Source organism: Plectropomus leopardus, chromosome 8 (assembly GCF_008729295.1).
Source record: "Plectropomus leopardus isolate mb chromosome 8, YSFRI_Pleo_2.0, whole genome shotgun sequence".
In the NCBI taxonomy this organism is placed as follows: Eukaryota; Metazoa; Chordata; class Actinopteri; order Perciformes; family Serranidae; genus Plectropomus; species Plectropomus leopardus.
In genome coordinates, this window is record NC_056470.1 from 18,889,434 (window position 1) to 18,961,522 (window position 72,089).

The 72,089-nt window shown below is 41.0% G+C and overlaps 1 protein-coding gene across 1 annotated transcript; it reads right to left on the reverse strand.

The window, feature by feature from the left end:
* Positions 1–1,531: 1,531 nt before the first annotated feature.
* On the reverse strand, positions 1,532–57,210 carry LOC121947294 (chemokine-like protein TAFA-2). Its single transcript, XM_042492276.1, has 4 exons — positions 57,111–57,210; positions 13,994–14,143; positions 8,972–9,096; positions 1,532–2,124 (listed from the first exon to the last, which is right to left on the reverse strand). Exons 1-4 carry the CDS (start codon positions 57,208–57,210, stop codon positions 2,113–2,115), a joined length of 387 nt encoding a protein of 128 aa, XP_042348210.1. The 3' UTR covers positions 1,532–2,112.
* Between the last annotated feature and the right edge of the window lie 14,879 nt (positions 57,211–72,089).

Sequence of the window (72,089 nt, forward strand, 5' to 3'; positions counted from 1 at the left end):
AATAGTGCTGGATTTTTGATGCCGACGTAATATAAATATTTGATTCTTAGGGATGAGCAGGAGTACTCGAGTACTTGTTTGGCTGTCAGTATTTGTTCAACATATAGAGTACACGCCACCACGCCGCCGCCATTTGAATGTGACTTTTACTTTTTTTTTCTTTTTACTATTTAAAATTGGTAAAAATCTTATTTTATCGTGGAGCTGCATGCATTGTCACTCAACACCTCCTCGCCCTTCTGTTGCTCTTTCCCTGTTTATCATGAGACTACTGCTGCAGGAGATGAGCTGCAACGGGACCAGTTTAACCCGATTTTCTGGGTCAAATAAATACCATGTTGGGCAGGTAAAACTAGCAACAAACTTCTGGTGCAAGGTAACAAAATATTAAACCCAATATATTTTTGGAAGCTGATAATAGAAGTGGCTAAGTAGTGAGCCATCTCAAATCCCTCTCATCTCTGTTGAGAGTTGCACATGCTCAGTACCAATTGTGCTGTTTAACATGAACATTTTAGCCCAAAACCTCAGCTCTATCAACCTGTGTTGCTCATAAGCATTGTATTATTGCCAACTCAAAATCTTTGTTTAAAAAACTCACCTGTTGATCAAGCTCCACAATATGCCAAAAATAGAGCCACAACATTTGGCATTAACTCTTGTTTACCAGCCCAGTCTGTTTTCTGAGCTGTGGCTGAAATGTGCTGCATACAAATATCCTTTTCCTTTCTTACCTGCTTGGGAATTCTGTGGCGAAAACTCCAGCCAAGTAAGCAGGTTTCTCCTGTAATAGATACTCCATTGTTGACAGCCAGTGAAGAACTGTATTCCATATTTGGAGCTTTTTCTGTCTGTAAATGTTGACAGTGTTTAGAGCTGTTTGTTTTAAGCAGGAAAAAAAGATAATACAATTTGATTAAAAAAAATAAAAACAAGAAAGCAATGACCAGTTGCTGATGGCATTTCTTGAAGCCAACACAAAAATAGCAGTAGTTAGCAATTCAGGATTTTTAGTTTCTGTGTCACGTCAAGGTTCTTTGGAAATTAATTCACAATGATGTTATCAATAATGCCTATAGCTCCAGGCATCCATTGTGAGACAGTACATTTCTTTGGACCCTTCATTTTATTTGAATTTTCCCCAAAGATTAATTTGCAGAGCTGAAACAAAATGCTGAGATTTATATATTCTTTTGAAAGGTTTTATTCATTTCATATAATACTGACACATGTACTCAATTGCGGTTAACAGGCGTTTAAAAACACAGATATTAAAACCATTAGAGCATTTATCTTTAGCCCCGTTGATTCCATGGACCTTTTTTTTTTCTTTTTTTTTTTCTTTTTTACACGTTTACATGTTTCAATATACCATAACATCTACTTGGTATTAGTCTAACCTCACCCCTGAAAGGATGTTGTCCTTTGTCAAAAAACAAAAGAAAAAAGAAGACGGACAAACTGTCTCCCCATTTTAAAAAATGGCATGTGGTAAGCCACAAACTATTCAAGATAAAATATTCTTACGGAGGTGAAATCTGAAAAAGAAAGGGTTCGGTTTTAGATCTGAGAAACATTTTGACAGCATCAAGTGTGTCATGTGTGGCACAGTTAAATTTAAATGTGTCTTCCCGACTACATGAGACAGCCATTCTGGATCCATTCCCTTTTTCTTTTTGTAGTGACGTCTGTAAAGCAGGATAGCTGTCTAAAATCCAGTACACCATTAATCCCAGTATGGAACACAACTAAGCCATAGAAGAGAGATGTAGAATACAGATTGTTGTAAAGAAAGTCACTTTTTGTCATCTAATCAAGTGCTGTTTAGGTCATAGTTCACTTTTTTTAAGTTCGTAGTAGCAGTAAAGGATTGTGGGTGATGCAGTCCTCTATGGTAAAGGACCAAGGACACTCAGTTGTGTTTAAGGTGATGGAAGACGGTATTAGAGTCCTGTCTCTTCAGCCTCCCCATCTTTGATATCCTCAGAAAAACAAAATAATTACTGGTTCCTTATAGAAGTCCGTCTGAGTGTGTTTCCTCACCACTGATAGGTCCATTGTGCTGTGTAAGTAACTCCACCGGCATTCCTGTTCTTCTCGAGACGGGCAGCACTATCGAGTCACCTGAAACAGGGAGAAAAGAAAGTGGGTCACTGAAAAAAGTCTCGAAAGAAAGTTAGGATGGAGCGGGAAACAGTAAAGGTCACAGAACATAGTGCGAAGCCATTTCTGGCAGAACATGTCAACCGAGGGTTTGAAATGATGCAGTGCCGTGCTGCTCGGTCCGCTATTTGGAAATAATGGGAAGTGATTCTTGTTGGTGGAGCACCGACAACGTGGCTAGCATGGTCTCAGTCTCTCCTGGCAAGAGACTAAACAAGACACAGCTTGAATTATGGCAGGCGGCCCACAATGCCTCTCTCAGCGCCTCGCCTGGCCCACTGCCATGTCATTTCGTCTGTTTGTCGAGACGGCTGCTCTAATCACATGGTCTCTTTATCTTGTCTATCCATCTTTCCATTTTCTTTGCTCATGCACTCACTTTTGGTTTATTTCAAGCTATTAGGAGACATTTTCAGCCAGCCAACGACCAAACAGACACAAATTACTGTATAACTGCCAGTGCTTGGGCATGTAATAGACCAGACTCTCCAGGACTTTTCTTCTGTTTTCCTACTTCTTTTTCTCATTGTGTTTCCCAGCAGCTTCCCTTCTTAGCCCCAATACAGGCTGTCCCCTTCTGCATTTTCTCCTGAGGGACTCGGCCTTTTGTGCGACCCAGGTGCCAGCTAACACAGTGTGAAGGCCAGCCATCACTGCGAGAGCTCAGAGGAGCGTTTCCTCTAAGCTGGCAGCTGAAACTGTTCTACTGTATCTGCTCTCGATGGCTCCAGGCCACCCTTCCTGGGTCCAATCCCATTGCCTTCAGGCATCTACTCCTGTGCCTGATCAAAGAGTCTGCAGGCGTTTGTTGTCACGCCAGTTCACTATACACACGCACCGCTGCATCTCTGTGGCTGCTGTGCTTTAAGGTGCTTCAAAGTCCCTTTAGGTGTTCATCCCCTTGCCTGTTTAAATATGCCTGTAGGTGGCAGTTTCTGTGCCCAATTAGAAAGCAGATTCAGGTAGTTAGATCTCAATTTAGACACAAGCAGTGCTCAAGTGTCATCTCTATTGGCTTTTTTAGGCCCCTGAGTGCCACATTTTCTATTGCTTAATCCACAAACTTTAACTATCTGCACTAGTGGCTGCTCAGATGGCCACAAGGCATAACTGCTTTTCACTCCTACAGTATAAAGTGGTGCAGGAATGAGTCCTAAATCCCGTAAATGAGTTAGCACTTTTGCACTTCCACAATGCACAGATCCCTTGTCTTGAAGACAGTTTCTGAATGGGTTTTTGGTTAGATGCCTGAAATAAAGTCTGTGGTTAACATCATGTACATAGCCACTATAATTATTATTTTTGTGGACTTCCATTTCAAAGCCAAAAGTTCAGACTTTTGTGATCATATTTGGACGGGAGCATGGAGCTGTGGAGGAGCGAGAGGTGGCTCTGACTCATAGACTGTGGTTTCGCAGACAGCCTGTAATTCAAAGTGGCCCCACCTTTCATAATGTTGAACTTTAAACCTTAATAAAAATGTATACAGATGAGCTTAATAAAAATTCACCCCTGTGCAGTTGGTATGAATGCTGAAATTAGCAATAGAGACCAACAGTGTTTCTTGCACCAGGCTGTAAACATGTTTATTTCTGCTGTTAAGTTGGGTATTTTAACACAAGTTCTTCTTATGGGAGTTGACTCGCTCTTGGAGTTATTCTTAAGTGGCCATTAGAGGAGCTGCAGTTTCTGGTACTTTTGCATTGCATTGTTTTTTTCAGACTTCTGGGTTGCTCTTTAGTTAAAATAAGCTAAAGAGATTGTCTGTTTTTTTCCTATGACATAAGATACGGCATTCAATACTCCATTCATGAATTTTGAAGCTTTTGCATGTTTTAAAAAATATGGTTAATAACAAGTAGCTTAATGAGACTTCAGAGTTTAGACTTTACAGCATTATTTTGGTGGTGACACTGAAGTCATGTGGCTGTTTTTATAGCTCAACGTTGACTCTATGCTTCTTTTATGCTTCAAAAATCATGAAAGTGATAATCAGTTGTGAAGATTACTTTAATGAACCAGACTTGTAAGTACATTTGGTTTGCAGAGAACTTATTTTAAGCAATAATTTAAAATCCAATGGAAAAATACAATTAGCTTTGAGTTTAGGACACCAGTGTGATTCTATCTTCTGGGTTGACTTTCAAAAAATGTCATCCCTGCAGCACTCTATACACATTCTTTAGAGTCACACATGACTAGATTATGGAAAGCAATTTTAATTATTTGATCTTCATTTAGTTTTAAAAATCTAAAAGCTGCATCAAAATACTTTACAAAGGTTCTATTTAGAGCTGCAAATAACAATTGTTTTAATTATTGAATATGCTATGGGTTATTTTCCTGACAAATCGGCTCATTTTTTAGTCTGTAAAAAGTAGAAAAAGAAAGTGAAAAATGCTCATCACATTTCTCAGAACCAAAAGTGACTTCTTTAAGTTGTGTCTTTTGTTCAACAAACCAAGACTATAATTCTGTTCAATTACTATTAGAAATTACTGTTATAAATGGCAAAGACAAGCAGGAAATTCTTAGAAAAAAAGAGAGAACCCGCAGTTTTTTAAATTGTTTTGCTTGAAAAATCACTGAAAAGATTAATCAATTTTCAAAATAATTAATTCATTTTCTTTTGGTTGACTAATCAATTATTCAATTAATCGACTAATTTTTGCAGCTCTAGCCTTGATTCAGTGTTTGTTTCTATCAAAAAAAGAAAAATGCTTTCAGAATATGTTGCCTAAAGAGGATGATGCTGCTCGCAGACTGCCACATTGGTTTAGTGTTGATGTAAGCTTTCTATATAGGAAGTGAGACATACGTGCGCTGCTGACACCTTGTCATGTGTTTTGTTAATGTGTGTATTCGACTGCGTGTCTATCTACGCCAATGCGCACACACACTTGCCTTGCAGTGTATGACAGCTCAGTGGCTTGGCAGCCAGGCCGTGTCTGTCTGCTCATCCATATGATATTATTTGGCATTGATCGAGCTGTCTTCCATCCCCTCCCTCTCTCCTCCCTCTGCCCTCCTCCTCTCCTCCTTTCCTCTGCTCCCAGCCAGGGATGGATGGAGGGAAGGATGGAGAGTGCCAAACCCTCTTTTGTGTTCTTGCCTGCTCTGTGCACCCAGACGCGAGCATAAGCTCCTTGTCAGCTGAGCAGTTCCAATATTCTTGTTTTCAAGTGTTTTCTTTATTCTTTTAACTACCTATCACCTCTGCATTCAGCCTTTCCTCTCCACTTAGTTATTTTTTTCTCTCTTATCCATCTCCCCCTGCCTCTTTCTTCCTAGTTGCTGCTCTCCATCTCTCTCTCCCTCTCTCATCCTCGTTCTCTCTCACTCCATCGTCAATTTCAATTCACGCACAGGTCTTAATGGGACTATAAGAGAACGCTCGATGCTATTGATCTGGATGCCTGCGCGTCTTGACCTCAACGTACCACACCAGAGAAAAAAAAATCACTCTTTTCATCATCAGGAAAACACATCAGCGAACACACTCACATAGTGTACACACAAAAGAGTATCACACACACAGACTCACACAGATCATTGATCAAAGACCTGAATGCGAGAGACAGCAAATATTTGTGCTCTTTCAAACTACGACAGAGTCAATGATAAAGGGATGCTCCGCTGAAACTGGTTTGCTTTGATCTTGTTCAAGAAATTATAAATGCGCTCTTTGGGGTTGATAAAACTAAACGCATGAGATCAGATATAGGAATCAACTTCTAAACGGCACTCACATATTCAGAAATTACATCATCATATCTGATCAACCCTCGCGTGCCTCTCTCTTCAATTATGCCCCGTTACATACTCCGAGACCACTCCGTCGTTTTCTATTTCCATCTCTTTGTCTCTTTATCTCGCTATGGTGGGAGCAGCAAATTTGGTTCAGTAACACTTATGAACACAAATTTGAGCTCAGGCCAGCACAGCAGAAAAAATATTTCAGGGTAAAAAAAAAAGGAAAGAGTGAGGGGGCGAGATCCACTTTGCTAGGTGAGAGGTGAGCAGCGGAAAAAGTAGGGAAGGAATTCTTGATCAGCAAAGTGTATTGGAGGCAGTCTTCCAGTGTTTCAAAGACGTACAGAGTGGGAAAGACAGAGGAGCCCCCGTGTGTCTTACTTATCCCTCTCTTTTTACCCAAGGAGATGCACTCTCCCTCCTCTGACCACGCCTTCAATCAATTATTTAGGCAGAAAACAAAGGTCTGCACCCAGCCATGAATAATGGAAGATGAGAAGGCAGAGAGAAGGATGGAGGTTAGAAACAGAAGCATACAGTGACAAGAGGTGAGTCTCGCACAAATTCCCTCCTATGACAGACAGCTAAGAGTCTGCTCAGGTCAAGCCGCTGAAGAGAAGCCAACAGGTGCCGGCGCTGAGCAGAAAAATATATGATGTACATCCATACCTGCACACACATAAAGACAAACACAAATAGTACGTAGAAATTGAAGGAACACCACATATTCACAGACTGCACATACTGTATTATGGGCGAATGGGAGCATAAAAACTATCCAAGGACAATTACCACTCTAGTGTATCCACTGTGGTGAGTTCTTTTTGCATCGAGTCAGATGGCATGCCAGTCAGACGCAGGGAAGCAGGGCAAGTGGGAGTGAAGGGAATTGTGATGTTCTTTCTCTGTGTGTGTGTGTGTGTGTGTGTGTGTGTGTGTGCACTCGCGCATATATATAACAGGGAACATACTCATCGTTACACAGTCACCAACAGGGAACGGCAAAACTAACAGGGGACATTTTTTAAGTCCCCACTTGGACATGCTCTAAATCATCATAAAATCATGTGTTATGGCCTCTGGTGAAATTTTTCAGATTTTGCCAAGAGGGGACCAAAGTGTGTGTGAGTGAAAAGAAAAAATGAGAGGACATGACGGCGGTGGAAGTGGGTCACTCCGTGGTGGGTCTGACCGCGTGTGCATGCATGTATGTGTAGAGGGATGAAAAGAGTGTTTGTGTAAGAGATAGAGGGAAATAGAAATATTGCAGAGAGAGAGATTTTGTGAATACCAACCTTTGTGGTCTTGCCCCCCCCCCCCCCCCCCCCCCCCCACCCCCCCCCCCCCCCCATCGCCCCCCCCCCCCCCCCCCCCACCCCCCCCCCCGCCCCCCGCCCCCACCCCAACACTACGCGCACACACCCCACCCCCCCGCCGAAATGCCGCCCCAGCCCGCGCGCCCACCCCCCCTCCATCCCTGCCCGAGCCCCCCCCCCCGCCCCGCGCACCCGCCCCACCTACGGCCGGCTATTAGCATCAACGCCCGCCCTTGCGCCTCCCCGCTGCACCAATGCTTAGTCCAGAACCCGAAGCACTGCCCTCCTCTCGCGCCCCCCCCCTCGCGCCTCACCGCAACACCGCCCACCAACCCCCCAGCTCTCACAGCCACCATGCATCCGACGCCACCGCCACCTCTAGCCGCCCCCCCGTCAGCACCCCCGTTCGTCTGCGCGCGCCTCGCGCCCAGCGGCAGCCCCCCTGGCGCGCGCGCCAGCCACCAACTCCCCCCGCCGCGCCCGAACGCCCCAGCCCCGCCGCCTCACAAACGCGCCACGTGCCCAGCCCCACCAAAGGCACCGCCCCCCAGCATTAGCGCCCCCCCCCCCCCGCCCCTCCCCCGCCGCCCCCCCCCCCCCCCGCCCCGTCGCCCCCCCCCCCCCCACCCCCCCCCCCCCCCCCCCCCCCCCCCCCCCCCCCCCCCCCCCCCCCCCCCCCACCCGCCCCGCACCCCCCCCCCGCACCTCTGCCGCCGCCCAAGCCGCTCGATGCCCCCACTCGCGCCCTGGCGCACAGCCGAAGCGCCATTGCGCGACGATCGCCCCGCCCGCCCCCCCCGCGCCTTGCCTGCCCGCGCCCCCCCTGCCCACAGCCCCGCCTGCTCTCGCTCCCGGGCGGGCGCGCGCGGGGCGCGCATACCCATGCAGCCCCCGTCCGCCGGCGCCGCCGCCGGCCACTCCAGCCTAGCCATCAACTACCACGCCGCACCAGACCGTTCGCACGCCACGGCATCTTCCACGCTCTCGCCTCGCCGCCCGCGGGGCCTCCTAAAACACAGCCTCTCCCCCGCACGCCAATGCCCCCCTGCCTCGGCCTCGGCTGCCGCCTTCTCCCCCTCAGCTGCCTCAGGGCGCCCCCGCCCCCCCCCCCCACCATCCCCCCCTCCCCCCCCCCCCCCCCCCCCCCCCCCCCCCCCCCCTCCCCCCCCCCCCCCGCACCCCCCCCCCCCCCCCCCCTTCCCCCCCCTCCCGCTTCCCTACCCCCCGCCCCCCCCCCCCCCCCCCCCCCAACCACCCCCCCCCCTCGCCCGGCCGCGCCTCCGCCCCCCCCACCCCCCGGCCCCGCCCCCCCCCCCCCCCCCCCCCCCCCCGATAGTACACTTAGATAGTCCCCTATTATTCATGTTCGCATGTATGTGTGTGTGTGTGTGTGTGTGTGTGTGTGTGTGTGTTATTTGCCTTGTTCCTGTTGGCCTTGTTTTTCTTCAGAGACTGTTTGATGTTAGATCCAAGATGGGCGGGAGGAGAAAGTAAAGAGAGAGAAATTGGGTAAGAAAAAGAAATATATGGAGGGAAAAAGTAAAAGGAGTCGGGGATGGAGACAAATATAGAAGAAAAGAAAAAATGAGAGGACATGACGGCGGTGGAAGTGGGTCACTCTGTGGTGGGTCTGACCGCGTGTGCATGCATGTATGTGTAAGAGGGATGAAAAGAGTGTTTGTGTAAGAGATAGAGGGAAATAGAAATATTGCAGAGAGAGAGATTTTGTGAATACCAACCTTTGTGGTCTTGACTTTGTTGCCCGTGCTGCAGCTCCATCCTGTGAGGTCTGGGAGAACCTTACACTCCTCGCCATCCATACACGGCTGCATCTGACACCACCACTTTTGGGCTACAATGGAGGCTGGGGGGGAGAGAGTAGAAGGTGGCAGATATTTAATTTGGCAAAGACATGATTCGATGTTTGCGGGTGTGTTTTCAGTTGGTGCTTTGATGTGTTTCCAGACTCTGTGTTTTTTGAAGTTCCAATCCAAATTTTAAAACAAATTTTTAGTGAATTGCCAAATGAAAATAAATGAATGTGCGTTTCCATCCACTAACGTTATGCGAATATTAGGAGTTGGGCTCATCGAGATAAACAGTTGGTAGCAATTCTCAGTTGGGTGCCATAAAACCATTGCAGAGGAGACGGGTGCAATGAGATGATGTTAATAAAAGGCAATGCTTGAACAGTGAAAACAATGTGGAAAACATGAGGGAAATATAGCATTTCTGTTTCTGTGCCACACTTTGTCTTTCAGTTGAAATGGAAGCTTCAGTTGTTGAAGTCACATGCTTCATATGTCATGATTTATGGGCCGTGTCTGATATTGGTGCACATTTTGTCACATTTTGCTTTTATTGATACAGAATCCATTTCACCTCAGCCTAGTGAAGGAAATTTTTTGCAGTATTTCAACTTTTATTTAGCAAATTGGTAGCATTTCCACACAGGTTCTTTTAAACAGGTAATTTAAAAATGTGAAAACACCAGCTGAATGAAAAGAGTTTTGGGGGAAACTATTTTGAAAGCAAAGCTTTGCAAGCTACCCATCACTTCACACTGGAGGAAGTTGAATTACAGCATAGCTACCACAGCGATAAATCTAAATTGGTTAAATAACATAGAAAAACTACTATAAAAGATCAAACTGACATTGTGCATGTGATACAAAATTGTAACCACAATACAATACACAAAACTCATATGCCAGCAATCATAGTTTATTGCAAGAAGTGTTCACTGATCATCCATAAAACAAAACTAAACAAAACAAAATATAACAAAAATCCCCACTATTCATGGGAAAGTGCAAGACATGTTGGGGTTGGTTTTGCTAACAATGCCTTTCAATCAGACACCTGGCTACAGAAATTAGAGTCCAGTTGTGGTACCAAACAAGATTATTCAGTCAGCCAGTTAATTTCTGAAATAGCATACAACAACTTCTCTGATTTTTTTTTTTTCAAATTACATAGCAATGATTAGTACTTATGACTTAATGTGTTCAAAGGGTTTAAATTACAGTAGAGAGGTTTTGGTAAAATACAAATTAAATGATTGCTTTCTTTTCATGACCCAAATTGTTTGTAGTTTCAGTAATAAACTACTCAAAAAAATTCCAAAAGTAACACCAAGTAATTCAACTACTAAAATCACTATGCAAATATGAATGTAGTTAAATCACCAGCAAGCCAGTGCTAAATTTACTTCCCTTCTCTAAAACGCTGGATGCTTCCTGATAGGGTACTTTTTATAGCGGTGGATTCAGCAACAGCACGATGCTGACACAAACCATAAATGATGTGTAAATTTGAGGATGCACACATAGCGAGTTGCAGAGCAGTCTGACCTTCAGTTGAACTCACCAGGCTTATTCACCAACCGTTCTTAGCTATCTTTCCTAAATAGTGCTGGTATCTGAAGTTGTTTCTGGTTTTCATTCATCAGTTACGTGACTAATAAAGTAACACATTTACTACCACAATCCTTCTAAAATAGTTTTTATAAAAAATAATCATCTATGTTCCTTCTGCCCCATTTTAACTAATTAAATGAACTAATCTTTCAAAAACAAGACTCAAATCTTCTCCATCTCTTTATATACATGTAACCCCCCACTTATTTTGTAGGTAGTCTTTGGTTAACTTACTAAATCACTAAATTTCCAACTGTATAATGCCTTGTACTTTTAGAACAATCATAATCCACTTCTACAAAAATGGCTTCTGAACAGTCATTCTTGAAATCCTGGATATTTCACTGAAAAAAACCCACTGACACTTACCCACATGATTCTGAAGACTTAATGTTATCAGCATCAACATAATTCTTAAGATATTTCCCATATGTGCCGCTGCTATTAACCTCCAGGGGAACATTAAATAGAATTTTTCCTCTGAAAGAAACAATTTGACAACCTTTCAGAGATTAAAAAAATGTTCTATGTTCTCCTTGGAGAGCATTTTAAATGCAGATTATTACTGTATGCATGGGCATGGGAGTCATGTGAATTTAATCAGTACATAAGGGATCATTATATTTTCAATTCATGTAAGGGTGAAAAAGAACAAAACTGGAGGCAAGATAGCTGGAATATGTTGTGATCTTTTTGGATTTAGAGTAGATTTGCTCGCAACACGTCAAATCAGATAAAAATGAATTGATCAAGTGCCTTTAGCAAAAAAAGACCAGACACATCAAGAAGAGGAAAATGATTAAATATCATCACAAAGAAAAAAGCAACAAAGGAACACACACCACTGTCAAAAATCACAGACTGACTGTGTGAATATATGAAGAATGTTTTTAGGAATCTCCTTTCTTTATCTGTCACTTTCAACACAGTCAACTACCAGGTAATTACATGTTGAGCATTTAAGTATGTTAGTTATTGTCAAACCAACAAAGTAAATAAACACTTACTCAAAATACAGCCTTTATTCAGTGAAATAATTCCCAGGGGATTAGTGACACTTCATGAGATACTTGTCTTTAAAAGTCCATCTTTGCGATATTGTCTAAGAAATTTTCAAAGCATTTCATAGTAATCAGATGTTGCAGATGGGAGCCACTTTGAGCAGAGACGTCCCAGCATGCAAAGCTGAGGCGGACTTTAATCAAGTCATCTTTATGTGGTCTGTCAGAATGTGTCAGCTCAATATTGATGTCATGCCCGCAAGCAATTTAAGATGTTTATGGTTAATAAACCTTTTCCAATTGGAGAGAACTATTGAGCACTTAATGTATTAAAGTGCTAATTTGCCAAAAATTAGTCCCTTATGCTACCACTAATAATCATTGGTGAATGTAACTAAGTAAATGTACTCAAGTACAATACTGTAATTAAAGGAAGAATTTGGATTTTGGCCAAATGGTTGTTGTAATGCATACTTTTAGCTTTGCTATTTTAATTACATTTTTCTTTCAATGCAGGACTTTAATATGTAATCAAGTATTTCTACAATGTGGTATCACTAATTTTACTTAAGTAAATTATTTCAATACTTCTTTCACCACTGATAATGATACATGCTAAATAATGATAAATGATCAATGATCAAGATTAGGGTCAAATTTGTTGTGAATGTTTGACATTCACGACATGTGCCCGCACATGTTGTTACAGTGTTTGTTCATGTAGTGGGTTACTTGTGTTGTGTTTTAAGTAATTCAACTATGAAGTTAAGTGACTGTGTAGTTACAGTTCCGCACTTGTTCACTTTATGTACCTGTTTATAGATTTAGGGTTTTCACATGAACTCCAAAGGTAAGAAACAACAGAGCCGCAGGGACTGCAGTCTGTGATTTCATCAAGTGCCACTCGTTGTAGCTGCAGGGGGTGCAGGATACTGATTTTGTGGACACAGGAACAGTAGCCAGGGGGATTTTCCGGGTATATGGGTACATTTTCTAGCCCAGAATTGTCAGCACTACTGTGAAACAAAGCTCATTTATGTGTAAAAGCCCAGATAAACATTTGGGTCTACAGAATCAACCTTTCATTCATTGTCAACAAAGCGGCTCCAGAAAGATAACACTTTCTGCAGATTATAATATTTGCCATAACGATTCATGTTGGGAGTTCTTTTATGTTCACATGACATTGAATGAAGTGCTCAATATAATAGCAGGAACACCTGAATTACTCCTCATAGAGCATTTTCCCTATTTTCCCACTCAGTTATGAGGAATTTGTTCAATTTTTTTTGTGTCATTGAAGTTATTTGCATGGTTGTGAAACACAGATTACTTTTACTGTTCAGAATACTGGTTTCTGCTTCTTTTACCTTTACAGTTTATCTGGGTGAAAGCTGGAGCAGGCATTTCATTATTGTTTTGAATTGCTTGTGTGAGCAATGTAACCTTATGGCATCCATCATCTTTGCTATTTCTCTGCATTCATCAAAAAATTTAATTGACAAAGCAGAAAACAATGTTGGACAGGAGAGCAGGGACAGTGGGAGTAAGATTTTGGTTTGTCTGATTCTGTTCTGCTCTTCTGTTCAACGGCTACAAGGACAACTGCAGTATTTTTGGCTCTCGGTGCACAAAAATATGGCCAAGACTATATCGACATCTATGTCTGTAGTCAAATCAACCTTTACTTAAGTCGTGCATCAATTTTCATATGAATTTTCAGAAGGGAGCAGCACACCAGAATGGATGTTTAAATGGAAAGATGTATTCAGTATAATAGATTAAATATTTTATTCAGGAACAAGCTTTGTTTTTGAGTGCCACATTTATAAGGATTACTGCGTCAGAACCAAACAGAGAATATAAATTATATTTCATTCAGACATTTTTGTGAGGGAATTGACCAGTTCTAGATTCATAACCCATGATCAAAAGCCTCAACGTAGCTTTCTCTCTTACTTTTCATGTAACCAGTCTTTCAGGAGGGACTGTCTGTTTTTTACCTCCTTTTTTTTGTTTTAACAATATCTCACATACTGACATACAGAGGCTATAGGCACAGGTTCTGTGTCGACATAAACAAATCTCTGATTCTCGTATTGGTTTCACAATACATAAATGTTAATATGTATACCGCTAGTAGGCACCAGGCAGGTAATGCAAGCGCAACTTTAGCGCTCTTACTGAACTATTGCTATACTCCATTATCATACAGAGAAAAAGTATAATCAACCAAAAACATAAACGACCATGAAATGCATTTTAAGACACTAAAACAAGGTGTGGATCTAACAGTAGGATTGGCAGATACATACAAATGTGTATCAACTGTGGTACTTACCATCAACACAGGAGGGCATGGCCCGGGTGGTGCCAGCAACCTGTCCAGGGAAGCAGGAGCATTTGACAGTCTGAGATCTCTCCTCGATCTTGTTCTTGTTGCAGCAGCGATGGGCAGCGATCACCTCACACGTCCCTGCCTTCACATGCACTGTGAAACAGAGAGACACACTGTTCAGTATACCAGGCTCATTTACATTAATCCAACATGTGAGTGAGCGGCTTGACAGACAGAGAAAAAGACATTTTGTCATCAGATTAGTTTGGTTCCACACCAATAATTTAATGCCCAAGTGTCAGATTTTTTCAGCGTTTCAAATAGGTTTGATGTTTGTGCTCCCTGGCGGCTGTTTACACTGTTGACAATTTGTTGGTTTGATTAAGAATATGGATGTTATCTACCTTTACCTGATCCAGAGAAATAGCAACAGAACAATCTCCACAAAAATGGCAACAAGCGTCGATCAGATCAATGAAGCTATACAGGTTGTTGTAATTAAACCCACAGAAATAACAATGAAATGAACCTTGACAGGACAGAGGTGCCGGTCACTGCCAAAGCCCTCAAACAAGACAACCCCCCCTTCACCAAACAAAAAATGGAAACTTGAACATGATGTCAGACTGAATAATGAAGTGAGATGAAAGCCCAATTCAGTGTAATTATGGGACTATTATCAGATAGCGATGAGCCACAAAAGAGCCGTTTATAATCAGAACTATCAAATTAAGCATTTTATGAATGCTGATTCTTTATTTATGCACTGATGTGTGCACAAACAAAACCATGCAGACTCACAAATATAGCAAATGATGAACTCCCAGTTTTTACTGCATGGCTGCTGAGCCACAGCTGCTGCTTCACTCAGAGGATCTGTACAGAAAATGCATTTAAGTCTCTTGTAGCCCTTCTATAAAACACAGGGAACAAAATAGTATCTTAGTGATTAAAAAATGAAAAAACAAGCAATATTTGTGCAGAATATACTGATTTGATTGAATGGTAAAGCAATTTCAGGTGAGAATTAGCTGTAATACTAATGAAGGGCATATGTAGGCAGTCCTCCACTTCTTCTATAGCTAGCACTTTGTGTGCACATTTATACACACACACACACACACACACACACACACACACACACTTCAATCAGACAGCTCTGTGGTTAATTAACAACAAGTCCACCCCGAGCACAGAAGTCCCTTGAGTCAGCTATGAGAGAGGGAACAAAGACATCACTCTACATTTGAAGATTTGTGATGTCAACACATGGTCCTTTCATACCACCCTTTCATCAAAAACATGAAAATGTCAAGGACAAACAAAAAGCCTTGTCAGGAGCATTGTGTGCAAGAATATAGTGTATATGTGTGTGTCTGTGCATGCCTGGTTGAGACTATGTACCTTTGCATGTCACATGCGTTTGTCAGTGAGCATGTTTGTATAGTCTTATGGTTGCCAAAGTAAAAGTCTGGTGTGTGCGTTTTGACTTTTCACACAGTTGTTGGAAGTTCCTGCTATTACCATTACAAAAGAGTCCACCCACAATACAACAAAGAGTGCACTCTGCGTGGCAATGAAAACTAAAGCAGCAAACAATGACTCCGCTCTGTCCAAAGAGTATTTAAAAAGTGAGGCAAGCTGAACTGAAAGACAGAGTATGAATATGTTAAACAGGCTAACAGAGATTTGAAAAGTTCTTAATTTGCTCCGTTAATGAGAAAAAGACAAAGCAGCAATCCTGCAAAGCCCAGTCCAATTACTATCTCAGTGAAAAGCACTGTCTAATATCTCGCCCACTGTGTGTCTGTGTCTCATTGTTCTTTCATGTCCTCTGATTTCCCTTTTTTGATCCACTGGCAGTGGATAGTGATGCTGGTTGATTGATCTGTCCATCTGTCTTTCCATCAATCCGATTTGGATGTTATCAGCCAATTAAATTGCTGTTATCTGTGGTTAACATCCTCAGATATTGGTTAGAAAGGGCTTGCCACACTTACTATTAAGTTCAGTCCCCGTTATCAATTCATTGAATGGCCACTGGCATATCCAAAATTGTGAAACATCCGCTGTTATCAGTCTGTTGAAAAGCCATTTGCATAGCCAAATTTGAGAAGAAGTTATGTTAGGTTTTCATTTCCTCACATTTAGATGCAAAAATTACCGAAATAGGTTCAGGAAAATATACCTGACATGGTATGTCGCTTTAAACAATGGTCTCTGGTTAGAATAATTCAATGTTGACTTTGGGTGTCACACAGGACATGAACTCCGCTCCTTTGGGTAAAAGTCCTGTGCTTGTGAGGTGCATTGTCCATTAGCTCACCTGGCAGAGCAGGCGACCCATGTTCAGAGGCTGTGTCCTCGCCACAAAAAAAAAGCCACAAAAATAATCTGCTTGTGCATTTTTGACCTGTTCACCACCCCTCCCTCCCGCTCAACATGGACTTTCTTGTTCTTTATAGTCCGTCACCTGACTTCCTCCTTTGTTCCCGTCATACTTATTACCCCACAAGAGGTCTTTGCCCAAACAATAAATGTAAATGGACATTTTATGACTTCACAACGACCTTCTGAACTTATTAGTACAGTGGGTGTAGGAGACCCCTTCTAACCTATGACTCTGATGCTTATGACCACTGATAATGGCCATTTAATGGCCTGAAAACAGCTGACACTTTGGTCCACAGAAAGATAGCTCATCAGCTACAGACTGGAACAAACTTTGGTGTCAATATTTATGGCCTGCAGATAATGATTCCCAGTTATTTTAGTGATTCTCTGACATTTGGTTTATCAACATTACCAAGGAAGTGAGTTAAACTTAAAAACAAGAAATATCCACATGTGATCAGAGCCTCAGGTCACATGATGAACCAGTCACAGTACTGTTTTTTCTGACCACATTGTCCCTTTGACCTTTTCTCTATTCCCACACATCAGGCCACACTTTTATGATCCCACAAGGCCTTTGTCCTTTTTAGTTATTACATGACCTTTACTTAAACACTGACTTCAGGCTAAATTGTCAAGTTAAATGACAAGAGGATGAGCTATATTGACTTTGCTTCTTCCTCTGTGCCACTCTTGCAAAATCTCTACTTGCAGAAAGATGTGTGATAATCAAACCTGCTAATTGTTAAACTTTTTACACCAAAATAACTGCAACTGTCTTCTTTCACCGCAAGACCGTAAGACTATCCAGATCAACACTATGTCATTTATTTCATCCAACACTTTTATGCCCTGGGCCAAAATGAGCCCTGCAGCCTCCAAGGATTGTTAGTGAGCTTTAAAGTTCTGTTTGATGCTGATACCTCTCGTTTTGCCTCTTGCCCCCTCTCTCTCTATGCACCACCCTAATTGACTTATTTTTGTATTTTTCTGATAGACTTGACAACCGTGTTGGCTGATACTCAGCTCAGGAAAATCAACACACACACACACACACACACACACACACACACACACACACACACAGAGTAAACACCTTAGCCCAACCCCCCACTGGCACACACACCCCCTGGCCCATTTTTTGGCTCAGCACCTGCAGTTGTAATTGACTCAGCATTAGTAAGAGCGGTGGTGCACTAAGCTGAGCATAGAGGAGTAATGAGGAGGCGGGCGTGTGAGGGTTTTACTGGAAGAATGTAAAAGTTCATTGAGGCTTGATGACACAAATGAATGTTAATAGATGGCAGTAAATTCTTTCAATATGGACCACTTGGTGAAATAAATATGAGCTGGAGTCGTATGACAGAATAGTTGAGTGATTATTTTGGCACTGCTTGATACGTGGATGTCTACAACAGACTGTCGGGACTTTATTTTCCGCTACTATAATTGGCAGCTGAATGGTTGCCTGCTCAAGGTTTTACTTCGAAAGTTCACTTGACAACTTTTAAACTGTTACTGCTGCCAGGTGACAGTGATGGTTTTCAAATAACCAACTATGTACTGGAGCTGCTCAGAGAAGAAGACTGACGGCACGGGAGTGCTGAAGCCTTGCTGACCAAAACTTGAACATTATAATCGTGTTGATTGCTGCTATTCATGGTTTTTACAGAATGCAGACAGTGGTAATCATCCTGCTGGAGGTCTGGTTCTGTTTTTCATCTTTCAAATCAACCTTTAAAATATGAAAATTGCCCAAACGCATTCTGGGTACATTATTTAATGCTGTACTCAATTGGTCCAAAAGGCTTTATTTGATAAAATGGAAATTGGCAGTATTCGCTTTCTTAAGGCTCAAATCGTGAGTTTTACTCTGCCTCAACATAAATCCCAATACATCACATTTTTCAGCAATAACACCACTAGATTCTGGTGGACTTGTGCTGAATGTGTTGATTTTTTTGTGTGTGTGGAGCATTTAAAGTATTTTGGGGATATTTGTTTCCAACCTGTTCAGTTTACAATAACATAATAGAGGGTATAATGGAGACAACCCATAATTTCAGGCTGTAATTTTCTTCCTTGGTTTGACATATTCCCACAGCAGGATGTAGGACTTGGAGTTGCCGTCAGGACTTAAAAAGTAAGTTAGACAAAGGCAGAAAACATAGCTTCTGATGTTTTCTTTTGACTCTTTTGTTGACGATCGCTCACCTCCTTCATTATTCTCACTTACAGAGAAAGCAGAAAAACAGAAAGGACATGTTTTTTACCAGAGTCAATCCATAGTCAGGATATGGTACTCTGCAATGCATGTCTGAGTTTCTTGCAGTGCAGGGAACTGCTGCTGATGTTGGCAATGTGGTAGTAAACACTACTGCTGCAACTGTTGGTTAGTTCAGTAAACCTGAAGGATTTTACATGAAGGCAGGTGTTGGCCACCTTGCCCTAAAATCTATGAGTAAATGATTTTTATTGGGTAGCACTTTTATAGATGATTCATCATATAAAATGACTCATTTACATGGAGCAAAAGGGGATTTGGGGGTAAAATACATGAAAGACATAATGATTGACAGTTCAGCACTCCCAGAGAAACAGCACTCCAAAGGCATATGTATGTGTGTGTGTGTGTGTGTGTGTGCTCTCTAGCTTAATACAGCTTAAGGTGTCAACAGTTCGAGGCTGTGTTGTGCTAAGATGTTAATAATTACCAATCTGCCAGATAGAGAATCAGGCAGGGGGCCACAGACTCCAATAAAGTCTGATAAATACTCAGCTAAATTAGGCATTAGTCACCACATGACATAAGCAAACACACACACACACACACACACACACACACACACACACACACAAATAAATATATCAACCCATTCTCATTCCAATGTTGTGAATCCTGCACTTTGTCACGTCCACTCGGTGTCTGATACTGATGCACAAAGCACTCTTTGGCATCAGTGAGAGAGGAACAGCTTTCTCTTGGGTAAAGCACATGAGGTTAATGTTGTAAAATGATTTACGCAGCAAAACTAGTCGGTTATGTTTAGAAAAAGGATCAGTGTTTGGCTTAAAATAAGTATGTTTGTTTAGGCTTGGATGCAATCATGAAACCCTTTGCTGTTGTCTGAAGACATTAAAGCCTAATATTTTAGGATATCGGGCGTAGGCAGCAAATATCCAGGCCAAGACTTACACTTTTATGTGCAGTGCTGATACCACAGTTTGATTAGCAACTTGAGACAGGTCAAGACAGCATTCCGGTTATTTTCTATACCCAGATATCTGCATATTAATGAAGATAAATTAGGAAAAAGCTCATTAAAAGCCAAACCATTGTCAATAGTCGATATGTTCTTAGATTGCATTTTGGCCAATACGGTCTGCCTCTTTTAAGGTCTACCTGCATGAAACCAACTCTGCTCAAACGTAATTTGTCACTACTAATTGGACTACAAATAAAAACCATAGTGGCTAAGGTGGCACACATGTGTACATGGGCAAGATACTGCACTCTAAATTGCCATCAGTGTATAAGTTTGTGTGATAGTTTAAGCTGTGTAGCAGGTGGTACCTTGTAAGGTAGCCTCAACCATTAGTGTGTGAATGTGAATGGATGCATGTGACATGTAGGATTAAAGTGCTTTGCGTCATTGGAAGACTAGGGAGGAGTTATACAAGTGCAATACATTTACCAGAGCGCTTATGGTACCAAAATATTGTATTGTTGACTACTATACAGATTCTACAAACATATGCAGATATCTGTTTGCAGGGATCAGACAGGCGTAATGTAACGTGATGTGGATATGCAATGTACATATGAAACGTATGTATCATCATGTTAAAATAAGTCAGTGTTGAATTTTGGTTCCACACTGGACACAAACAGCGGTCTCCTGCTAAAAGTCCTTTATTTGTTTGAACCATCCTGACCTTCTGCGCTGATTTTTTTTCTGTCTTTTTGGCAGTTACTCTGAACGCCTGGTATTTCCACTGATGAGTTTACATTGGAGTTAGCTGAAAGCCTGGTGCGTCTCAAACACACACTATAGAACTTGTGTCAGTATCAGATGCCGAGGTGTGTGACAAAACACTGGTATTTGAAGACCTGAGAAGGAAAGCAGACTGAATGTACACAGAGTACACACACTCACAAAAAAACGATTTATCTCTGTATGTACATTTGGGTATGCACAGCTAAAATAAATAGCAGGGGTGTTCCAGTCTCCAGAGATAAATGCTCGCCATGGACTGTGTGTGTGTGTGTGTGCGTGTGTGTGTGTGTGTGTGTGTGAAGACTAATGATGCTAAACTACACTAAAAAACTATGCAGTTCAGTCTTGTTGGGTGCGATTGCAGCCCTCTTTCTATTTCATAAATGGCACCTATCTTCCTTTACAATCAAACCTCATCTATCCATTTCTACTCTCCTCCCTTCCTCTTCTTGTCCTCCTCATCTTCTTCATCTGTCCCACCTCATTCTACTGCTATTTCATAAATGACCCCTCCTTTTCTCAATCTCTCTTAGCCACTCCAGCGGCCCATTTTTCCTCTGCTCTCTCTTGCTCTTAGCTCTGCACAGCAAACTCAGCAGGGTAGCAAACCATTATCCTCAATCACAGGCCCTAAATCAGAGAATTTTTACACTTTCTATAATGTGTTCTCCCTCTCACACCCTGTCTCGTTCTCACTCTGTTGAGGTCTCTCTCCCTGTCTAAACCCGCTCCTATCTCTCTCCATGACATAAGGACTTGTTATCCCTGCTTCTCTTAACACAGCAGTGGCTGTTAACCCCATTTACTAAGGATGACGTGCTACTGACAGACTAACAGATGGACAGATTGCCCTGACTCTTAACAACCAACCAGGAACTGTCTCTCTCTCTCTCTCTCTCCCTCTCTCTGACACACATGAGGCACTGAGATAGCCCTCTTTGTCCCAGCGGGGTACTTCTTTCAAATGTCACTCCCACCACTGGGGTCCTCTCTTTCTCTCTCTCTCTCTCTCGCCCTCTCTCCACACACACACACACACACACACACACACACACACACACACACACACACACACACACGCACACACACGCACGTTGCACCATTCACCTTTACAGTATACAACCCTTCTCTGCCAAATGACAAGCATTACCAGAAAGCTTTACTCCTCATATCCATTTATTTGATCACAAACAAAAGTAACCACGACCAATGGTTGTCACTGAACACTACAAGCCATAATGCCACCAAGTCTTCTTCTGTGCCACTTATTTTGTGAGGATGTGTCTATGAATTTGCTATGCCAGTTTTGTTTGTCCAGGTACTAAACCACAACGGCAATTTTGGCTTTCGTCTCTGCCAGCACCCCCCCCCTCCATTATGAGTTTTCTCCCACCAGTTGGACAGAGATAGCAAGAAATCCAAAAACTGTTTCAGGTGTAGCACTGGCCAATTTCGGCAAAGTGTCCACAGCCAAAATGTCAGCTGATGTCCCAGAACAAATTTTTGCCAAACATAAGAACCAGTTGTAAGTGTACTCAGCAGAGTGCAGATCTTTGCTGGTTGGTCACTCATGCTGAGTGCAGCAGGTTGCATAGAGAAGGTCTAGTTTTCCTGCATAGGCACTATATGTGAAGTACAGATTGAATGTGGTTATTATGTGATATGTGAATTAAAAATAATAATAATAATAATTTTAAAAAAATCAAAAACACAGCCACAAATCTTTGATCCATGTCATTCATAACTGAAGTATTAACTGTGTCTGTTGGCTACTGCACAACAAAGTAGAAAATAACAATAAATACAAATCATATATTAAAGAATAAAAAAAGGGAATCCAACAAAATAACTACAAAGCCTGCTTACTTACTTCCTGTGCAAGTGTAAATATTAAGGAAAACCAACCAATTCATCAAAATCTGCAGGCAATGCAGAGGAAACAACGGTTTCAGCTTGACAACAAAGAGCTGTGGATGGTGAAATTTTTCCTCCCAGCTCCCTTACAGTGAATATAGCAACAAAGAGAACAAAAGCGGGGACTAATTAATGTCGTATTGTGCCTTACTTAAATGGATCATAACATATTGAGTGTGGATTTAATCTTCAGATGCTCCGGTTAAAAAAAGACCAAACTTTTCTATGGATATCAGTTTTTGAGTGATGACAAAGGACAAAATGTGACCCGCGATAGACAATAAGGCCTGTTATTTTTAGCCATGACATTTTCCTGAAAATTTCTCTTAACCATCTGGTTGAGAGAAGTGAAGAGTCAACAGTCAGTTATTTTATATAACAGACAATAAAACAGGTTTTTCAACAGTTGTGAGTCACAACAACCACAAAGGTCCTTGAGCATACAGTTATAAAAGTGCACACAAAATATTAGGTTGATTGGTGTAGTATTTTGCAAGATTAGCTGCGGATAGACAGATACACAAGCATGCAACCAAACACATGATCCCCTCCAGGCTTAGTGGAGATGATTACCAAAAAGAAAATAACTCACAAATTACTGCTTGAGTTATCTTAATACAGTGATCTATTTGACCCAGTGCTGTTGTTGTTGCTGCTGCTGTGTGATTCATATCTGTGGGTTGTGGCCAGGTGGAGCCAGAGACAGATGCTCATGTCAAGTCAAAACAACTTTATTTGTATAGCACATTTCATACAATGTAGGTTCAATGTGCTTCACACATAACAAATATGCACAAAATAAGATAAATTAAGGTGTAAATGCATATATACATACAAATACAGAGAAGAAGAGAAAAGAAAAAAGTAGTAGTAATATTAATAAATGAATACAGATTGTTTAGTCCCCACCCACCCGCCAACATAGTATACCCAGCCATACATACAGAGAGAGAGACAGAGAGAGATGGAAGGAACGAGAGACAGACAGAGAGATGAAGGCACCAGCTAACCATAGGCCTGAGAGAACAGGCAGGCCTTAAATTTGCTTTTAAAAGACAATACAGTAGTTGTACATCTTATGTCATATGGGAGTTTGTTCCAGAGTTAAAGACCATAATAACCCCACCAGATTTACTATTTATCTTGGGTACAGTTAGAAGACCAGTGTCTGATGACCTGAGAGCTCTGGAGGGTTTGTAGGTAGTGAGCAGGTCAGAGATGTATTTAGGCGCTTAGCCATTCAGTGATTTAAAAACAATGAGCAATACTTTGAAGTCAATTCTGTACTTTACGGGAAGCCAGTGAAGTGATCTGAGAATGGGCATAATATGTTCAGTTTTTCTTGTTTCAGTAACTACTCTGGCTGCAACATTTTGGATGAGCTGGAATCATCCTCCTTTTTTTGGTAGTTTAGCAAAAAGGGCATTACAGTAATCTTTTTTTCAATTTTTCCGCATCTGACTAAGACAAGATGGATCTGATTTTAGAAATATTTTTTAGGTGTTAAAATGCTGTCCTAGTTACACTTAATATACCACGTAATGTGGTTTGTAAAATTTTGTTCTGGATCCAATATAACACCTACATTTCTAACCTGCTCACTGAGTTTTAGAGACAACAAGATCAGTTTGAAGTGGATCTCCTGTCTCTGATTTCTAGCCCCTACCACAAGGATCTTAGTCTTATCTTGCTGTAGAAGGTTTTGGGTCATCCAGTGACTAATGTCACTGATACAATCAACAAGGTCATTTATAGGGCTAAGGTAATCTTGTTAAAGTGATAAATATAACTGCGTATCATCATATGAATGTTAAGACACAATATGTGCCTGTGTAGTGGGGCCAAGTGGCAGCATATACAGGTTGAATAGTAAAGGGCCTAAGACTGAGCCTTGTGGTACCCCACAGCATATGTTAAAGTTGCCAGTTTGAAAACTGTCAAGAGATACAGAAAATGTTCTACTTATTAAGTATGAGGAGAGCCAGGTAAGGACATGGCTGGATAAGCCCAATGATTATTCCGGTCTACTGAGTAAGATCAACGGTCAACGGTGTCAAATGCTGCGAGTAGTTCAAGTAATACAAGGATGGAAGGTTTGTTTGCAGCACTGTGGGTTTTTAGATCACTGACTACTTTTAATAGAGCTGTTTCAGTGCTGTGGTTACTTCTAAAACCAGAATGATAAGCATCATACAAACTGTGCACTGAGACAACTTTTTCAAGAATTTTACTCAGAAAAGGGATGTTGGAGATTGGTCTGTAGTTGGTTATCACAGATGGAAGTTTTTCTTTTTCAGTAGAGGTGTGATGATAGCATGCTTGAGGGGAGGGGAAGACTTGATTGTAGAGGACTGTTTACAATATTCAACGTCATGCAACAGACAGTAGAATACTTTTTTTTTTTTTTTTTATTTTGGTTAATTTTTTTTAAAATAATTAACTTTTATAACACCAAAACAGGGGGAGGGCAATGGGCCTGAGATAAGGCGCTGCTTGCCAGTGTTGCAAATATTGTTTGTTAAGCTAAGCTTTAAGTTTCTCAGATTGCTGCATCTTTAAGTCACTGGAGCCGACATGCACCACTGCAGTCCAGACAGACCTGTGACGATGTAGCAGCTGTAGGGCGGTGTTTTATGTCCTTAATGAGGGCACCTGGATGGCAGCTGACATGGCACCTGTTGATCTTAACATGGCGAGCAATGGAAGACCCAACAGCAAGCACGCAGCTGCTGTGAATGTCCTCACGGCTGCTTCGGTGGACAACCCAGGGCGCACGCTGTCAGAGGAGCAGCGTGGAGGTCCCGAGGGACCCTTGACTCCCGAGTGGGAGCGAGCCGCAGTGGTGGCGTTTTTCCCTTGGTGATGAGTAGGTGGTGAGGAAGCCGGTTGTGGTGTAATCGAGGGCACGGAGGACTGGGGCTGCTCACACAGAGGAGGAGATTTGTGCTCATCCTGGATATCAGTGGTGGGCTCCAGGGCTTGGACCTTCACCATAGTCCATGGCTCCGGTGTAGAACAAGCTCGGGACCTGTGCTTTGCTCCGAAGGTCACCTATGCGGCCTTTCTCCCAGCCGCTGGGGCATCCGATTGGACCGACTCACCCACGGCAAGAACGGATCCAGACCATGGCAGAGTGGTGTCGGAGCCCGGTGCAACAAGCGCTGAGGATATGGAGCAGGAGATGTGTTTAGCCTGGGCGGGGCGGAGCTGCACAAAGAGCTCATCCTTCTTCCTCAGATCCTTTCGCAGGCGACGGATTTCTTCAGTTATCTTTGAGTACGCAGACAGACAGTCCTCGCACACACCCATGCTGAAGGGAGCCGGCTAGCTTGGCGACGGGCTAAAGACGAGCCTAGCCAAACCATCAGTCGTAACAGCAATAAGTCAGTTTCTGCAGTCGGTCACTCACAATCACTTGTAGTCAGTTAGAAATACCCGAGTGTTCAAGGCTCAGAATCCACTGTGAAAACCATAAAAAAGCAACTTGCTGGCGACCGACTAGCATAGTCACCAGGCTAAAAACAAACCGGGCAAGCTAGCAGTAGCCGGGGCAGTCCACAGCCAGCTGAGTAACCGACCTATACCTTATGATCCAGACGTCAGATGACAGAGACCTTTTGCCTCGAGCAGACTCGTAAAAATATCAGGATCCAAAAGTGTGGCGAAAAAAATGTGGCTGAAAAACTGTGTATATATATGTGTGTGTGTGTGTGTATCAGGCAGACCCAGGGGATAGCGACTGACCCATCCTCACCTCAGAGTACCAGCTCTTGCTTTTTGGCAGATGATATAGAGTCCCCCACTGCAAACTCAATCGGTTTAAAAACTCCTTTGTTCCTTCCTCGGTAAAACTTTTAAACAATATTGCCTGAGATATTATGTTATATAGTTTCATGGTGTTTTTATTACTGGGTGAGCACAATAGGTGTTTTGTGCAATGTGTGAAATTTGTACTAAGTGAAACTGTGACTGTGTAGTTGCATATCTGGTGTTGTTTTTGTTCAGGCTGTTGTGTTTTTAATGTCATGGTGCAAAAATTGTTTCTGTTTTAAGTGTGGAGTCATGATCTGTGCAGCACTGAATCTAAGACAAGTGTATTGTATCGTATCGTATCGTAATGTTTATTTGTGAGAGAGCTGCTGGCGGACAAAGAAAACGTTGACGCATGCGCTCCACATAATGTGTTATGGGCACACACAGTAAGAAGGTGGAGAAACCTTTTTGTCATGTTCTGTGTGAGCAGCTTTCATTAGTATGAATGAGCCACCTTTTTGGATTCTTCATCATTTGATACATTCTTTTATTATGCAGAGCGTGTGAAGCAGCCAATTACTGCAATGGGAACAAAAGCAGCTATTGTGGAGGTGACAGTGCCATTGGTTCGTAGAACACTGAGTGAATTCTGTACTAATTGTGTGATGCCTTGACATTTTCCAAACAGCGCAGTTTGAGTTGGCTCATTTTTAAAAAACACAAACAATCTCCATAGACGCATATTCAACGCCAGGCGAGTATGTTGGCAAAGCAGCTACAGAAGCTGACAATCCCTCATCAGGTCTGATGAAAGCACTGGCATGATATACGGACAGACAGTGAGATAAACGCACCCTCTGTTTTTTGTTTATTTTTGTAGGTGGTGGTTGTTATACAATGTTATACAATGCTCTGATTACAGGAAAAGACCCCTCTCATTCTTTTGAAGATGAGAGCTGATTTTGAATATGCTTCAAATGAATTGTGTAGATCACCTGCTTCAGTTATTGTTTGTTGTCCAGGCATTTTGCAGTGTTTAAAAATAGGTTTTGCCTGTCGAAGTGAATAACATTGATTCTCTTGCAACAATGCAATGATCTGCTGGGAAACCTGGGCATTCATGTGGATACCCCTTGGCACACATTACCCCCCAAACACTGTTCCAGATAAAGTACCTCTCCTCATGGCAACAGCACTCCCTGATGGTAGTGCCCCCCCAGCCGGACAGTTGCCATGCCACAAAAACTGTTCAGGAAAGGCCCAAGGATCGTCACAAAGAGCTTTAGAATAGAATAGAATAATATGCCTTTATTGTCATTGTACATAGAGTGTATGAGTGAAATTATGAGTGCTACGTCTGATCAGGTGCAGTATCAAAAGAGCTAAGGGCCGCTGCATCTACACGTGCCGCCATCTTGGAGTTACTGACTGACTTCACCTGAAAGGTGTCCTCAAGGTGTCGAGTGTGCCTATAAATCCCCTCGAATCCCCCCTAATCTGACTGAGCATCCATGGAACATGCCGGAATACCTCACCACCCAGAGGACTGGAGAGATCCATGGCAAACGCCCCAATGTCAGACACCACAGGACAACCCCCAGAGGTCCTGTGTCGATAGCCGCATTTACACTGCCTGTTCAGCAGTACAGGAGGTAAAAGCACCATGTGTAAAATGTGTATGTGTAAAACATAATGCAGCACAGTGTCAGCTACCGCCACACATAGATTCTAACTCTGCGGGAAGCACTGTGGATCGGACTTGGCTCTGACCTGACATATCAAGACATGGACTGAGACCTTTGCAGTTCACAGTCCTTCGGTCATTCTAGAGTAGTTTTTTGCGGTGTAGCATGGGGCATTGCCATTGAGAAGAGCTGTTGCCTTGAGGTGTACTTGGTCGGTAACAATGTTTGAGTTGGTGGTGACTTGACCTTCTGACTCAGGTCAAGGCTAAGCCCTAAATAACTGACACAGTAAAAATGATGGTTTAAATGAGCAAATGTGTCCATGGTGCATATAGATGCATTATATTAATCACATATTTAGTATGTATAAATATTTAAGGATTTCCCCAAGGCCCATCATGTTCTATTCACAAAGAGCATATTTTGAAATGGAAATTCAGTTCAGACTGCTTGCCAAGTTAATTAGATTACAATGTACGTTTTTTGGTGCATGTGTGTGTGTGCCCATCAGTGCATGTACATCCATGCATTTGTGTTAATAATTAGATTACATTGGCCTCTGAGATGGCACCATTCGTTATGAATCGTAAACACAGAGCAAATTAAAATTCTGTTTAAGAGCCTGCCAAGAAAATTAGCATTGAGAGAAAGGGAGGCACGCACACTCGACGACTACTGTCTTCTCTCTCCTCAAACCTGTTTTCTATTCTCTCTGAACATTTTCTGCATGTCTACAACTCTACCCTACGTCTCTTCTCATCTGCTGCCACACAATTTCTATGTAATAGTTATTACTTAAAGGTTAAAAAAGGGGCACATAACAAATACAGGAGACAATATTTCTCTCTTGTTTGAGACACATACTCAAGCTAAGTTTTTTCTTTCCTCCGTGAATTCATTTTGGATATTAATAACATTGCTATTGTACTTCTTGTCCTGTGTTTCTATCCTCATATTGTGTGTGTGTGTGTGTGTGTGTGTGTTGATGTTTGCACAACTAGAATGATCAATTGCAACCCCCAGAGAAGCTTGACTCCTTTCACACAATAATGTTCTATACTATACGTTATTATAACCCATGAGACCAGCAAGGTAAAAACACGAGTCGGAAGAGGAAGAGCAAGCATGACACTCATTCAAGGCCATGGCACATGTGTGCATATTTAAGAGCATGGCTTATTCCAAGCTCAGTGCAGCTAAGATTGAACTGAGCAATATGCCTACAAAAATAATACATTTTTAGCTTTCTTTGGGCTTTACAAAATGAACTCCTAATTGGAAGAATATCTTTAACCAACCAGAATTGTATAAATATGTGTTTGGCAAAACAGAATTAAACTACAAATTTAGAGGCAGACGAACTTAGGCCTATTTTCCACTCGGGTAACCCAGAAAATAAGGCAGAATGGGATGAAATCAAGCTCAGGTTTAATTTTCTGCACAGGGCTGCTGACAACAGTTACAAATGACCAACAGTTGAAATCATCAAAGCAAGATGTCAGTTAAACAAGGAGCAGGAGTTTATCTTTTCTTCCCATACTTGTAGAGTTGTCCTAATGTTCCCTTGCTCTCAAAGCACAACAAAACACAATGACATTAAGTACCTCGAATGGGGTGTCAAGCAACAGAGCAATAAACTTAACACAGCTTGTCCCTCACAGCACCACAGCAACGTTGCATCACATGGTTTATTTTTCCATATTTTATCAAATAAAATAAAGGTCAAGATACAGTATGTGAAAACTGGGGCTTGAAAATGGTGAATTCATTTCAGCAGGTCTTTAATTTGCTGTAATGGCAATGATGGTCATACTTGAACTTAATGTCTAGGTGGTCAGCAGTTCAACACTTCTTTCATAAATGTCATAAACAACAAGTCCTCCAAATGAAATGTAATTGTAATAGTCCTCCAGAACAACACATATAAGCTTTTTCTCATAAATCCGCATGACAACATTACCTGTCTTCTAAAACAAATCAACCTTTCAATAACAATAACGTAAAAACAGCCACAAATCTTTTTAGCCACGTCATTCATAACTTAACTTTTAATGGTGTTAACTATATTTGTGGGCCATAGCACAACAAAGTATGAAATAACAATAATAAACCAACTTGAAACAGACAACAAAGAGAACATTTACCTATGTGGTCTGCCTACTAACTAAACACAAATATCAAGGAAAGATTACTAAATCAATATGATCTCCAAGTCTAAAAAATGAGGCAGCCAAAATGGACTGTTTTTAAAAGCTCCTGCTGCAGTAAGAGGAGGACCGAACAAAACTGTGATGAATCAGGACCGAGAAGAGCTGCCCTAAGTGGCGTTGTCCCTCTCAGCTTCCTAACAGTTTTGATGGCAGCATATAACAAAAAATGGGGATTTATTCATCTTGCCTACCTTTACTGTATCCTTACATATTGGGTGTGGAATTAATCTGCAGATGCTACGTATCCAAATGACCCCAAACTTTTTGATGTTTGTCAGTTTTTGAGCCATGACAAAGACCAAAATGTGGCCTAGGTAAGGCTTGTTTGTTTTTAGCCAAGAAAACTTGCAGCCCCTACTGGCCAGTTAAGAGGAGTGAGAACAGTCAAGGTTTTTTTAACAATTGTGAATCACCACAACCACGAGAGGTCCTTCAGTATACAGTTATAAACGTGCACACAAAATATGAGGCTGATTGGTTTAGTAGTTTGCAAGATTACTCCCATACTCACACTCTGAGCACACACGACCAAACACATGATCCCTTCCAGCCTTACACCTGGCATAGATAATTAAGCAGTAAGAAGTATTGCATAGATATATGAATGAACCTGAATAAGGTGATATCTAGCATTTGTGTATGGAAAGAACTGAGGAGGTCAATTAAAACTAAAACATCAACGGCAAAACTTGCCTCTGCATAGAAAAATAGCAGGCTGACCTTAGACTGCACAGTAAATTCACATTGTACATGTGAATTTACATGCACGTATGCACACGCACGCACACACCCACGCTCACACTTTCCTATCACACAGCATCCCTCAGTTCAGCGACCCTGAATGAATGACTGACCACAATTGGAAACTGTTTGCTCACAGCGGCGGTTCCTGCTCACGATGTGACAAAAATAGAGAGTGAAAGAGAGAGGAGGGAACACTAGGATCTGGCTCATCGGAATTTAGATTTGAAAGGAAAAACAAAACACTGTGGACGTCCACACAGAGGGGATCATCACTGTCACAGAACATGCCGAAAATCACCCAGCCCCTTTAGATACACTCGTCAGCCTGCACAGAAAACAGAAACAAACACTCACAACATCTCTTTCTAATTGCTTTTACTCTTCTGTCACTTTTATTGTCTCTTTTACCTTAACAAAGTGACAGTTATGTCATTAAAGATGTGAAGAGCTGCCTGCTGAACTACTCCATCTGTAACACGCTCCATCCACTGCCACCCACCTATCCCTGTACTAATCATCCACGCTGATATGAGCCAGATTGTCTCCCACTCCCCAAAACCACGCCTCTGGTTCTCCGTCACTGATCTCCATGCAGTTTTAATGCAGCACTGACAAGGAAATTATCTCCCCCACACCACCGCCACCACCCCTGTCCTCCTGCTGCATCATACAAGATATTAGGTCATGCCACAGGGCGGTCTTGGTGACACATGCCGTGTCCTGACATACCAGTAACCCCGCCACTATCAGGGCCGCCACCCCACAGCAGACAATTTGTACTAATTTGTGCTTCAGGCAAGATATTAGGGCGGTGAATCGCGTATAAATTGTTAATATGCTCAGATGTATTAACACAGCATTACCACTCAGCCATTAACCTGTGGCAGCATGTGTGTGTGTGTGTGTGTGTGTGTGTGTGTGTGTGTGTGTGTGTGCCTGCATGAGGCCCTTATGTTTTAAGCCCTGTGTTAATTGTTAACTGATGACTGGAGGTGACTTTTCACAAGCCCTTGGGGGATGTCCAGGTCTCCTTACTCATCTGTATTTCTATCTCCCTTCTTCCCCTCCCACTCTCTCTCTGAATTTAAAAACCCATCCAGAGCACGGGAGTATTTGCATCTTCGTTCCCCTCCTACAGTTTCTAATGTGCATAGTTGTGGGGGAGCTCAGAGCCATGCCAGCTTCTTTTCATTCTCTCTGACTGAAGCTGGTGACTCTGTCTTTTTTTCTCTTTCTCTCTTTTCTCCTTCTCTGTGTCATTCTGGCAAACCAGTATAGACACGGAAACACAAAGTTTGAGTTGAAGCCAAACACCCCCCTGCTCCGTTTTTCTCTTTGTCAGTCAGCGAACAGAGAGGAGAGGAGAGATCTATAGCACCGCAGCCATGCTGATGATGATTTCATTCTGTCTGAATTCTCTGCCTGTCAAACGAATAAGGACGGACACTCGTAAACGTCAAGCTCTGCGTATTTCACTTTAACAGGTTGCCGTGAGTTTGTGTGCGTGAGTGAGTGCACGTGCATGTCTGTGAGTTATGGTTGTTGTTTATGTCACTCTGTTGTAGAGGTGTCTCTTTACAGATCTAGATGAATGGCTTGCTACCAGCCTGTTTACTCTCTGTGAAAAACCGGACAGTCCCATATGTTACAGGACACAGCACCATTTAACGCAGAGCACACGATGCTGCTGTCATCTACAAACCTTGAAAGTCTAAAGCCACACAGATATACAGATTTTTTAAATGGATCTTCACCATGTTTTGGACTCTCGTCTTCATGCAAACTGAGTTTAAGGTCACCAAAACAGATTTTTGAGAACGGCCTCTAAGGTTGCAGATTTTTCAAAACTCCAGTGACTTTGTATCCGTGTAGACATAGACCATGTAAAACTGAGTTTTTAGAAAACAATGATGTCATCTTCTTAAATTTACACATACCCGCTGTTGCTTTGTTGAATGAGCATGCACCAGAAACAGTATCAACAATGGCGCACTCTTGGTTTGTTAGCATTGCTTGATATGTCATTTTGTGTTTGTTTTTAGACTTAAACTCAGTATTGCCAAGTTCATGGAGGCACAGAGCCAGCTAATGTGGGCTAGCATTTTTGCATGTAGGCGGAGATATTTGTTTGTAAAAAATTTTACTTTGGGAAAAAAATATCCATTTTCAAAAATAAATATATAGATAGAGACAGGACCTAATGTTAATGATTCTCACCACTTCTTTGGAATTTTTTGGCATGTTGTTTCATACCTCAGTCCATGTGAGGCAATGCATAAAGTGTGGCATTCAAGCAAACAATAGCAGAAATAGATTAAACTCTTCTGTTCATGCTTTTGTATGCAGTATGAAGGATGATTATAAACTGATCTGGATTATAAAAGGGTGAAGACTAAAGTAAAAGCTGTCGTTTCAAGTGTATTTTTTGGGTATTCCACAAACATGCAGGCACATTTTGCTGTACATATGCTTAGGTCTACAGATCAATAATAATAAATGATGAATAATGAAATAGGCTGCCTCAGTTTCCAGATGGGTTAAAGTTTGACTGCTTACTCATATGCAAAGTCTGATCGTTGTAAGGGCTCTTGCACTTACAACTGTGACATTTTAGACCAGAACAAACTAATTTCAACTGTATAACTTCGATCAATGGATCTGCTGACTGAGGTGAAATAAATTTGCATGCTGATTTGGTGCTCAGTTCTACTGTGGTGAACATTGACTTTGAAATTTGTACTGTTGACCAGCTGCAAATCTTCCATGTGGTTCTGACCTTTGATAGAACACAGTGAACTGGAAAAGTCCAATTCAGAAGAAGCTATCATATAAGCACCACACAGTTGCACATTACTGTGTACTGTCATAAAATGAAAAGCAATGCCAATAGAGCTTTCCTCTCTACCCATTTCACCATGAACAACACTATCCATGACCAAGAGTACCCAATGCACACCTCACAAGCAGACAGAAAAAAAGAATAGAGACACAAAGCACCAAACCTAGACACCCAAAACAAAATCAAGGGATCCTACCTGAAACTGATCGTGCAAATCTGCAAAAAAGGGGCATCACACTGTAATTTTCTCCAAAAATTAAGTGAAAGGTTGCCAGATGGCATCAAATAATCAAATAGTTCAAATATATTGCATCCTCTCCTCCTTAAGAGTACTGTCAATATCATCAAGCCACATAATAACATTAGGGATGTTTTTACCGTTCCACAGCATCAGCAAGCATTTCTTAGCTGGCATAAAGAAATAGTGGATAAGTTATCTTTGAGCTGATGATGGGTTGTTAAATGTCTCTGAAATATTTAAAATAAAAGTTTGTGGCTAAGGCTAGTTCTTGAATCAAGATTTTTTTTTGAAATATTAAGGAAATGCTGCATGACTATTTCTGAATCTTACAACACTATATATTATATATATATATATATATATATATATATAATGTATTAGATTGTATAAGAAACAGAGAGGAGCCATTTACTTATCTTAGATTTGGAAACATGCAACCTATGTTCTATTTTAAGTACCATTGCTTTTTCATTAACAAGTGAATGCAGTATGTTTTTTTTAATTTTGCCATTTTCTTGTGTCTGGAATTTATTTCAGAACAACTCAATCCATTTTCATAAGTATGTGACAAAAAAAGGCACAAGGAGAAAAGTGAGTGTCCCTCTTTCCCAAAGTAAAGATATGTTGTTTCTTGTTACAGTTAAAATTGCAGTAATCAATAAATAGTATTGTTTAATGAGCTCTCTGTCAATTTCTGTCCCTAAGGTTTACGCAGTATTTTAAAGACTAAGCATGTTTGATGGCATCAAAAAAACACTAATGTAAGCTTTCTTTGAAGAGACACAGGCATCATTGTATTATCCTGCTCAGCAGAAATGTTCTTTAAATGTTTAAGTTTAATACCTGATAGGAGCAAAAAAAACAAAAAACAACTGAATGCTCATCCTTCGTTATGTTGGATTATAATTACTCAAAGAATTACTTTGAAACAGATGCTTTGTCTATATTTCAAACGCCTTCATCGGCCATTGAACATTGACAGGTGATCTGATGAGCTCTGTGATTGGTGCATTAAGCCCATCTCTTCTTAAGGCCTCTCTTCCATTGCGTCAGCACTTTCTCTCTAACGGCATTCATCAGGACAGATCATTACATCCTTCCACTCCTCTCCTCTCTTGCCTCTCTCCGTCTCTCATCCCATCCCTCACTACCAAATGAAAGGGAAACCCTGGTGTGTCTGAGGCTGGCTGGCAGCAGAGCCAGAGGTGGAAAGATGAGAAGAGAGAGGGAGCGGAGATGAAGGCAGAGAGAAGGAATGAGAAAAGAGAGAGAGGAGAGAAAAAAGCACAGCCTGCTCTGACTGTAAATGGTGTGAGAAAAGAGGAGAGTTTGTGTTGGAGGGATGGTTAGTGTCTGTGAGGGCTCTGTGCGAAGGAAACTGAAGAACCACCATAGTTGGGCTATTAGTACTCAGCAGGATAAAACTTAAGCTTTAAGTCTCACTGCTGCAACTTTCAAAATCACACTGAAAACAATTAATCTAGAGCGGCACCAACTGAGCATCAGTGGCTTTTTTACAACTCAGCCAGGCATCTGTGTTCTGCATATTGCTTGTTCAGCATCTAACTGAACAATGTCCTTATGGGTAATGTATTGATACGATCCTAGATAATGACATAAGTGTTGTCTTTTCCTGGTTTTAAAGGCAGCATTACAGTTAAGTGATTGTTTTAGCTGTTAGATTGCTAGCTGCTTTTGTTTAGCTGTTACCTGTCTTTACTCAAATAGTCATTATATCCACATTACTGATAACTATTTATCAAAAATGTCATTGTATAAATACTTTGTGAAAGTACAAATAGTCAAACTTATAATGTTGTCACAATATTAGGGTAGTTGGTCAAAAAAATTGTGACCAAGCCCAAAGTCCGGATCATGTTGTCACTCAACAATTACATAAGATGTTTTATTGACTTAATAAGGTGGTCACTGTCAATTACCAAAATAAAAACGTGGACATTTTGTGCGGACATTTTGTAATGTCTGTAAAATAAAGCATTCTATCACCTAGCTTTGTGGACAGCCGCTCCTGAAGTTTAGGCTCACAGCCCCACTTCACTACTTTCCTGTCCTGTCCAGTCTGCTTCTCAGTCATTGTCTTGCTCTGTCCATCAAGCAGCACCTAGTCTTCCTGATGGCCTTGAATACATTTATTTGGATTGTCTCACATTTGCTTTTCCTGTTATGAAAAGCCTAAATGTTATGACAAAGGTCTATTTGGGAAGGACAACGTACACCTTTGTCATTCTTCTTAAATACTTTTATATAGGGCTTTTGTAGTCCTGGCAATAACTCAAAGCTCTATACTACACAAGCCAGCATTGACCCATTCACACACACATTCATGCACTGTTGTCCGAGGCTACCATGCAAGCTGCCACCTGCTCATCAGGAGCGATTGCCATTCACACTCACTCAGAAATTTGCAGGTCAGTGTTTTGCCCTGTGTGCATGGGCCAGGGATTAGAGCTCTGATTCTCTGCCTCATTTGCACACTGCATCGCTGTGGATCACTGTGTACACTCAAAGAGGGAGATACACCAAGGACGGCAGCTCGCTCTGCCTAACCTGTTGTGTGAAGATGCAGAGCTGATCACAGACTTTTGAATTAAAAAAGGAGGCAAGGAGGAAACGTGTATATATATACACATAACATTACATAATTCCTATTCTAATAATTAGTGAGTGTAATTGAAATCACCTGTGTAGGTGTGCAGGTCCTGTAAAGGCCCCAAACACTTGTTGTACACCCACACCTTTTTCACTTAGATGTCTGTGTGGACAGATGAAGACAGTGCTTGACTGACATCTCCCTGGCTCGTTTGTTGCACTTTAAGATGCAACAGTTTTGTAATTCCAGCATAGCTCAACCCTAACCCATCAACTTGAGCAGAGGTCTAATCAGTAGAATGAGTGAAAATCACCTGTTTGGCTGTGCACAGTCTTTACAAGGGGCAGGACTTTGCCCCAAATGACTTCTCTTTTTGCATATCCCTCCGGCTCTCATAGCTTCACAACATCGGAAGATGGAAACATTTTGTTTTGTGTTAAAGGAAATCACACCAAAGCTGTTGCAGCACAGCAAATATCCTGTATTTGCTTCAGGCAGCTTGTATAATTCACTTCAGACCCACAAGGGGAGATATTAAAGAACTCAGCGGCAGAGTTTCATTTTGAGGAGAAAAAATACTAAAGCACTTATTTATTTGATAAACATTTCACAGTTTCTCCAGTTTTCTTAACAACAGCATTTGTATTATTTTTCAGTAAGGTACAATCTGCAAACATTAGATTCAATGTTTAAGCTTCAGTGGATTCAAGGAAAGCTGTGGGCTGCGTTGCATACATATTTATCTGTGTGTGTGCGTGTGTGTGCAATCTGCTGTATGTTGATCCTTACTCCTCCCCTGGCCACATCCTATTTACATACAAGAGGGACAATATTCTGAAGAGATATTAGTCGTGTAAACAGCATACTCCGATTGGATAGTCCAAATTAGGCCTTTATCCAATTTAAACATTTTACAGTTAAGATGTGAGAAATGCTGGTGTTATTTGGGTTTTAAACAGCATTTTTTGGGCATGTGTACAGTGCACTGGGAAAATGCCTCTGAAATGAGGTTTTTACTGCAGTTTGTGATACACTGCCTCTTGTCTGTCTGCAGTACACAAGTATGGGATGAAAATACGTTTCCAAAAGAAAAAGTCAGAATTATGGTCAGACAGAGAAACACACCTAAACATCATGGAAGACTCAGCTATAAGCTGTTTTTTGTCTGTCTGTTTGATTTGTTTTGGATATGCACAAATGTCACAACATTGCAAGGGTTTTTAGGGAATGAAAGTGGGACACCGCTAGTGGAAAGCTTAAAAAAAAATCTATTTATGGCCATTCAGAAATTATGCCATTTTGCTTCAGCCATCTACTTTTCTGTAATTTGACATATTAAATGACATGTTGGGGCAAATAATAAGAGTATTAGTTAAATTGTTTTCATTGCCCATATAAACAGCTCTGGGAATATAGTCATGTGTTGTAAAGCCCTGTGAGGCTAATTATGATTTGTGACATTGAACTTTTGAGATCAAATTGAAATTGAAATTGAATGTATTATTTGGTCAGCCCTTTGGGGCATGCTTTGTGATAGAGCTACAATGGACTTTGACTTGATTAATCTGTGAAGCACTTTGGCTTAGGTGTGAAATGTGCCTAAATGAATCTGCCTTGTCTTGCCTTTTGCAGTATAAGGGCAAAAACAGTAGTATTTGGTGCAGGTAAACAAAGTCAGTGTTATGGGATCTCTAGATCATTTGTGTGTGGGTGTGTGGGTGTGTGGGTGTGGGTGTGTGTACATGTGTGAGCATCAACTAAAAGCAACTGTGCCAAACCCTGGCAGGTTTTGTAAATAGTAATTTTTTAATCATTTCACGCAGCATATGTGATTTAAATTCCACGACAGCAATTAGTTAATTAAAATATTGAAAAAGCAACTTTTTCTTAATTGTCAAGGAGGCATTCCACGATTAATTGGGTTACCTTGCACTTAGATGTCCTTGTAATTACATTTATGTACACAGTTGGCACACAACTGAAGTTGAGACCAAATAAATGTCGCTGAGTCAAGGAGAAATTCACCCTGCTTTGGTATATCAGGGCAGTATTTGTTTGGCTTGTAGGATAATAAAGAGAATGCTTGTTGGTAGAGAGAGAGAAAGTCCACTGTACAACATGCTAAAGAGAAGGTAAAGGAGCTACAGTTCACATAAGTGCAATACAAAAAACAGATAAATTAGAGAAAAAATAAATTGATAGAAATCAAGTGAGAATCAGAAGGGCAGACCACAGCTGCTTTGTGATCTTCCTTCTTTATGATACATCGTATAGTTTGAAGCAGCCCACGATATCCTTAAATGAATAGCATCTACAATATTGTGACCTCCATGTAAAGTGGGAACTGTACAGGTTGTCTCAAATCCATTTCTGTGACTGCCAGTGTATCTCAAGCTCACAGAGTCTCATTTTATTCTCACAGCGAATACTGTATGTGCTGGCTAAAGCGCACTTTAGTACAAAGATACTTAAAAATTCACAAACACACACAAAAGCCTCACAGAAAATCAAAAGTCCAGGAGGCAGCCCAGTTATTTCCGGGACATCTCTCTCGTAGATGAAAAATAGAAGAATTTCTATTAATCTGAACCAAAATAAGCATAAAACGCTCAGTGAGGGATTGAGTGATTTGTGCTTTAATGCAGCCCACAGAGTATTTACAGTGGTGTTCTGCTAGGATTAGTTGCGTGAGAGGATTAGGGAAGCTGCATTACTGCTGTTTTATTTAACTCACAACAGCAAAAGACTAAAAATAAAAGCCTCTTAACCACATTTAGGCAACATGAGAGGCCAGGCCGGACAGTTAGACAAACATGTTTGTGTCCTCTTTAAAGACCTGCGCTGGAAGGGATGCTCATAAACACAACTTTCTCACACACTCAACTTTTCTGTGCTTAATCTTTAATCTAGTAATCTGCTGAAAGTTGCCCTGTGCAGCATATGCTATGCAAGGAAACACTGTGTCATATCAGTTAAGGCGATGATGTTGGTGAGAGTGCAGCATATGCAGATACTGGCAGGATCAACAGAGTGGGAAACTCACCGAGAGAGGAGAGGATTAATGCAAAAAGACTGGCAGAGAGAGGGAGACGGTGAAAGAGAGTGTGAGAGAGATTTGCAGAGGCAGCACATTACCTCTCTCTCCCTCTCTTCCTCAGCCTCTCTCTCTCCCACACTCTCCTCCCTTGCATCAGCATTGATCACAGGACATCAGTAAAGTAAAGAGCACCCCATCCATCAGTGCATGGCTCTGGAACTGCTGTAAAGAATACTAAAGCTGCTCTCTATAGTGCACGCTCACAGAAGCACAATCATATGCATACTGTTTACTATATCAACATAAGCGTTAAACCGACCACAATAAAGGCACTGTTAATCCATGAAAATACTTCCTCATTTGAGACCACACTCTGGCAATGGTAACAATGCTTAAACTAATAGTCAAATTTCCCCCCAATCATATTTTTACTGAAGCAATCACAACTGGTGCCAATTTTTGTGACTGAGCTGTGTATTCAGCCAACACGTTCTCATCCCAACTCACCAAACAAAGTAGCTTCATCAGTGGACCTAAATGTCTGAATTTGACGTGGTAGTTACCCTCCTGAGTCTGTTTTGGATGTTCTGGGATGGTGTCTCAATTTATGCTTGATACCTGCATTGTGTCCTTTCAAAATACAATTTGGTTCACATCGGAAATGTGCAGTTTCTGCTCGTTACATGCATAGTCTTTTTCAAAATAAACTTACAATGTAGAAAAAAACAGTTTGTTTTTAGGTCTATTTCCTTAGGTTTTGGCAACAAAAGCACATTGTCAGGTGCAGAGAAAAATATCATGGTTTGACTTGGGCTGTGGGCTCCTGGGTAACAGTCTGACGTTTGTTTGACCCATCCACCTCACCTTCTGCCCTCCTTAAACCCAGTATACACTGTGCGATTTTGGGGTTCACAGCCAAAAGATAACCATTTTGAAAGAAACATGGTGATATCTTCTAGTCGTGCCTCTAAAACTGTGGTCCTGTGTCGCATACTGTGAAAGGTTCAAGGATGGCTGTTGTCGCAGTCGTACAATCAAAGACAGCCTGGGATAAAATTCTGATACTGTCAGAAATTTGAGATGATAATCTCGCTGTGTGGCTGCTGTCACAACCTGAAATGATGCACCAATCAGCGTGATACTGCTAAATGCTATGGGCGTATCATACCAATGCAAAAGGTACCTGTTTGCATTTGGCTCTGACGCCGATACTACTGCAGTATTTGATGAGTTGGGATCATAGACTGTATATAAGGATGGACCACATGACAGCTCCCCAAAAGTGAAGCCAAAACATTTTTATCCCTCCATGATGGCTGGCTGCAGTTTAGGTCATAAAACCTGTTCCCTTCATTTTAGTGAATGGGACATGGGCCAAACTAAAACATCAAAGTACATATCAAATACATTTTTCCCAAAGATGATTTCTGTCATTTTAGGCATTTCTAATCACCCTGATGTATGTTCAAGTCTTCATTTCTAAGTTTGGCTTTAATTTAGTTATAAAACAGGGATTTGACGTTATGATTGTCATCTCTGTGTGCCAACTGGTGTGCTCGCGATCAATGGAGCTACTCATGATTGGCTGGATGGATGTATGGGTGGGAACTTGAGATGGCCACTGGCAGAATCTGGCTCAATAACATCAACAGCACAAGATGGTAGCGGCTATATCCAGGATATTATGGCTTCATCTTTGCGCAGTAGGTGTAAGTGGAGACATGTTGTCCATCTTTATATACAGTCTCTAGTGGGGAGTGAAAATGGGCTGATTCAGCCCTCTATTGGTACAAATTTGGTAACCTTATGTTTCAGCACAAGTGTAAAAACACCATCCTCTTCTATTTTACAAATTGCTCCTACACTGGTGGCTATTTGCTAACAGTGACGGTTTCTGCATCAACCAAATTGAAACACTCCTACATGTCTGCTTCAAATGGATTGTCTTGGAAAATGAAAGTATGAACTTGTGTGACTACATTTTTCCTGTTGACATATATATATATATATATATATATATATATATATATATATATATATATATATATATATATATATATATGTGAGGCGCCTATATAGGATAAGCATGTTCCATTCATTATTCACATAGCTTCAAGCGTGCCAGCTCTACAGGGAAAACTGTGGAAAGGGGCTATTCTGCTTTAGACACAGCCAACAGAAGACAGGCAACTCTTGGGAACCACAAACATGCAACAAAAGAAGCTATAGGTAGAGAATGTTGTTGCTAGGTTATGATACACTAATCCGTCCAAATTATTCCTGGGTACAATTATACACATGGTGGTGAAAACAAAAGCTTTGGATGGATCCGTGGCTCTCCTGAAAGCCAGTCTCAAATATCTTAAATGGTTCAAAAGGTAACATCCAGCCTTTTGTTTCCTCGCCAAACATCTGGTCATTTGTAGAATCTCCTGAGACTGTGAGTCAGAAACTGTGTACATGGGGAATGAAAGGGGAGCAAAATGGGGTCAAACAGACCCCAAGGAGGCAAAGCAAAAGGCTTTGATGTGCTTATGCAAATTATACAATAACATTCAAGGAGTCATTTTTTCTAGTGGTAATATATAACTACACAAATAATAAACAATAACTCACTCAATATATACCTTGACAGTTTTTTGTGGAGTGCTCTCTTGTGCTCTGGTTTCTCCTTACAGACCAAAATTATGGAGATGAGGTGATTTTGAATATAGAATTACTTGCAGGTGTGAATGCGAGCATAGTATATGTCTTCTATATTGTAATGTGCTTCCCATTTGCCTCTCAAGTCCCAGACTGTAAAGCTCCTTGAGGCACATATGAAACAACTTTCAGTTTATTTAGATAATACTGTTCACATCAATATCAGGATGTCTGAGACTTTGCATATGAAACAAAAGATCTCTCGCTACTTTCTTGATCGCAAAGACTCACAGGTTTATTATCTGTATACTAGAACAGTAAATTTACTTCCAAGCATCATGTAGGCCTATTCAAGTTACAACAGTGTGAAAAAGAAAAATGCCATGATTAATCTCAAAAGTTACGGGATGACAAAGCTCACAGAAAAATTAAATGGAATACATTTCATATATACTATAGAATGACTTTGTTTTAAAAGAGTTATTAGGTTTCCATTCATATGTAGTGTAAAATTTTACAGAATCTTCAGAAAATTGGCAGAATAAAATACTTATTTATGTGCTTTTCTATCCACTAGTGTTATGCAAATATAGGAAGTCTGGAGTTGAATTCTCTTCAGGTGCCAATGCAAGAGAGAGCACAACAATATGACGTTATTGAAAGAGCACCAGTCAAACCTCAAACGAAAGGAAAACAATAGATGTATGATAATACTGAGCACAGTGGATAATGGAAATAGAGAGTTTTGAACAACTAATATTACAGCTCTGTGCTCGTAGAAGAGTCCTGTTAACAGCCCTGTGTGCATACAGAAGTGCATGAACAGCCATCCAGCAACGATGACAAGTGTTTGCAGTGACCTATGCAATAACGATATGCCACGACTGTACTTCATAAGTTATTTGCTGAATCTCTTTACATTGCACTTAGTAATGTTTACCTTTGATTGATACACCAGCTTTACCACATCCCTCAGGCGCAGAATTTTTTTTTTACATTTTTGGTGTTTTCACTCAGGTATTTTCACTTATGTATTAACTGAAAATTTTCATAAAAAAGGTAGACAAAAACATAACCTGTGTGAGGGAAATTTGGTGTGAATTTTGGCCGGAGATGTGCTTTTTACACATGTACATAGCAGCATGCCTGGTGCCGTCCAGCCATCTGCTGTCGTAAAATAACAACGCCACCCGTTCTAATCTGACGCCATTGAGCCATGTTCCGCTTAGATACAAAAGGTGGCTTTTGGCGTCACGCTCTTATGCTGAAAGCACTGGCAGAGTGGGGAGTATTTGGCGAGTTCAGAGTGAGAATGGGCATGCAGAAAGCAGGATATGATGCAAATAGTATGTTTTGAATTTGTCTGACAATATCAGCAAAGAGTCTTCCAACAACAGCTCCTGAATCTTGTCGTCTCAAAGATATTTTAGCAGCTTCCTGTTAGATGACCTTTCTTCTTCATTCTTGCATATTTGTTTTCTCTGCTTTCAATCTAGTTGCATGATAGAAATATCATCAACATGCTCACTTGGTTGCTGTGATTTCTCCAGTCAGTGACCTACTTCATTGAAGAGGTCAGTCAGATGTTACACAGACTTTGTACTCGGGAGCTGGCTGGGTCAAATCTGTTAAGTGTCTTGTCCAACTAATTTCGGACATTTGTGTTCTCACATACTGCTCCTCTGGGGCATGTATAGGTAAGGTCAGGGCTACATTGGTTGTCAGAGTATTCTTACAATACTTAGTAGAGTAAAGACAACAATATAGTTTTCTTTCTGAGGGGTGTAATAAACCAACAACCTTCAAGCCCCAAAGAAAGCTCCTCTGGTCATCCTTGACTCTAATAACAGGAAATGGTATGTTATTGATATACATGTTTCATCTCTCCTGGCTTGCTAAGACTTTACTTGAAAGAGTGATTTCCATCTCCATGTGACTTTCATGTAAAATAAAGCCAAAAGAATTGCAGCCACAGAACTGAAAATTCAAACGGATGTTTCCGTAAAACTGTGTTCCTATGAATACCAAAGGTGAGTATTGTACAAACACATAAGAACAAAACTGCTGCGCCACCCACCAGGCAAATACCTCTGGAGGACAAATTGGAAATTGAATCATAAACTATAAAGAGCCAAGGCTGAGTTCAGCTTCGGAAGAAAAGAGAGTCGAGATGGAGGTGGAGAGGAGAAAAGAAGGAACGGCTGCATTAAATAAAAGTTCACTCTTTCTCTCCTGCCCCTGCAGAAATTCACGCTGTGCTACCTGATTGAAATTTCCTGGTTTAATAGCTGTGAAATAAAGTAAAAGTTGGGAAGAGGAGGAAAGAGAGAATATGAAACAGAGGGCAAAAGAGAGGAATGAAGTGGTAGCGCAACAAGGATGAAGAGAGACTTTGAAACTCAGAAACCAAAAGATACATTGATTGGATGGAAAGTGAATTACTTTATGACTTGTAAAAAAAAAAACTGCAATCAAGCCTAATTAGTCATTACTGTTTTAAATGTGTCTCCCTGTAGCTCTCTTGCCAAAATGTTAATCCACATGACTTGTCGACCATCCCAGTTTCACATAGTGGCTTAGCCAAAGGCAGAGAGTCAATAAGGGCTTAAGTTTTGCTTAAGAAACCATGCAGATGTACCAGGCAGGGTCTATACGAGGTTGGCTGGTGAGCTAACAGGTAACGATTAGCACTAATGAATGCAATGAGAGGGCCCCAATGAGGTAATCTTACCGTGCAGCCAGAGGAAACTCTCAATTTACACCAGTTAGTGCAAACACATAATGAGACAGTGGCCTCACTCTTAAATGTTTGTGTGGGTGCATGGTGCGACTCCTTTCTTCTGCATCTTCTTCAGGATCATTCTCGGTTTGTGTGTGGTTGTGTTTGTCAGTAAGATGTTGTAATGGCGGGTTTCTGACTGAAATATTGTCTGTATTGTTTGCTCTAATGGTAGGTTTCTTGAAGTACATGCAGTTTGGTACAGACACTGATATTCTCTGCAGGATGAACTGTAATAACCTGATCCCTTGACTTTTCATCTTCTACCAACAGAAAGTCAAAGTTTTCACTTATTCTGTGAAATGTCTCAATATCTACTAGATGGATTGCCCTGAAATGACATTCGGGATTCTAAGATGATTAATCCTACTGACTTTGGTGCTCCCGTCTTTTCGTCCAACACAATGATAACATTGACGTTTTTTGTTTTGAGTGAAATGTCTCCACAGCTTCATTCGCCTCCTAACATACAGCGAGCAGGCAAAGTCTGGTGGACGTAGCACAGCAAAGTGTGCAGATATACTATGAGTGACAAAAACATTCAGCAAGCCTATCGAGCCCTGAGCGAGCCTAAGCAATGGCTTGTTGTTGCTCTGAAAATAGGCTGTAGGTGTGCAAAGCTTTGTCAAAATAGAGCCAGGGCAAGCAGTTTTTCAAACAAGCAATAAGTCCCTAAGTCCGTTGACCGACGCACAGAGCAGGTGAGGACATCTTCATGGGAAAAAAATGAAATAATCTGATGTTCCCTCACCCTCGCTTGCTCACTCATTTGCCTTGTAAGAGGTACTAGGACGACTTGCAGTAACTTTTGTGATCCTGTGACTTGTGCCATCATCAGATCACAAAATTTGAATTGTTCATGTCCACGAAAACATCAACACTTCTGGCCCGAGACAAGATGGGTGCTTCAGAATAAACAGCACCAATGGTTCTGCTTTGATTTATTTAATTGAAACAGCAGATTATTTAACTATATTTAAACAGCATTCTGATTTCATTTTATTACAGAAAAATTTTCTTTAACTTTATTATGACAGTAACTTCTTTATTGAACAAAATGTCAACTATAGTTCAGTTAATATTTTAGTATATTAGTAATCTAAAGTAGTATATAGATTTCGAGATATGTATAATAATGGATTTAAAAAAAAAAAAAGTCACCCATTTCCTTATATAACATTCTTTGGGTCCTGGACTTTAAGGTATTGTAAATCTGAATACACCGTATGTATTGTCTAGCCTGGCTGCCCAGGTGATGGTTCACTGCAGTGAAACACACACATGAATGGCAAACGCAGAAGACATATATTTAGATATATTCACAGCACATGGCTAGTCCTTCACACCCTCGCAGTCTGTTTTTGTTTTTCTGTCGACCTGGTTCTTCAGGCATAGGCCATGAATCACACTGACTCCTAGCAGAGTGCATCTCGCTGTCTGGCATCACCTTTCTGCTTTCATAGATATTCATTTTCCGCACTTGGTGGAAAATAACAGCTATAAACCCCCCCCCCATTTGAAAAGCCACTTTGACTGCTTTGTGATCCTGGTGTTCAATATTTTAACAAACAGGCAATCTGCTTGACAGACATTAGAGAATATATTCCTTATTTCCACATCCCTTGAATATGCAATGGAAACATGTCTGAGTAGCAATAAACACAGAAGATTATCCAGTGATAGACTAAAAAAGGCCAGAGTGCTTGTAGCCAGTTATCAAACACACTCCTGGCACCTTAATACTGGAATACATCATGGTTAAAACAACACATGCGTTACCAAGGACACGCTGATTGGCGAAGGTGAGTTTATGCAAATGTAGTTCCTTGGAATTTGTCAACACCAACTGAAGTGGAGCGAGGGAGAAAAGAGGGGAGTCAGTTGCTGTATAACACCCATAATGATGAACAAATGGGCAAATCATAATTAACAGGTTTCTTGGTTGCTGGAAGGCAATGGGACAAAGATCATCACAACTACAGTGGAGACCAGTGTTACACAATGTGATGTTTTTTTAATTGGATGATGAGAAAAGTTTTGCTATGAGCAAAATGGTAATTTTTTAACTTGCCACAATCTGTTTGGATTACAGGAGGTGTTAAAACCACCTTCAACCTTCATCAAGTCAGATCAGTTTTATTTATACAGCCCAATATTACAAATTTGCCTCAAGTAGCTTCACAATCTGAAGCATATGCCACCCTCTGTCCTTACCCTCAATATGCATAATCTCCCATCATTGTGTCTGCTGCATTTCTCTCTATTCCATATCTTGATGTATCTTTGGTATTAATGTAAATTGCTGTGAAAAGGTACTGTAAGTGTACAGCATATCAGTGTTTGAGAAATGACTATAAACCATTAAAGTAGTGGTAAGACAATTATTCGGAGCCTTGACTTATGTAAAAGTACCAATCAAACAATGGAAAAAATACTCCATACTCATCCCTCATTGGAAATACTACTTAATAAGTAAAAATACCGAATTATCATCAGCAAAACATTGCCCTGGGGGGCCTTTAGGACCAGCCAAGAGTGCCACTGCATGCACATAATGCAGGGGCATAAGTATAGGCAGTGCAGAGTGCTGCTACACTGGGGGCCCTTGCATTTTAGGGCCCGTGACATTAGCGGGCCTCACCTGACAGAGAATAGACCAGTTTTCAAAATGATTTCTCAACAAGAATAGAAGTATTCCATTTGGTATATATACACTCAAATATGCAAAGTCATCTCTGTCATGGTGTGTAAAATAAAAAAAAAAATCAGTACCAAGCAAACTTTAACAAAAAAAAAAAAAAAATAGGATTATTCTACATATAGCATATTATTAACAACTTAGAATTCACTACTGAAAAGTATTTAATCAAATGAACATTTTCTTATTTTATTTGGTGTTTATGTCATACAGATACAATGTGAATGTGGTAATATGTGAAAGTTGTTGCTGTTCAATCTTAAGTCCCCAAATTGAGTTGACAAGATGTCAAGACTCTGGCTAGATGAAACACAAAATCTATCAACACTGACAAGCTGAGCACACCTATGCAAGCCACGTGAGCAGTCAGGCCATTGCAAGAAAGGACAGATGAGAAAAGAACAGGAGGAGAAGGTTGCAAACTTCTATAAATTTGATTTTTGTTTTTTTCAACAGACAGTCACTAGCCCACGGGTAAGCCCCTTCGCCGCTGCCCTCAGTGTGTCAACAAACATGCAGCAGGTAAGCTAAGCTTATGAGCTGGTTAGATAACGTTGGTTTAAATAGTCATTAGCATTAGGTATTGTGTAATTGTAGAATTAGGTTTTTTGTGTAAGATGTAGATTTTAAGACAAGGCATACATGTATTATGTAGGTTAAGTTATGGGCTACTACTAAATTAAAGTCTCCATGAATAATTATGGTAAGCTAACTAACAGCCTAGTAAATGCTGTCAGTTCCTAGCATTAGATAACTAATATTTACATATTTTCAGTTGCAGGCCTAACCATTCGGAGTCAGAGTCAGAACCATTCAAACTGGTGAGTACAAGTGCCTTTTCAAGGGGTTTTGGGGTATCTGCTGGGCTGCCGTGCCCCTGTTTAAAAGGTTGTTAACTGTTAATTGTGTGCGTTTGTAGATGGCCAGTTTTTGGGTCAGGGTGTTGTTTTTTACTACGTATTGCTGCTCTGTTCTCTCTTATTGACCATAATATCTTGCCTCTATATCAAAGGGGAGTGAAGTTGTCACGATTTATTGTGGTAAAAAAGGCTGAAAACGTCTGTGGTCATTTCAACATGACAGTGAAATGGACAGCTCTTCTGCCCTCAGGTGCTTGTTGTCATGAGTCAGAACTTTGACTGCACTATCCATGTTTTTGATAACTTTCTTTTTGACCTTGAACTCTGTCGCAAATACAACAACCTAGGTAACATATTGCCACTGTAAAATCCAACACGTGGTTGGTATTTTATATCTTCGCCTAATTGGGTCTGCACATCTAAGTGTGTATATGTGTTTGCTTCATAACTAAAGAGCCAAAAGGCCTTTTTATAAAACACCACTTGACATTGTTAGCTTGTGGTTTGTGGTAGCTAGCAGAGATATTATGGGTCTAAGGTGTTTGTGTTTTGATAGCTGGTGGCAAAATGTCCCCTGAAATGCAATAGCAGGTGGTATCCCGTGACAAATGTTGTTTCAAAAAGACTCCATGTTGTCAATGTCACACCCATTTTAACTGACCAAATCAAATCCCTCTCTCCATTGTACTCCGCTTGACTTCTGCTCTAACTGCCATTTTACTGGGACTTGTTGTGCTCTTCATATTATATGGAGGTTGATGAAACTCAGTAACGCCAGTTTCTGCTCTATTTGTTCATATGAATACTTTGTTGTGTGAATAGCAATCACTGATCTTTATATTGTCTGAAGGCAACAAATACTTGTTTTTAAATCATGGAATCAATGACACACAAGACTGTATGAATTTACTGCCTGATGATGAGCACTAGACACCTTTGAGATGAAATAGTGTGTATTATCAGCATGCAGAGTCTGACCATTTTTAAGCACACACAAACACTCAGTAACATAAGGATGTGTGTCAATATTCAAATGTCACAGCCATGAAATGGTAAAATGCTAAATTGACAAAAAAAAGCAGAACAATTGAAATGTCCGCAGCAAAAGAGAGAAAACGCTCATCCTCAGTACTGCAAAATTAAACATGACAATTCAGTGCTATTTTATCCCATCTGTCATGACAAAAACATCAATGTTTTCTCTTCACTTTTGTCAATATTGTGATTCTGTTTCCCAAAAGATGATGGTTACTATTAGTAGAAAGTCTTGAGAAAAAAAAAAAGATCCCGCACACTAATCTTGTTCAGTGTCACAATTTATTGGTTATTCTAATATTCCAGTTCCTCTGGACCTTCGTCAAGAGTATTTTTGTAAAATACTCACACAAGTGATACTTTCCAACACATCTGAGAGAGTTGGATGTGGGAATATTATCTTTTTAATTTTATTTCCATTAATAGAACAGTAAACATTAATTAACTCCAGTGTCTTGAATGAAACTTGGATGTGCTACACACCTATCGCTCACCCTTACTTTCTGCCTTGCTACATAAAGAGCTCTCTGCTTCACACAAAATATTAATTTGACATAAATTGTGAGGTGCAATATGAACGGAATTCCTCGGGATACTGAGTTGGTTTATCTATGAAGAATTGCAATAGCTGTAATTTGCTATATTGATTATCCATATATAATTCATTGATTTCAATCATTTGGTGTCTCTCTCCTTCTCTCTCTCTCTCTCTCTCTCTCACACACACACACACACACACACACACCTAAAAACACTCTCTGCATCTCTTGACCAGTGAATTAAAAGTGGTAGGAAATGCTGGGATGTTTGTCGGCATGAAAAATTTCACATTTGTAATTTTCAGCTTGAATTTTTCACAAGCCATATGGAGGCGTGTTGTAGGCTGAGCATGGAGTGCAGTTTTACCGTGGAGCAGCCTTTAAGGAGGGCAGACAGCCTGTCTCCACACATCACATTAGAGAGCCTCTTTGAGTGTGCATGCATGTATGCATGTGTGCACGTGTTTGTGTGTTTCTTTCCTTGTGCATTTACTGCAGGCATGTGTGTGTTCCTGGCTGAATACTCATGTCTCTCTGAGTGTGTGAGAGTGGTTTAGCACATGCATCTTAGCATGCCTACACATATCTTTGTCCTTACGTCTCTATTCCCCCTTCTTGGCAGAAAGAATGCCTTTCAGACTAAGTTAAATTCTTGGTAATCTCTAATCAGTGGTGATGTATGGAGATTGCAGCCTATAGACTGAGAATCAATGACTCGACAGTGTGTGGTGAAGTGATCAGCATAATCGCCGTTACGCTTTACTTCAAAATCCAAGCCAAGCCATTTCTTTGAGACTATTGGCAAAGCCAGTGAAACGTTTTAACCAAGGCTAAGACTTTATCTGCAAATAAGATCTCTTCATTGCAGGAAATCTGTAGTCCACTAAGAGTGTTAGAGCTCTGTGGTCTGAGTATAAAGCCTGCAATTTTCACACAGTCCTGTAGTGATGTGTATGATAAAGCATGTGAATAAGAGAAAAAGACAGGAGGATGGATGGTTTAACAGATGGAGAGGCACCGATGGCAAAGAAGAGGCATCTTTTTCTGTTCTGGCTTGAGAGATAAAAATCTGGAGAATAAAAGGTGAGCAGAAGCTGGGCAAGCATGCGCACACATTCAAACAAACGCATGCACGCGTACGCACACACATGCTGAGGCTTCTTTTGCCACTTCTCAGCTTCCTCGACTTTCCTCCTAAGGTCGTCACAGTTGTCTTGTCAGCACATGCTCTCTCTTGAGCTGGTGGCAAGAACACACATACACACATTTGGGCAGGGCGAAATGGAAAGAAAAAAAAATTAGCGTTAGCTAAAGCAGACCTCGACTCACATGGCTTCACCTCTTGTACAGAGACAACACCTGGTCAACAAACACAAACCAAACTCAGATTGATGTCTTCTGTCAAGTAGACACCTGCAGCTGCAAAAGTCTCATGAATTGCTACAGGGGCGGACATGTGTTAAATACATGTGCACAGCGCCTCTCTAGTCTTCCAGCCCCTCAAAGCGCTTTTATACTACATGTTACATTCACCCATTCACACACTGGGTGTGTTACAAGGTGTTACCTGCTATGCTATACCTGAATAAACAAAACTCAGAAACACAGGTCAAAACTGCAGCACTCTTCATCCTCACCCTCTCTTTCAGTAGTTACCACCAAAATTGACAGCCAACCCCAGATTCACTGTTGTTTTGGACAAATTTTGTCCATTTGGCTCTTTGCCTCACTATATTTGCATTTTTCTGGCTTCCTCTTGGATGTATGTTGCTATCACCTGGTCACTACATTTTTATAAAGTCTCTACCTTACCTGTGCACGGTTATCGTCTGCGGCCTACACACTGTTGCCCAAAACGTTGCAGCCAAGAAACATGCACAGCAAAATAAGAATATGAAAATACAGGCATAGGGCTTAGTCTCTGCAAATAAATACACCACCACACACTTCTAGTGGGTTATAATTGTTGATAGATTTTTTTCTGAGTCTATACATTGTTTCTTTTCCAAAAAGCCTGCATTGTATGCCTTTTAAGATGCATGCAGGAAAAGAGGATGTAATTGCAGCAACCATCATGCAGTAGGCTGCCATTTTCGTTAGAGCTGAATTTAATGTGTCGAGCCATTTCCTCAGCACAGTAAAAATTGATTCAAATGTTCTTTATATGCAAACTACAGTATGTGTGTATGTCTATGTGGGTAAGACACAGAGGCAGTATGTGTGTGTACTGTATGTGTGAGAGCATCAACCTCGTAGTGACCTAAGGGATTGTATTTAGCAATTATCTGATTACTTGTCTAATTTTCCCCACTCAGACAAACCTGCAACTGGATAACGCTTAAACTCCCTGATTACAACTTATTCTACAATCAATCACTCATTAACAGGAGCACACAGGCGGTACACATGCCCAATCCACACACACACACACACACACACACACACACGCACACTTACAATGGTGTTAGACTAAAATACTGACGCCACCATTACTGCCACTATTTTAGAGGATGGTACAATGAAATAACAATGACAGAATCTTCAACGACACAGCCAAGACTGCTCGACTTCTTATCTTGTGACTTTGCCATTCATGTGCCTTCACCCGATGGTGTTAGTGTTTTTGTTGAGCTGTGCAGACCTCAGCACTTCGCTGAAAGCCCAGTGATGCTCCACAATAAGAGAGCATCTCCGTCCTCTTTCTGTCTTTTCACCACTCTCCCATTTATGAAAATGTTTGCCCTTGCCTTGTCAAAAATCTCTTTGAGAGGAGGAGATAATGCCTGGCAGCCGGCAGAGTCAATCTTACACACAAACAGAAACAGCACACACACAAAGAGCCATGGTTATAGGTACTCGTATTACAGCAAGGACACACACACTTACTGTACACACATAAACTCACACAAAAAACCTTGTAGTCTCTGAGAAGTGATAACATTTCCGCAAAGAAGGCCAAAGGACTCACTCACAAACTGTCTGAGAAGCTGCATTCTTTTTGAAAGAATTAAAGGAGAAACTCAGACTCATCAATCATTTTCATTTTCAGTCGTCCGCTAATGGAACCTCCGCACACGGCAGATGTTGAGACACAATACACCGACTGCAGTATAGATATCTTTGACATTAGTGATGTAAGACACGCAGTAACAACAATAACAAAGACAGCCAGTTCAGATGAAGGGCAGCTGGCGCACGCCACTTTATCACAACATGAAAGCCAAAGGCAGAGCTTAACATTTTCAAGCCATCACTGCCTTTCATACGTAGTCAAACCAAAGACAAGATCCACTATCATCACTTCTTGGTTGTTACCTCAGGTGATTTCGTCATCGTCCATTACTTATTTTGGTGAGATAAGGATTTTAGCATGTTAGTCATGTCCCATCCCATGTTTTTCCTGTTTTTTGGGGCGTTTTTTTCTCTTTTTTTTGCTTCATGAGCCTGGAGGAGCAAGGTTTAAATAAAATTTGCTGGCTTACTGACCATGTCTGTAACACAGCTAGTCTTTGGCCCCAAAGATCTACATCTTTGGAGCCTATTTTATGGACGTGGGTTTTTTTTAATTTATCAATAGACAGATTGATTTTTATTCACCCCCACAGACATTAAATAGATCATAAAATATTTAAAATTTATTTTAGTGAAATGTAATCACACCTCCACTGGCCCCCAAAACAGATTTAATTCAAACTTCTTTTCTTAATTTACAATAAATGGATATAAGCTACATTAGCTTGAGAGGTGTTTCTATTTTTCTGTCCTCCCTATTTACATACATGTTAAAAAATACTGTTCAAATAACATCTCTATGATAGTGTTAAAAAAAAGCATTACACGGTAGCCAACATTAAAAAGACAAAGAACAGTTGTATTTGACTGCATCAGACTCAATCCAGTGTACCAAATAATGTGGACACTGAGTGTAAGTTTCATGAATATGGAATTTAGTCTAGTCTTGATAGCACTTCATGTAGCGAGGGGCATATTTGGACTGGAGGAACTGTCACTGTTCTAAGAACCCCCCTTTGTTCTTGTGTCCATACCGCAAGACCAAGGAATGATGGTAGTTCTTGGAGCACCATTTTTAAGGGACTTTTTTAGGTCCCAGTTCAGAGTGGGTACTCTCCCAGCATAAGAGGAACCATGAGTGACATTCATGTACATTCACTGGTTGAACACAGCCAGTGCAGCACCAGCAATTACCATTTTTAAAGACCTGTTAGCCATGTAAACCGCAGAAACAGCACAAAACAAAAACAACAGCTCATACTGAAGAAAACACAGACAAATTTGCTGGCAGTGCATGAATTCGGGAATTACTGAGCATATATGTGATAGTGGAAATACAACGCTATTGTGACACAGAGAAAAAGTGCATTTTATACCAAAGACCAGCTGGCTTACAGTTCTTCACAGCAGTGCTTGAAGGTATGTAGATCTCGAGGGAGCTCCCCAGTGGGCAGTTCCCCTCAAGGAGTCCTCAGAACAGTTTGGTTCAAAAATGCCTTAAGACCCAGACAAACTGACATCAAAGAGCTGGTGGCGATGAAAGCCAGCTGTTGCGTCACCTCTCGTCACCTGTGACTCAGCCAAAAAGTTGTACATAAACACACTGCAAAGACTTTAGCCAGTGGCCAACCAGCACATATGTTCTAGGCCTGAGTGAAAGGAAATAACTCTCCATATCAGTAGATGGCGTCCATCTGTAATTGTTATTTAAAAAGGGAAACAGTAAGACCGTCTTGACACTGGTTAGACATTTAGCACATTAAAAGCACATTTCAATATGGAAAGAGCAAAGCATATTTATCATATGCCAGTGAACAAAAACACAAACCATCAGGTTTGCTAACGTGCTCAAAAACTAAAAGGAATAATCTTACTTTATATAACAAGTTTGTTTTTATCTTGAATTGAGTATTTTATTTACTTTCCTAGCTTACGTATGTCTTCTTGTGCGCTGAGCTCTGTCTTGTTCCCTTAGTAACTTTGCACATGATGAATTTGACAATCTTTACACTCCTGCTCGACCTCATTGCATTTAATCCCCTGAAACCTGAGCAAATTGGCTGGATTTCTTCCAAAAACATAGGGGGAAGGCAACAATCAAGGTAACAAGAAATGACTGAAAAATGAGCAAAAATATTAGTAAAAAAGTTGGGGAAAAATTACCCTTTAATAAGCCCCCCAAAAAGAAGGAAAAACCAGAAACAAGCAAGAAAATGACCATGAAAAAGTGCTGTAAAAAAAAGTGTTTTGCATATTTTATTATACTTGTATTATTTTCTCATATTATATTTTCTTATATTATCATATTTATCATTCTTAACAGAATTTGAAATATAGAATTATTATGAATCATATATTTTTGGATTATTTTCTAATAATCTCCCCCTTCCACCTAACTTTTCTACCTAATTTCTTGCAATTTGTGTGACATTTCTTGCCATGTTGGTCATTGCCTCTTTTCCCAAATCAAACCAATTTGCTCAGTTTTCAAAAGGTTAAATAGCTTGTAAAAGGTGTCTAAAAGCAGCACAAGAAAATGGATGTAGATCCAGCTTTCAATGGGTTAAAAACTTAAAACACTTTTCAGTTTTGCACATATGTCAGATGCATGGAGTATGTTATTAATGTTTCTATTTTGTTGTAGTATCAGTAATTAAGTATATTCATTGTGCATTTTGTGTAGTTTATTCTTTACATAGTGTAGTATCTATCTATCTATCTATCTGTCTATCTGTCTATCTGTCTGTCTGTCTATCTGTCTATCTGTCTGTCTGTCCGTCCACAGCAACAAAATTAACACTTCATAATGAAATTCAATACAAAAGTACACCCAGTAAAATGAGCATGGAGTTTCACCTCTCCGACACATTTTCAACGAATTCTAAACACTAAAAGCTTCACAGAGGTTCACAAAGGAGATCATATTCACATTTCCGCCCCACAAATGCATGGAAGTGAACAGCATGACCTCAGGCACATAAAAAGCTCTTATTCATACACAGGTAGCAGGTACGCCGCGCTCTCTATTAAAGCTTTTTTCCCCATAGGAAGGTAATTTTCAGTGTCACACACAGGTGATCTTTGTAAAGCAGAGAGGCGACGGTACCCAACCTTCACACGAGAAATGAACTGGAAAGCAGGAAGATGCCTCTGGGCTCAATCATGCTAGTGACTCAGCTACTTGGCTCACATGGGAGGGGTATCACGCAGCCAGGGATTCCTAATCCATAAGGCTCACTGCTCGCTACATGTGCTGTAACCTACAGGCATTTTGGAAAGACGCCCCAATCTGATGGGAACTGCGAAGACGTGACAGCCCCTGAACCTGGAAGACCTCTCTTGTTGAATCGCTCGTTTTCCCCGTCCTTTTATTAAAGAACTTTTTGTGTGTTCTTCCTGGCAAGCGGCCTCCATGGCCTCGTAATTCATTGTGAATCCGACCTCTGCATTCCCTCGGGTGGCACACGGCCTATTCACTCCAACTTTACAACACGTGTAAAGAAATTGGCTGCAGAGGCTGCCTGCAGTGGTAATCCATGATAGAGCCAATACCGTGAATGCAGTGCACAAACACTGACCAAGTGACAGGAATGTGTACTGTACGGCAATGTTGTAGAGGTTGACATGGTTTTGGTCTCAAGACTACTTTTTGAAGGTCTTGTCTCAGATTCGACCGCATTTTTACTCTGTCTCATCTCGGTCTCATTTAAAAAGAGATTTTATTTTATTTTATTTTTTTTTTCAAGACCAGTTAAGACCACAACTACGGGGATATCATTAACTTGCAAAAAAAGAATGTTAAGGAGAGTAAAGACTTAAAATTTACCTCAGCAATGCCTTTTGAGTAATTTCTCATGGTGTACTTTTACATACAGTGTGGCAATAAAAGGGAGAATGAAAAGGAATCTTCATTTGTTTTCTGTGAGTGTTTTTATGGAAATGTGGATCGTTCAGATCAATTTGAGGCGTGCCTATGGTTTGCATGTTCCACATTTTATTGTAAGCATGTCACGCAGTAGGCTGTGGGATTGACAGTGATCTTGGACATGATTTTCTCTCGGTTTAGTGGTCTTGACTACAACACTGTTGTACACAATCACACACATGAATAGGCATACATCAACCTACCTGTGTGACTCCTGTGTGCCTGTGTGAGGGAGGCCAGACAGAGGGACAGCAGTAGACTCCACACACCTACTCCACAAATGCAAGGACCCCGTTCCCGCATTCTGCCAGAGAGAAGCAAAAATAATTTATTAGAATACACTTGAAGTTGCATGGCTTTTTTCAGATATTGATGGTACATAAATGTAAATATATTCTCTGTTACAGCCTTTTTCAAGCCTTTCTAGCAGCATGGCTCTTTGTAGGTGTGTCTGTCAGTCTAACAGGTTACTTTCATTCAGAGTGAAATATCGCAGTAACTATGAGATGAATGGCCATCAAATTTTAAACACACATTAAAAGTTTCCAGACAATAAATTCTCATAACTTGAGGCATCCCCTGACTCTTCCTCTAGTTTTACAGTAAGGTTGGCATTTGTAGCTTTGAGTAAAATGTCTCGACAACTATTAGATGGCTTGCCATGAAATTTGGATCACACATTAATGTTTCCTTCAAAATAAATTGTGATTATTTTGGTGATCCCCTGACTTTTCATACAGAGCCACCTTCAGGTCATTAGCCAACATTTTCCCCAGTACTTTATTTGTTGATCAAACATCTGCAAAACTAATGCCATCAGCCTCAGCTGTGCTTTGTGTTATGTGCTAATCAACAAATGTTACCATGGTAACACACTGAACTAAGATGGTTAACATTATGTTAGCATGTCTTTGTAAGTATGTTAGCATTTTGCTAACACACCCTCACAGAGCCACTAGGCTCTGAAGCTTCAGTGTAGCTTTACACGTGTCATCATGTCACAGAGACATGACGCAGCTGATGTGGAACAGTGAAAACAAAACCTTTGGATCTTTTATACTCCATTCGTGTTTATCCTCACGGCAAATTGTTGTTCTCCCATGCTGTAAGGAGCAGTGTATCAAAAACAAACACAACATCGTTCTCCATTTTCTCTGCCCATCTGCGTTCGTGTAGTCATGAAATGTCGGAAGTGCACAGATAGGAGAAAAAATGAATGGGATGTAAATTTCCATTTCCTAGGAAAGTGAAGGCATGGCCCACCCTACTCTTCCTCTGATGGGCTAGTAGTCATTTCCTTTGTTGATTGGGTGTGCTGGGTTTAGGCAAAAGGAGTAAGATTGATAAAGACTAGGGTAACAATGTCAGGGTAAGCCAAAGTTCGGACACTTGTGCCCCTTGCAAATATATCACACATAAATATAGCATTAGTCTTGGTAAAGTATACATCCATAAATTATTTCTAACAGAACTGCAAAACATAGACACAACCAACATTCACACACACCCTACATTTACCTTTTTGCCTTGCCAAAGGAACAAAACATTTGCACAAGGGAAATTATTGTTTACTGCAAATACATTCAAACAGAAGGGGAGATGGTGAGTGACTCAGGGAGAGAGAGAGAGGGAGAGATGAGGAGGGAGGAACAAAAGGATGAAAGGATGAAGGACACAAGTTAGGAGACTATCATTGCTTGGAGGTTTGGAAACTCTTATCTTGGCAGCCAACAAGAAAACAATGTCAAAAACAGTGATTAGCCAAGTTCTGGTAATGCGGTCTACATCGTCACTGTCCAGTGATTAACTACCGTGTATGTGTTTGTATATTTGGATGGTTGCAAATAGATGGCATCTGTTGAGTGAAGAGTACTGTAATCCAAACCAAAGCAGTACAAAGCTTTTACAGCCTCCTCAGGTCTGACAAATGTCTGCCTGATGCGCACAAAAACATAGAAATAAGGCAATAAACCTTTTAATAAAAACAGTTATAAAATTTTCTGATTAAAAAAAGTAAAAAGTAATCCCAATAAAAACAGTCTAATAAAAACACAACAAAACCAAGGATTCTGTATTATTATTAGTCATCAATATGATTTAATAATGTTTTACTCTGGGTTATAATGCAAACAATGACGAATAAACACCCCCAAACACACAAAATCTCTTGTTGTACGTCTCTCTCTCTTTGTCCAAAAGCTGGCAGGTGCTTGCATCGAAGTGGTGAGCAGGGATGCATATGATTAAAGCACTTTGTATTCCGAGCACCGAGTACGACGGAAACTTCCACAACAGACAAACAAACTCTCTTTCTCCACCAGGGAAACTGTGTTTTGTAAGTAAGCTTGTACTCGTGTGTGTAAGTGTGTGAATAAATAACTGCAGGAAGCTAGTGATGCAAAAGCAAACGTGTGAGACTAGGATACCAGATGAAGAGCAACTTAACAACCCATTTTAGCTTGAACATGGCATGTTGACATTAAAGTAAACAGGAAGTGGGTGTGCCCAGAACACTTTGCTCAACTCTGTAAACTACTACTACTCTCATTTGCACACTATTGTTCTTTCTGCACCTCTAAGAGTTGATTTTTGTCTCATATTTTTTTAATGGGGATCTTTAGTCCACATTAAAGTGAGCATGATACTGCCTTGTACTTTTTTTTGTTTTGTTTTAAGTGCTGCAATACTCTTCGTTTTGTTTTCAGGGTTTGTTTGGGTTTTTTAAAAAAAAAAAAAAAAAAAAGGGTTTTGTTTTTATTTATTCAGTGTAGTGGTGACAGATGTTAATGTAACTGAGAAGACAAGTATCATCAAGACATCCCGAAGTGTCTTCAAAGTCCTCACTGTCATCAGATTCTTTTTGTATCATGAAAACAATTTTCTATTGAAATTTTCAGTTTACACGCATAAAAAGATCTCCATCGCAAATTCTGGGGCTGAATTTTAGTCCCAGTGCATCTCGGGTGTTGAGTCAGTCTTTAAATGCCTTTCATGGTGATTGATTTACTTTTCTAGTAAGCCCGGAAGGTGTAGTGAAGAAAAATAAGGATTCTTGTGTAATACTTGTGAGCAGATATGTGAATGATGTAAGTGAAACAAACCAAACTTTCCAGGTTTGTGTGAGAGTCTGTGCAGATTAGCTCAGTGCAGACGAGATTATACACGCAGCTGGTTGAATCCCAGTATGTGCTGATGTGTTTTGTTTTTTTGTTGTTTTTTTTTGCTGCACACATATTTGGGCATATATCCGCGTGCATGTGTGTGTGTCTGTGTGTTAGTATGTTTGTTAAGCTCTGGCTTGAGTTCTGAGCTGGGTGTGTGAGTCATCTGACTATGCAGCCATGCATTTCTAGAGCTGGGAGAAGCTGCAAAGCCAGACAGGCTGAGCCAAGGCTTTCTCTGGTTAGAGGGCATCTCACACGCACGCGTGTGCGCACACACACACACACACACACACACACACACACACACACACACACACACACACACAGAATCATACACATGTACGCTTTATTGTCACTTTTTGTCTTTTCTCCCATTCATCGCTGTTCCTATATCCTCTCCTCCCTCCCTCCCTCTTCCTCCTGTCCGCACCTATGCTCTGCTTGTAGTAAATAATTAGGAGATGAAGCAGAGACGCGGCCTGCTTCCTCTCCAGCTCATTTAGACACACAGCAGTGTTTGTGATGATGCAGTGCCACTTCATTTTGGCTGGTTGTTTGCTCTGTCTGCCGCAGAAATGAGTGGGTGTGCAATATAGAAATGGATTCAGAACAGAGCAGGAAAAGAGAGAGAGAATGAGAGAGGGGAGGAGGATGAAGTGTGTCTGTGTGTGTGTGTGTGTGTGTGTGAGTGTGTGTGTGTGTGTGTGTGTGGGTGGGTGTGGGTGTGTGTGTGACTGCTTAGGAACACGGGGTTCTGATCAATAGCATCTAAACAGCTTGACTCTCCATCAGTATCAAACTCAGCAGCCGATGGTGACTCATGTGCACACACAAACATCTGCACAAACTCACAAACAACAGCCACTTTTAGGCATTGATAAACCAAAACCTGCATGGTGCAAGTTAAAGAGTTTGGGGATTCCAAAAAACTGATTGCACATTGCTTGAAAACAATTTTGTTAACTCTTTACATATGTTTGCATGTTGCTCCCATGCATACACGCAGAGAAAATGTCTCCAGCAGCCCCTTCAGGTACTGTAGGCATCAGATCTCCTCTGATCCTATCCGGCGATATTAATAGCGGCGAGAAAGCAGCATTTGCTCCTCTAACCCTGGATGATGTAGCTTTCATTAACCGAAAACATAGGGGCACGAGAGAAAGGAAGAGCGAGAGGAGAAATAGATAGAGTTGGAGAAAGAGTGGTGGTCTCCGATGAGTTCTGCAGTCTGTTCCATCCCTTTAATTAGTCCCATTGGAATGCCCTCCCCGCTTCGTGCGGCTGATCAGCTTCCCCTCTATATCTCCAGACTGTATTTGTGTGCATGTTCGTGGGCGTGTGTGTGTTTGCATCCATCTTAGCTAAAGCCGGACAGACATCTCACGGGCATATGAGCTCTGGTTGATCTCCCAATGGTCGATGAGAAAAATGTAGTGAAAATACATTAATATTCAAGGAGTTTCCATTCCCTGAGATATGCGCCATTTGGAAAATGGGATGCCTGTACTCTCTACATCAGTTACTGTAGCAATTAACATGAAGTGATTTTGCTGACAGAAGATATATAGTGTCGCCGCATACTTCTCATCCAGAAAAATGGAATCTGTTGAGTTTCATATTGTTATAATTTGCCAGTGAGAGTAAATTGTTATGAGACAGCAGGTTGTGCCGCTAGAGTATAAACCACTTTAAGGGTGCTTTCATGTTGTATTTGATTGGTTAAAACAAACTGTGGTGCATTTGTTGATTTTGTTAGGTTCGTGTAGACTGGCGGGAGAGCAAACGTCAACCACAGTGTTTTTTTAAATGAGATATGTGATTTTTCAAAAGCTAATCTGTTAAATCCAGCTGCTGATTGCAATCAGTTTAAGAAATATACTGTACATTTACACAGTTGGTAACCATGGTAACACTTATGCACATCAGTGTCATTAACTGCAGGGATTTTCCCTGTTCAATCAGGCAGTGAAATGCAGTTAAAACAGCAGCATGTTTGATGTGAGAGTGTGAGATATTTCACAGTAATATACCCTTTCAGTTTAGTTAGTTGGTTTAGTTCATTTTTTGCAAGTTGCTGCAAGTTTGTCTTTTGTGTCTGTAGCAGTAAGACAGACATCAAGTGCCCCCACAATGCTGTACAAGTCCCCTGTTTTTCATTCTGTCTCTTTCTGTGAGTCATCATTTATAACATGCAGTTGATTTGCAGTCTAGTAATACTAACAATGCTCAGAATTTAATTTGATTTTCTCATGGGGGGTTCTGATGATGCAGGATGAGTATCGTCAAAACTGTCCAATCAGTGAGTTACCAGTCTGCATGACATCACTACTCCTCTTTGGTCCTTTGTGAAAAGTCGGTGTGAACAAGAACTAAAAGAGGTATACAGAGCATGAATTTCAGTGTGGGGTTGTTGGTGTTGCACATAATTTCATCAATTCCTGCAAATCTAGGTCTCACAGCGTGCAGGTGGACTGGCCAGAATTTTGCAAATTTCACTAAATTTCACCAAAGGATCCATCCATCCATCCAGCGTGTTTTGACTCTGCCCCTGGCCTCTGACCAGTTGGACTTGCCTGGAACACAAACGGGAGGCGCCCTGGAGGCATCGTGGTCAGATGCCTGAACTATCTCAACCGGCCCCTTTCGATGCCTAGGGACAGCGGCTCTACTCCGAGCTTCTCCCGCATGTCGGAGTGCCTCACCCTATCTCTAAGGCTGAGCCCAGCCACCCTACACAGGAGACTCATTTCGGCTGCTTGTATCCACAATCTCATTCTTTTCGTCACTTCCCAAAGCTCATGACCATTGGCAAGGGTTGGGTCATAGATGGACCAGTAAATCAAAAACTTCACCTTCCAGCTCAGCTCGTTTTTCACCATAATGGTGAACGCAACACCTGCATCACTGCAGATGCCACGCCAAACCACTTATTCATCTCACGCTCCTTTTCACCCTTACTTGTGAACAAGAGCCTGAAATACATCAACTCCTTCGCTTGAGGCAGTAACTCCCCCCACCCAGAGGGGGCAATCCGCAGTTTTCTGGCGGAGAACCATGGCCTCAGATTTGAAGGTGCTGTCCATGAATATAATGAACAGAATCAATGACAACAGACAACACTGGCAAAGGCCAACACCCACTGGAAACGTGTTTGACTTAATGCCAGATATGAGGACACAACTCTCAGTTTGGTTATACTGGGACCAGATTGCTCGTAGCAACAACCCCAGTACCCCCCACAAGACTCACTGTGGGATGCGGTTATAAGCTTTCTCCAAGTTTACAAAGCACATGTAGACTTGATGGGCAAACTCGCACAATCACTCTAGCAGCCCTGCAAGCAATCAGTAACCTTAATCTTTTTAATACGCCATAATTTTCCTGTTGATACTATTTGCTTTCAATAATAATTAAATCTGAATCTGTGAAGTAACTAATGTTAGAAAATAAATGTAGTAGAGTAAAACATACAAAATTGGCTTCCAAAATGTAGTAGAGTGAGAATATACAGTACCAAAAAAATTAAATAAATTGTGCCTCGGTACATTGCTTAAGTAAATGCACTCAGTAACATTTTACCACTACTAAGTAGACTTTTCAACCAATTAGTGTTGAATCAGTTGATCCCGACAAGCTGTGTGTTTGTTTCTGTCTTTGTTCATGAGGTGTGCATGTCCAATCCCTCACACAGCTGTAACTACTATCCATGTGAATTAGGAACACTAGATATGTATCTCATTCATCCTGAGAATTTAACAAAGCGATGACTATCTCAGTCTCCTGTGGAGTGGTACCATGGCTAAGGTCATCAGGATACTCACAGCGGCATACTAAGCTATTCAAAGTAACACTATCAGAGAAAAAAGGAAGGTATTGTCTGATATCGTCAAGAGGCAGCAGAGAGGTGCGGAAAGGAGACAGGGATGATAAGAAGGAAAGATAAAAGGGAAGGAGGCGAGTGCATAGAAGGGAAGTGAAGAACCAAGGAGAACAGTACAAGGATGATGAGAGAGTGAAGGAGACAATAAAATCATGAATGAAAAGAGTATTTGAAAAACATATCAGCTAGTATCATGAGTCAGGAATAATTTGGGCTGCATATTTAAGTCTATCCCACAGAATCGAAATCAATGTGTGGCGGTAGCTGATGGTGGGGAGGGGTTGTGATGTCAGCTAGCTTTTTTTTTTTTAAAAAAACTTGCCTGCATTTTTTTCAATCATTCTGTGCCACCTTTCTAAATGTGGACGTTTTGCAGGTCTGTGAATGCAGCACATGTGAAACTCATTATGTGTTGTATTTTTTTCCCTCAACAGCAGTTTGAGTCAGTTGATCTGGTCAGAGTTGATTAGGTCATCAGATGAGAGGAGAAGCAGAGTGCAGTGAGTGAATGCAAACTATTAGACCCAGCACAATGAACAGTTACATTTTACTTTCACTTTGTCTGATGTTCTGCAGTGATAACAACACACTTGTGTGTGTGGGTGTGGTGCAATGAGTAACCCCACAGTTTATATATTTCAATAGTGCTATAAATCTATTTTTGGTGTCAGATGTTTTAATTGTGGCAGTGTGAAACCTGTGAGTGCGAAACCCTGCATTTGGTGATTTTATTTAATATTTTGACAGTACTTAATTTTTAAATTGTATTTGGAGTGATAAAGCATTAATTTTTTTTTTTGCTTTTTCCTGATCATCAGTTGATTATTTTATGTGCATGTACTGGAGCTGGAAAAAACCCAACCAGCTGGTTAGTCTGAACCAAGGGACATTACTCCACAGACTTGTGGTGATTTGTTTTTAGATTTACTTTAACAGCATGGCTCCAGGGATAGAAATGCCAGTGTGTCAGTCAGTCGGTTAGTCACACCACCACTTTAGTCCAGGTGCACATTTTCAGTCTCTCCTGGACAGCTCAGTGTTGCCCTCAGTTGTTCCCATTCAAAGTAGCAGAAATAGTGTCAAGAATGGAAAAAAAGCACTAGAGAGAGAAGTTTAAACCCTCATCCTTTTTCTCCTCCTCATAGTTCAGTCACTGCATGAGGTGGGAGCCAAACTCGGATGGTTGGTTTTGGAAAGTTTCAGAAATTATTGGACGCCGCCCTCCTGACCTGACATGGGAAAGGTGTGTGTGTGTGTTTGTTGGTTGTCAAGGGGTCAAGCACCAAAGAAGCCTGCTGACCACTTAAGTTCAGCCTCACAGAGTTGCTAGCATAACTGTAGACGCTTATGCCTCACTTCTACTGCATGGTTTGGCTCAACTCATCTCTACTGGACTCACTCTTTTTCTCAATTTTGTTTTGCGCTGCAGATATTACCCCTTCAGTATAGGCAAGATTCTTAGCTGTTGTCATAGAGACACCACCACCACTACCATGACATCATCTTCAGTGTAAAACAGCAAGCGTTGCTTTATCCAGGTCTTCATCAACCAAATAGAGCAATATCTGCGCTGTCACTGTTGACAGTAGCTTGGATATTTAAAATGTTAGGTTTGTGCTTGATGTCTTGTGTTGCTCAAGTGATGATTCTCTCTGACCAATCAGTGGTCTTAACTTCACCCTCTAGTATCGTCTCAGCGGGTTACAAGAAAGTACCAGGTACTCTCTAGAAATACAAAACGACTACAGTTTCAAAGTAAGACGCATGACTGGCTTTGCCTTACCACACAGTGGAAATGAGGCTCTGTAGTCTTGTCAGATAGATGATGTATCTATTTCTTTTAAATATTCTTTCAGAAAAAGTGAAATTCGTCCATCCGTTCATCCTTTGCAAGTCATCTGGTCATTGGTCCCAACTCAAACTGGGTGAGACAAATACTTGCATACACATTGTGCATACATAACTACTTGTGCTGCACAGAACAGTTTTTTAAGGCCAGAACATACATTACAAACATTATTTATTAAATTTTTCATTGTGTAAATATCTTGTGAAAGCACCAAAAGTCAACCCAACAATATTGTTCCAAAATCGTCATTGGTCAAAAATAGTTGATTTTTTCCATACTGTCCAGCCCTTGTGTCAGCTGTACTCTATTTCTGCAGTGGTACAATAAATTTGAAGTGGCTCAGTAATCACACAGCAGTGGCTGAATGTGAATGGAACACAATAGCATGATGATTTGTCAGAGCAAATCTGTGTGTTCTTGTGACTTAATGGAAGGGTTTGTTTTGTAGCCAGAGTTAGGACTGTGGCTCTCCAAACCTAATTGCAACCTCGGGAGGTTCCGGCTTGATTAGGCCTCTCCAATCCCGCCAGGAGCATATGTGTGTGTGTGTATGTGTGTGTGTGTGTGTGTATGTATACATGAGTGTGTGTTTCATGTGTCTTTCATTAATGAAATCCACAGTTTGGCCTTTGTAGACAAATTCACTCCATGTGACCTGTGGAGAAAGCCAGAGGCTCCAAATTAAGCCTCCAATTTAACAAGCATTGTGTGTGTGTGTGTGTGTGTGTGTATGTGTGTGTGTGTGTGCGTGTGCGTTGGGGGAAAAGGGGGGATAGATGGAAAGAAAAAGTAGAGAAAATGAGGATTTTGCCCCTCTCCTCAGCCTTTTATCAGTCTTTCACTAGTTAACTGTATTCTATGACTTCAGCAGAGTGCACGCCACAGACGTGACATTCCCATCTTTCAAATCAGCTTTTGCCTGCTGCTACATGTGTGTCCCCTACACATCCCTAAAGCTTGATTTGACCCAAGGGTGTCACACTCCATCTATCTCCCCCCTCTCCCTCTCTTTTGCTCTGTCTCTGTCTGCTGCTCGCTGTGCTAACCTGGAGAACTCGCTGCACCGCGAGGTAAAAATCCTGATGTCACTACAAATCCATCGTCCACACACGACACAGCCAGCCCTAAAACATCCCCAGGTCAAACACACAAAAAGACATGTGCGCGCGCACACACACACACACGGACACACACACACAGCTGCAGAGTGAGTCTGCTGACAGCGCAGATCCAGGTGGTAAACGCAGTTATGTTGTCTGAGCCTTTCTATCACCCACAAGTCCAACAGCATCAGACAATAAAAGAAAAAGAGAATTGCCAGCCCTCACCTACAGGCGCGAGCTCCACCATAGCTATAAGCTGGCTTAACACTGCAAAAATAACATCAAAGTCCCTCTCTCTATAGAATACACAACACACCACTTTCATTTTTTATCTATCACATTTTGACTACACTTCAATTTTCTGCAAGGTTCCTGGGCAATAACAGAAAAAAGCACTTTGAACTAAATAAACAAATGCAAAGCAGGGATCTCTTGAAGCATTGGAATTTAGGAAATATATTAAAGCGAAATGCAAATGGCCTCCACTGTGCGGTCCCGTACATACGGAGAGAGGATAGCGTCAGGCATGGGAGAGCACGGACGTGAAAATAATCCAGAGGGGAAGAAATGGCTTCTTAAATTCAATTTCAATCCATTTTTTTGGCTTTTGTAGCCTCTTGGCTGGGATTATCTAACTGCTAGCAAAGTGGAAATCCATCCCGCGCTATAAGCCTTTGTTGACAAATGTAGTGGTTGTTCTGCCGAGTAAGAACAACAGTTAAAAGTAAAACGCTTTTTCTGACGATGTTGCTGAACAAGCAACGTTAGGAAGTGAGGCAGTTCAGTAAGAATCTCATCACAGAGTATAAAACAATAAGGAAATATTTAGCCTCAGATGCTTTAGGAGAAGTACCTGCACTGTGAGGGGAAAAGTGTGCAATGTCCCTTGTTTCTGGACTCACTGATAGACAAAGAATGCAGGTTCTGCTTTTCCAGTGCACTTTAATAGGAGTCTGATTTCATCCGTCCATCTCCCAGACAGACAGGTGAAAGTGACCGGCGGTAAAAGCACTTTCTCTCTCTCTCCCACTCCTCTCTCTTTCTCTCTCTGTTCTCCTCTCTTTCTCTCTCTGTTCTCCTCTCTCTCACTGCTCCTCTCAACTTAATTTTTCATCACACTGTGGTTTTCAGAGGACTGGTGCGTTTTCTCCTCTTCACCGCCCTCAGCTGGTATATTTAGATTGTGTCTCTCCTCCCCACCCATTTCTCTCTCTCTCTCTCTCTCTCACTCGTTCCCTCTTTTCTACTCATGACTTTCTTCATCATTGACATGAATGCTTTGCCGGCCACTTCCCCAACTTGTGTGTTTATATTAAAATAATGAATAGTTAATGAATTAATATTATTTACAAATTTAAAAAATAATCAGCAATTTCTTTAAATTTTTTCCAAGCTAAAACATTCTCTGGTTCTCGCTGTGATGATTTGCAGTTTTTGTCTGTTTAATGTCATTTTAAATTTTGAATTTATGTTAAAATGTTGCCTTGGGGTCTTGAAAAGTGTGTACATGTATAAAAACAAATCTCTTTGAACTGACTGAATTGTCACTGTCACTGAACAAATCAGTAGCTTACAGCAGTGGAGCTCCTCGCTTGTGACTGAGAGCGCTGCTGTCAGCTCAGCTGTGGTGCAGAGTATGTAATTTATTGTTAAAAGCTTATTAAAAGACCCCAAAAGCCACATAAACAGTAAACGTGTGATAAAGGCTGTTGAACTATTAACCTAACAGTGAGCATAGAGCTTTTGCATGCTTGCTTTGTACAGAACTGAATGTGAAAGCTTGGACTGAACATACTGAGTTTTAGTGTCACAGCACTATGAACCATGAAGCATTCACTCACTATCATATATACTGAGGTACTGGGTATATTTTGCAGTCAACCAAGCAATATTACACTGCAGATGAATCAATGATTAATCAGTGAATTAAAATAATCATTGGTTGTAACCCTAATTTATAAACAGACAGTGTGATGCATTTAAACCTTTTTGCTTGGTTTACTCTGGTTACAGTGTTGTTATAGCATTGTCAAGACATGTATGAGCTTGGCATGCCACATATTGATATTTAAGCAAGCGGCAACCTCAAGGGCTAAAAAATGAAGCCAATGTGAAGGAGCCATAAGCTGCAGTTCCCTTAGATTTTCTCAACTGGCCATTTGAGGCTGACTCCAAAAGCGAGTAAATCCTCATAGACTCCCATGTTAAAATGCCCAACTTTACAGCATAAAGAAACATGTTTACAGCCTAGTACAAAAAACTGGTTTGGTCTCTAATTTCCCTGTATGAAAACTGCAGGGCTGGTGAATTTTTATATAACTCGCTTGTTTAAAGGTTTAGACTATGTATAGACTCATACAGAAGTAACTCCTCTCAATCATCACTTATGGCCCACTGGAAGTATGTGACAGTGTTGTTTTACTGCAGAGACTCTCTCTGTATTTTCTGATTTTCATTTAAATTGCTGTGTTCAGGACATTTATGGGCGTGTATCCCCATAGTACTCCAATAAGGTCAGGCCTTTATGAAAAGGTGCGACCAGGTACAAGATTGTGAGCAGCAAGCATCCAAGAGACACAGTGGAGAAAAAGGACGATCAAGCAAGGTAAAATACCCAACGAGAGTGAATCTGGGTTTGGCTTTTGCTTTGACTTTCACTGGCGAGTGTGTTTACAGACAGTAACTGACAATCCTGCATAGTATACGTTTAAATTTCATTAAGGCTTAGAGTTTTGCATAATTAGGGGCGTGGCCACTTTGAGTGTCAGACCATCTGCAAATAGCGTCCTCGGCTTCTTGAACAGATTCACTCCTTGCTCCTCCACAGCTCCGTCCTCTTGCTCAAATATGGTTATGTCTGTTTCCAAAAATCCATTATGTCTATGGTAAAAATGCGGAACTGTGCCATTAAACCATAGTCCCCAAACATCTCGGTCACTACGTCCATTTTCCATACAGTCTATGTATCTAAGTTAAAATATAAGTTAGGCTACTCAGAAATTACATCATTTGACATGAGTCATTGTGTTGACAGTCTGGTTAACTTTTTTTTTTTAATGAAAAGCTGTACACATTCTGAAAGTAGATGTGTTTATTGCCTTTCTTCTTTTCAGTTTCTTATTTCCATAAGTGATCATGCTTTTGATCATGCTTGTTGAGTGATGTACACAGGAAGTATGATGTTGCCAGTGAATCAGCAAATTATTCCTATTTGCATTTCCATTTCAATGAGTTATGATTCTGACAAGAAGTAATATGATTTTCTAATGAAAACGCTGTCAAGAGTTAAACACACACACACACACACACACACACACACACACACAGCCATCTTACAGGGAACCTCTCATGTTACTCACTGGAGACTACACACTGAAGTGGCCTATAAGAACCACACACACACACACACACACACACACACACACACACACACACAAACACACACTAAGAGGTCGTCCCAGCAGGACAGCACTCTCAGACAGTCTGAAACCAACACCTGCCACTGGAGAATACACACACACACACACACGTAAAAGCACATAGTGGGCACTCAGTCTGGCAGGTTTGCACGCAATATTTTGTCTAAAATCAGTCATGTTGGGTTTGAAGACAAGCTGCTGCAGTTTGGGATCCTCAAGAATGTTCAATCTGAGCATGAAAAACTTCATCCAGAACTGGATTCATCCATGTGTGTCAGTGGAGGACTGCCAACACTGCTGGTTAGAAAATAATGTGGTTTGAGAGAGAGAAAGTGACGGAGCAGGGTGAAAGTATATTAGAGGAGTCAACAATGCTCACTCCCTGTTGTTGTTTTTTTCCATCTCAGAGAAAATGATGATGATCAGTGATGTGAGTAGATCAGAGGCAGGGGGTAAAGTGTCCAAGCTGCCCTTAGAAACTTCGGCCTCAATGAATACTTAAAAAGAGGAAAGAGGTTAGAAGGTGATGAAAGGGCATCGGTGCATCTTCTTTCCCTTTTTTTCTTTCCTTTGTCTCTCCTTCTCCAACATATTAACATACAGGGCAGGAGATTTTTAAAGAACAATGTGGAGATCACAACGGGGTGTCACACTGATGGCTTCAGTCCTCTCTGGTCTCATTCTGTAACTCTCCTAAACTCCCCCGGTTCAGACCTATTTCTCTGCCCTAAATGCATAATTTTGTAAATGAAGCATCTGCTTGGGTGGTCCCAGTAGGCCCATGGCTGAGTCTGACACACACATACACAAAGCCACACACACCATCACTCAAAAATAGTTTTGCTTACGGTCCCCAAAAGCATGTTGCACCTAGGATCTTTAAGGGAATTGACGGCTACGTTTCCAGTGTGAACAAGTTTGTTAAATGTTAAGTAATAACAAGAAGCAGTGGGGTGTGCAAAAAAATGTTCTAAAATATGAGAACAGATGCTGATTACTGCAGAGGCGATGAATCATGACACTAAAAAGGTGGGTTGCTGTGTCAACCGAAACGAAGTCTGTATTTAGGTTTTCCTAAATTAGGACAGGCCTTTATCAAGAGAGCATTTGTTCTGTGCGAGTGTGTTACTGGAGCCGCACAGATAAAACAATACACTGGAAGCTCTCAGACAAATAATAAGCTGGAAGTGCTGCAGAGAAAAGCCAAGAAGGAGGTGTCAATATTAATCTGCACAAAATCATTGTTAGAATGACGTCAGTCAGCCATAATAATTTACCTCTTGATGTATTGACACAACAGAATTACAGTGAAAATATATCAACACAAAACTGGCTCTGGGGAGGTAAAAAGCACAATAAAAGGGCGGGTCCATTTGCCTTCTTCTCTGCGTTTTTCAAACTCGACCGTTGCCAAAAAGCAGTGTCGTAGGTTACAGTGCTGATAACCTCCCCTCCCTAAACCCCCCACACCCGCCATTTGCTAACGGTATCAACATGAATGTGTTAGATATGGAAAGTGTTAGATATGAGGGCTTGAGCTTGGAGGTGGAATATTGTGCTATTTTATCATTATTAAACCTTTATTTAACCATGTGAAGACACAATGAGATTAAATATTTGACTGAATTTTTACTGTACAAAGACATTGATAGCATGTATGGATGACTGAATGGGCCCTGGGGCCCAAAGTGTCTGCCACCCCCCCTGGTCTTCACCAGCAAAATGTCACCCAAATCAACATGTGCCAACCAGACAAAGCATCAAAAT

Excerpts from the sequence above, each read along its gene's own strand:
- LOC121947294 (XM_042492276.1), bottom strand. The coding sequence starts at position 57,210 with ATGCGGGAACGGGGTCCTTGCATTTGTGGAGTAGGTGTGTGGAGTCTA. Across the intron at positions 14,144-57,110 it reads GGCACACAGGAGTCACACAG|TGCATGTGAAGGCAGGGACG; the intron begins GTAGGTTGATGT and ends TCTGTTTCACAG. Across the intron at positions 9,097-13,993 it reads CATGCCCTCCTGTGTTGATG|CCTCCATTGTAGCCCAAAAG; the intron begins GTAAGTACCACA and ends TCTCCCCCCCAG.